Here is a 72,089-nt window from a genome sequence, read left to right as displayed (position 1 = left end):
CCTGGCTTTGGCGCAAGCCTTAGCCAACCGGAAATCCCATTTCTAACATTCCCTGTCACTTCTAACGTAACAGGTACTATTGCTCACCTGTCTGAGTCCCTCCTTTACATAGTTCTCGCTACAAATTATCACTATGTTGCCCCCCTTGTCGGAGGGTTTAATGATTATTGTCTGATCTTTCTGTAACTCAGTTAATGTGTTCCATTGTCTCTTGTTCAAGTTACTCTGTTTCAATTGTTCTCTACTTAGTTTCAAAATTTCCACTGTAACTGTGTCTGAGAATACGTCAATATTGTATTTGGGTAATTGGGATATAGAGCTAGATGGCATTCTAAAATTAGTCATTTCCCCCTGTCGATACCAAGGATGTTGTTAATATTAGTGGGATGTAGAGAGTCATTGGAATTACTAGATATGATTGTGGTCTCTTCCATTCTTTCTAAACTCTGTAGTGTCTGTAATATCTCAAGGCCTCTTATTGTAAGGGCAGTCTGGAGAGAAGTGGTTGTTGTTGTCATATCAATTGTTTCCCTGTTTGGACGGAATGCATGTATTTTGTACTATTTCAAGTTCCTAACAAACTTAAATAAATTGATCCTTAATTGTACATAATTTACTTGTGATGTAGGACAAAAGGATAATCCAAGTTTAAAAGTCCAAATGTCCTCATGTGTGAATTGTGTTTTAGAGAGGTTTATTACCGTTACTTTCTTCGATTGAACTGCCATTACTTGTTCTTTCCATGCTGGCCCTCTATTCCCATGCCGCTGTTTGTTTGTTTTCCTTCGTTGCCAGCTTCTCTGGCTTTCACTTTTGTGCCCCTTCCTCTGCCTCTTTGTTTTGACTGAAATGAGTGTTCTTTTTCTTTTTGGAGCATCCGAAGTTCCTCGGAATAATAAATCTTTGGTGCCATCTTGTTTCTCAGGTCTTACAACGATTCGAGTTCAGAGCTCTGGTCCGTGCCTGATTCTGATACTTTTGCAGCGTGAATCTTTCTGGATTCACTATGCTGTGCATTATTCCGCGGTCTAGTGGTTGGGTCCGGAATCGTAGTCTTTTCTTTCTTTTTTTTCTTTCGCAGCCCAGGTGGGCGTCGACGTCCCACCTTTTGGTGTATTTCCTGTGATGTCGGCAAGCTTCCTGCGGAAGCTCCCAACTTTGGGAGCCATCTTCAGATTCTTTTTTCCTCCATTGGGTCTGGATTGTTACCGAGAGGCTCCAGAATTTTGGAAGAAAAGAAGAGGAAAAAGACGAATTTTACAAAGAAAAGATTGGAGAATATACCGAGGAACGAGATCACCAAGCCGGGACGACGAAGAAGGAGGAGAACTTTGAGATCTTCGACGTCCAATGGAGAATGGGCACACAGGGGGCCCCCTGAGTGCAGGAATGGACAAAAAACTTTTAAATTCTGCCGTAACTGCCACCACAAATACGCGCAGAAGGACCAGCACCCGGTGTGCAACCTCAACCATGAGAGCAAGGATTGCAACGCCTGCTCCGCCTTCACCCCGAAGACACTCAGAGTTAGAGAGAGACAGAGGAGAGCCAACTACACCATGCAAGGCAAAGGCCAACCTCTGTTGCTTCGGGACCTGGGCCTCTCCAGCGACCAAGAGGACAACATCGCCGAGGGGCCAGATGACTACACGGTCATAAGCTCCCACCTTTGGGTGCCATTTTCAGATTCTTTTTTCCACCGTTGGGTCTGGATCGTCACCGAGAGGCTCCAGAGTTTTTGGAGAAAAGAAGAGGAAAAAGACGAATTTTACACAGAAAAGATTGGAGAAGATACCGAGGAATGAGATCACCAAGCCGGGACGACAAAGAAGGAGGAGAACTTTGAAATCTTCGACATCCAATGGATAATGGGCACACAGGGGGCCCCCTGAGCGCAGGAATGGACAAAACACCTTTTAAATTCTGCCGTAACTGCCACCACAAATACGCACAGAAGGACCAGCACCCGGTCTGCAACCTTTGCTTACCAGTTGACCACAAGAGCAAGGATTGCAACGCCTGCTCCTCCTTCACCCCGCAGACACTCAGGGTTAGAGACAGAGGAAAGCCAACTACACCATGCAAGGCAAAGGCCAACCTCTGTCGCTTCGGGACCTGGGCCTCTCCAGCGACGAAGAGGACAACATCGCCAAGGGACCAGATGACTACACGGTCGTAGAGACCGTTAAGAAGGCATCTAAAGAAGTAGGAGAGACGTCGACCCCTAAACCCCCGACAGGCTCTCGAATGCCCAAGTCAGACTCGAAAAACAGAGTCTAAGTCCTCGAACGGAGCACTGGCGCCGAAAATCTCGACGAGCGCAGCTGCATCCAAGGACAAACAGCCCAGCGGATCCTTCGAAAAGGACTCCCAGGCAGCGAAGACCGGCGAAAAGCCAAGGTCGTCGAAGCACGTCCCCGAAAAGGACTGCTCGATTTCGAAGGAGAAGGACCCGACGCCAGAAGTACAAAACAACATTCTGAGTACTTCGTTCAATGGAGAGACACTGTTCGGGGCACCGGTGGATGAGAAACTCACCCAGCTCAAGAAAGAAAATGAAACTGCAAGGTCCATGGGGGCCTAACAATTCAGAGGGATGAGAAGGGGTACCCCGACACGGAGACCAAACGGAAGGGGAGGAAACCAGCCGGGAACGTCTCACCAGACATTCCAGCAGGCACACCAGGGATAGCAAAAGCAAGCCTGGCAGTACCAACCTCGGGGCCAGTCCTTTCGCGGGAGGGCGAATGGATGAGGGCAAACAAGAAGAGTGGGCCAACAACCCACCTCAAAGTGACTCCGTCATGCAAAGCGTGCCCACCCACACGACCCCTCCGAGGGTGAGGCACAACAAGGTCAACGAGAGGGGGTTACCCGGACCAAACATCGACGAACATGTAACACCAGTAGGAGGCGGGCTAAGATACTTCTTCCAGGAGTGGAAGAAGATAACTACAGACAAATGGATACTCAACATCATACAGTTCGGATACAGCATAGAACTGGAAAAGAAACCACCAAACAGAAAACAAAAAAGGAAGGCACATTCAGGAAAAGAACTAGCGTTACTCCGGGTAGTTACGCGCTATATAAGTGTAATTTTTCATTTCATTTCATTTCACTCCTAGAGGAATCACAAGAACTGCTCGGAAAGGAGGCTAACGAACCAGTTTCATTCAGTGAAAGGAACAAGGGAGTGTACTCAAACTATTTCCCAGTTCCAAAGGTGGACGAAACGCTAAGACCCATCCTTCACCTAAGGTTCCTAAACAAATACATAAAGACACAAAAAATCAAAATGACATCCCTACAAGAGGTAATTCCTGAGATAAGGGACGGAGACTTCATGTCCAACATAGACCTCAAAGATGCCTACCTGCGCATTCCCATGAACAGGCAGCAAAAACATCTACTAAGATTTACCATCAACAAAGAAGACTACCAGTTCACAGCCCTAGCCTTCGGACTAAAGTCCGCACCAAGGCTGTTCACCAAATGTCTCGCAGCCGTGGCAGCATACCTGCGCCAGGCAGGGGTTCATGTATACCCTTACCTCGACGACTGGCTAATAAAAGCAAGTTCACACAGGACATGCAAGGAACACGCACAGCGGGTCACAGAAACACTGACAGACCTGGGTTCCTCCATACACTGGGGGAAATCCTCAATGGAACCAGAGCAAGTGAAGATCTTCCTGGGGGCACAGATCAACACCATACAGCGCAAGGTGTTCCCCAGCGACAAGAGAACACTGGCTCTGCTGAAGGAGACACGCCACTACCAGAAGGGGCGAGCCCTGACAGTAAGGACAGCGAGCAAGATCATGGGGATGATGGCGTCCTGCATACACCTGGTCCCCAATATACAGCTCCGCATGAGACCATTCCAGGAATGGCTGCAACAACAATGGTCACAAGCTACAGGAAGTTGGGAAGATCTAGTGGTTGTAACGCACACAGTGCAGGAGGAGATTATGTGGTGGAACAGGGAGACCATAACAAAAGGGAAGCCTTTAACACCACCAACCCCAACGGTGACCATCACCACAGACGCATCCCAGATGGGATGGGGAGCACACATGAACAAACTCAAAGTGAGGGGTCTGTGGACTCCAGTAGATGCGGTCAGACACATCAACTACCTGGAACTGAAGACCGTGTTCCTCGCCCTGAAGGCATTCCAGAAACAACTGTACAACCAGAGAGTGTTGATACAAACAGACAACACAACAACGATGTTCTACATCAACAAACAGGGAGGAACACAATCAATCGCACTATCCAACCTAGTGCAGGAAATATGGAGATGGGCCGTCCCACTCAAAATAGACCTGCTAGCCATACACCTACCAGGGAAGGACAATGTGGAAGCAGACTGGCTCAGCAGACAGACTTTAGCATCCCACGAGTGGAAGCTCAATGCACATAAAAACGCAAAGGCTATTCAGGAGATGGGGAACACCGATGATAGACCTATTTGCAACACACCAGAATGCCCAATAACGACACTTCGCATCCAGGTAACCAGGGGAACGATCCCAGGGGACTGCCCTATGGATAAGCTGGTCGAAAATATTTGCCTACGCTTTTCCCCCGATACCACTGATACACAGGGTACTCAACAAGTGCAGAACCAGCAACATGACACTGATCCTGGTGGCACCACAGTGGCCAAGGCAGACCTGGTACTCACAAATAATGGAAATGGCACAGGGACCACCCCACAAGTTCGGGAAAAGAAAAGACTTACTCTACATGCAAAACGGAGAAGTACTGCACCCATAGCCAGAGACCCTCAGCCTAGCGGCATGGTTCCTGAAGACATAGAGTTTGCACACCTAAGGTTACCTGAGAGCACCATGTGGGTGCTACGAGAGGCAAGGAGACCTACCACACGAAGGTGCTATGTGGCAAAATGGAAGAGGTTCACACAATGGTGCATCAAGAAGAAACTACACAAAAAGATGAGGGAATCAACAGTGCTAAGATACCTCACGCACCTGCTGAAATGAAAACTAAGTTCATCCTCGCTAAGAGTACACCTAGCAGCGATAGTAGCCTACACAAGAGGAGAGACAAGAAAGAGCTTCTTTAAATCACAAGTAGTAAAGAGATTCCTGGAAGGGGCAAAAAGGATTGCACCACCTAAGAGGATGCCGCCACCGGCATGGAACCTTAATTTAGTCCTAACAGAGCTTGTGAAAGTGCCCTTTGAACCCATCCATAAGGCCTCCCTACAAATGCTGGCAATGAAGACAGCCTTTCTGGTGGCTATCATCTCGCTGCGCAGGGTAAGCGAACTGCAGGCGTTGACACTGCAGGAATCCTACACTCAAATACACAATAATAGGGTGCTAATGAGAACTGGCTCGCACTTTATGCCAAAGGTGGTGTCTAGGTTCCACATGAACCAGACAGTACAAATACCAAGCTTCTTTCAGAAACCGTCCACAAGCGCAGAGAGGGCACTGCACACTCTGGATGCTAGAAGAGCAGTAATGCATTACATGGAAAGAACTAAGGAGCACAGGAAAACAAAGCAGTTATTTGTGTCCTTTGCAAGCAGTTTCCTGGGTAGACCAGTAACAAAGGGAACCATGGCACGATGGATCGCAGAAACTATACAATTCTGCCACAAACAGGCAGGCCAAGAACTAGCAGAGGGGGCACGAGCCCACTCTACCAGGAAGAAGGGAGGGAGCAACAATAGCCTTCCTGGATAACACACTCATTCAAGACATATGCCTGGCGGCAACATGGGCTTCAGTGCACACGTTCACTAAGCACTACTATGTGGATATACAAATGAACAAGGAAGCACAAGTAGGACAGAAGGTGCTTCAACATATATTCAACAACCAACTCTCATCTTCCACGCAGCCGCCACAAACATAACAAACCGCTACAAAGTCTATGCACAGCATAGTGAATCCAGAAAGATTCACACTGCAAAATGAATAGTTTCTTACCTGTCGGTGTAGTTTTGCAGCTTGAAGATCTTTCTTGATTCACCACCCACCTCCACCAGAAAGATGAGGCAGAAGAAGAAGGTGGAAATAAAAAGGACAATATACAAACAGACACTTAAATAGACAAAGTGGGAAACATAATTTACTTGGAGGAAAAACTAGAAAACATTGCCAAAGGATTCACAAGCAGAACACAAAAACAAGAAATAAGAATCCGAAGATGGCGCTCAAAGGTAGGAGCTTCCGCTGGAAGCATGCCGACGTCACAGGAAGTACACCAAAAGGCGGGACGTCGACTCCCACCTGGGCTACGGAAAAAAAAAGAAAGAAAAGACTACGATGCCGGACCCAACCACTAGACCGCAGAATAATGCACAGCGTAGTGAATCCAGAAAGATCTTCAAGCTGCAAAACTTCACAGACAGGTAAGAAACTATTTGTCTCTGCTCCATTGCTATCTTTAGCAATTTGTTGATGGGCTTTATCAAAATTTTTCACAAATATCACAATCCTTACTGCTGCGTAATCAGTTCATCTCAAAGGAATTTATGTTGTTTGCGCTCTATTACATCCTTTTCATAGGTCTTGAGGTGTTCTTCAATTGGCTTAAGTATTTTCCTAACGCCTTCCTGATCTATTTCTTTCTCAAATTCATCCGTTATGCCCTTGATTTTAGCTGTTAAATCTGTATGCTCTATCCATGCACTCTTGATCAGGATTCTGAGTATTTTCTGTCCAATCCTTCAGTAGCTCAGGTCTAGGATTTGCCATTGTGGGGATTAGAAAGTTTCTTTGGCCTCTCGTTATTCTGTTTACATCCAGGTAATTTTGAAGTGATGTGGCTTTCCACCATTGACTGATTTCCCTTTTCCTCATTTTTTCCAGTGTAATTCCTCGTTGTTTCAAAGTGCCGGTTGGGCCATCGGCATCACTTACATCTGCGGCGCCGTCTCGTCTCACAGCTGACTTCGATTTAAAGATTCTATGAGCCGATACTTTGCGTTTCTTTAACGCAGTATACGCCATGTGTATTGCATATACTGCATGGCGTAGGTGTAAATACCTAACGCACCTTAGTCACTGCAGTTTAGATCCCTTCTATGTGTCGCCGGACCCCCCGGGTGCGAGACAATGCACGCAATGTATGTATATATAAAACACTAGCTGTCACCAGTAGGTAGTTATAGTTAGGACCTAGTTTCTGTATACATTTTTTTTTGTTTTGCTAATAACTTTGGCTCCATTTGACGAGTCTACAAAAGTTTTAAAGCTAGTTTACTATTCAATTCAGCTGCTGTCTAGAAAGCTTTGGGGGTCATTTGTCAGTAGAGGCCGAGAAAAAGGATGGTCCCAAAATGCCTTTTCCCCTTGCAATTTCCCATAGGGTTTTAGACATGACTACAGCCCGGACCGCTGAACAATATTACACCAAATTTGGCAGCAAGCTAGAGCTTGTTCCAGAAAGTTCTAATTTTGTAATTTGGTGCAAATCCATTGATTAGTCTTTAAATAATTAAAAAGAAAAAGATTTAGCAGCATGACCATCTCGCGGAAGCACCTTGCAGCTCTCTCCTCCATGGTCAGCGGACAGCCCCGCTTCAGCCATGCTTCAGCCCCTGGGCCCCCTCTACATGCTGAGCTGCATGGGAGCCCCCAGGTAATTGTTGCACTTTGCATCCGGGTCTGCATGTGCTTGTGGCAGAGCATAAACAGGGCACTTGGGCTGGCACTCTCAATGACCGTGTGCTTAGGGGGGAAGTACTTGCTTGTGATGCATGTGAACAGAGGTGAAAGGTGCTTGCTGCTTTTAGGGCTTGCAGTGACCTCTCTGCTCTGTTAGATCCGCTGTACGAGTGCAAAGTAAATCCTTGCGTGGACAGTGTCAGCGAAATGACAGGAGAGCAGTCTATGCTTTCTCGCAACCAAACTGACAACGTGGGCCACGTAGCGGTGCATGCACAACCCACAAACACAGAGGTTAGCAACCCACGCCTAAACTTTGTGCTGAGACACACAGGAACGAAAAAAAGTACTGAGCAGTGCATGTTTCCTAGGCATCTAGGATCTGGGTAGTCACACACGGTTGGCTGTGACATTTCTGCTATAACTAGCAGTAGCTACTTAATCATGCATGCATTACTAAACTGTGTGTTCTCTCAATATTTGTTTGATTATTTGTTTTAAAAGTCAAGCTCATTAAATTTACTGTACCCTTGTGCACACTGCAGTACCTTGCATGCTCACTGTACTTTGCTGTAGTACACACTTCTGAGGAATACATGGTTCCTTGAGTGCAATTTAGCACCATGGCGAGCCATGCATCCCTATACACCACTATTGTAACCCCTCTGCTGAGCATTGCATGCTTCCAGTCAGACGCTCACGGCTGAACTTGCATACTTCTACGCACTGTAATGGGGCAATCACTGCTGAGCCAAACATGCTTCGTATATTGGGTAGTTATGCACACTGCTGAACCACGCGTGCTTCATCTTCATTTCAGTTGTGCCCACACTGATGAGCCACAAATAATTTCTATATGGCACAATTGTGCACACCCTCTGCTGCGCTTTCCTTAACCAGGTATTCTTATGATACTGTGCAGTTGTGCACACTGCTGAGCTGTGCCCTCAATGCATCCTACAGCCAACCGTGCAGCAATCTCTCTTGCCGTGCAAGCTTCATTTAAGGTGCAGTTGTGCATAGTGTTAGGTCTTAAATGCTTAGTGTGAAAATAATTTTTGCATACTGCCGAGCCATGCTTTCTTTTTACACAGTACAATTGTACACACACTTTAGTACGATACATGCTTTATATAGACTGCTGTGCTGCATGAGTAGAAACAGTTACTCCTTACATGCTTCCTGTATGGTGCAGTTCTGCACACTGTTAACTCCTACCTGGTTTGCTGTACAGGTCAGTTGTGCACACTACAACACAGTACAATTGTGCACACTGTTGCGCCATCCTGCTTTCAACCCGTGTGATAGTCACACACACACAAACCACACCCCCACATACATCTTGCATGGATCCAGTACAGTGCAGTTGTGCACAAGACTGTTGAGCTATGCTTGCTATGTTTGTATCCTCTACAGCGCAGTTGTGTGCACACAGACAAGTCGTGCACGTCCTTTGCCCAGCATAAGTGTATGCATGCACGGACAGAAATCGCCTCTTATTCTTCCTACATAGAGTATATTTGTGATGCTAGAGTCCTCCTGCCTGCATGCGTCGCAACAGTGTGATAGTGGACACTGCTGAGCCAAGCATTCTTCAGATTTATTTCTGCTCTGATTGCTGAATCTTGCATTCCTCTTAAGGGTTTTTTCAGACAGACTGCTAAGCCATGAATTGTTCAGATATATTTGTGCTCTGATTGCTGAGTCATGCATGCCTCTTAAGGGTTGTTGCAGGCAGTCTGCTGAGCCATCCATCCTTCAGATATATGTGTGTTCTGATTGCTGAGTCATGCATGCCTCTTAAGGGTTTTTGCAGACAGGCTGCTGAGCCATGCATCCTTCAGATATATTTGTGCTCTGATTGCTGAGTCATGCATGCCTTTTTAGGGTTTTTGTAGACAGACTGCTGAGCCATGCATTCTTCAGATCTATTTGTGCTCTGATTGCTGAGTCGTGCATGCGTCTTAAGGGTTGTTGCAGACAGTCTGCTGAGCCATCCATCCTTCAGATATATGTGTGTTCTGATTGCTGTGTCATGCATGCCTCTTAAGGGTTTTTGCAGACAGGCTGCTGAGCCATGCATCCTTCAGATATATGTGTGTTCTGATTGCTGAGTCATGCATGCCTCTTAAGGGTTTTTGCAGACAGGCTGCTGAGCCATGCATCCTTCAGATATATTTGTGCTCTGATTGCTGAGTCATGCATGCCTTTTTAGGGTTTTTGCAGACAGACTGCTGAGCCATGCATTCTTCAGATCTATTTGTGCTCTGATTGCTGAATCATGCATGCCTCTTAAGGATTGTTGCAGACAGGCTGCTGAGCCATGCATTCTTCAGATCTATTTGTGCTCTGATTGCAGTCATGCATGCCTCTTGAGGGTTTTTGCAGACATACTGCAGACCCATGCATTCTTCAGATCTATTTCTGCTCTGATTGCAGGGTCATGCATGCCTCTTAAGGGTTTTTGCAGACATACTGCTGAGCAATGCATTCTTCAGATCTATTTGTGCTCTGATTGCTGAGTCATTAATGCCTCTTAAGGGTTTTTGCAAACAGACTGCTGAGCCATACATTCTTCAGATATATTTGTGCTCCGATTGCAGTCATGCATGCCTCTTAAGGGTTTTTGCAGACACACTGCTGAGCAATGCATTCTTCAGATCTATTTGTGTTCTGATTGCTGAGTCATGAATGCCTCTTAAGGGTTTTTGCAGACAGACTGCTGAGCCATGCATTCTTCAGATATATCTGTGCTCTGATTGCTGTGTCATGCATGCCTCTTTAGGGTTGTTGCAGCCAGACTGCTGAGCCATGCATTCTTCAGATATATTTGTGCTCTGATTGCTGAATCATGCATGCCTCTTAAGGGTTTTTGCAGACATACTGCTGAGCCATGCATTCTTCAAATCTATTTGTGCTCTGATTACAGGGTCATGCATGCCTCTCAAGGGTTTTTGCTGTCATACCGCTGAGCAATGCATTCTTCAGATCTATTTGTGCTCTGATTGCTGAGTCATGCATGCCTCTTTAGGGTTGTTGCAGACAGACTGCTGAGCCATGCATTGTTCAGATATATTTGTGCTCTGATTGCTGAGTCATGAATGCCTCTTTAGGGTTGTTGCAGACAGACTGCTGAGCCATGCATCCTTCAGATATATTTGTGCTCTGATTGCTGAATCATGCATGCATCTTCAGGGTTTTTGCAGACAGACTGCTGAGCAATGCATTCTTCAGTCCCTGCAAGATACTGTATCGCGCAAGCATTATCCAGTGCTTTCACACAACAGGTGCAATCCGGGCCAAGGGTGGCGGCGGCCCGTTTACGGATTTGAAAAAGACATTCATCCACTCACAACGGTGGTACAATCGCCTCTTAGCTTGAATGGTGCTTGCATTGCTTTTGTTGCAGTTAAATTATTGGTTGTGATGTATTCTCTAAAAGGAATAAATGACTGATATCGTTGAATAATACATTTCATGAATTCATATTTGTTTGCTTTATCTGTGTGCACAATATAAAGACAGGCAATTGCAATAAATCCCTCATTCTATTTTACCGAAAATCGTGGAAGGAGCTGCTGATTGAACTACAACAGGATCTTAACTTGAAATACTGTAGGAAGAACTAAAGTCTTACTTTTTATGTCGAGCCTTGCGCAGTGCTCTTTGCGCTGCACTATGGGAGGCTTCTTGTGAGCACTCTAAACTTCTCCGTGTGGGTCTGACTCCTCCCACACATTGGATTGGCCTTTGCGTGTGTCTTTCAATAATGAAAGCACCTAAATGGCCAAAGGCAGGTGCATGTCCAACCTATTCTCCAAAGGATCACTCCGGTGATCTTTTGCTCTCGGGAGCCAGCAGTGGAGCGCTGGGTGGCAGCTGCATTCCTCGTCGTGGATCAGGTTACTAATTAAACACACTTTACCGGCCATGCTCGTTTACGTTCCTGTTGCTTTGCTCCCGCCTCCCACCCATTGTCCATGTTCACAATGCTCCCGTTATCCGCATTCCCTTTGTCCCTCCCCCTACCCACTTGCGGCAACCCATGAGGTAACACCCCTCCCCCTTCCATTGTCCATGTTCACCAGGCTCCCACCGCCCCCTGCTGTTCGCATAACCTTTGCTCCCGCCCCCCTCCTTTGTCTGTGTTAAACATGCTCCTGCCCTTGTAGTGTTTTTATCTAGGAACCTGAATCGATATTTCTATGTTATGCCCTTGTCCGGTTATAATATATAATATCCATACAACGGCATAGTAATCAAATCCATAATTCAGTCGTAGCACATGCTGTCACATTGAGCAAGGCTACTTCCCCGGCCCCCTAGAAAGCACAACGAGTTCTCTAAACAAAACAAAACCTCCAGCAAACTGGGAAATCCCCCTTGCTTTTGTTTTGATTTTGTCCTATAACTCCTGTAAAGCACTGTAAGAACGGCCAGTTCTTAGTGACATCTTTATTGACGTCTTATGTCCAACCTTACGTCAAACCCGGCACCTTTCAGGTATGAATATACCAACATTGCCTTAAGCAAAGACAGGTGGTGGTTTTGGAGCAGAGCAGCTATCTACTTGCCCGAGAGCCCAGCTGATGCGAGAGCCCACGGACGCTGCCCCTCCTCTTTGACGCACTGATAGAGACGCTGTCTTTTCTCCTGCAGAGAAATCCAGCTCCGGTGTTTCCAGATACCTTCGCGGGTTACTGGGATATCGAGTCCTGAGAGAGAGATACAAGAGCTCCTGCTTTCTATTTACCCAGGTACGGAGCTGACTAAACCCTTAAAAGAGAATTCTTGAGTCAGATTCTTGGCAAAACAAACTTAACTTAAACTGCTACTTACTTACTCATTCCCACGTATTAGGCTTAGGTCAGGTACACCGGGGTAGGCATATTTAGAAGCACCAGTTTAGTACGATTAGTCAATGTATATATGTATGTATATATTTTATCTATTTTAAAGTATCATATGGCTAAGAAACCATATCAATGCTTTTACAGTATTATTTTATAATCCTCCTTTTACTGTATGCACTTTACTTTACTATGAGTATTGCAATTGTGGCAATTCATTTCTCTTGCATGAGGAAGAAGACTGCTCAATAAATACCACCTTTTATTGAAAACGCCCGTCTCTCTTTTCTCTGCAATCTGGTGAAACTAAGTACGCACATTTGACTGAGTGAAATAGCTGTCTATTGTTTTCACACGACTCTAGAGATACACTCTTATTCTGGGAGAGCAAAGTTGTCATGTTTTATGGTTGTCAGAAGCTAATCCCTTCTTGTCTATCCAGAGAGGTTAAACTCCTCCTCGTTTATTCGAGAAAGTTTCTAGTGACCTCTGAGCTAGCTGGCAAACCTTAAGTCTAATATAGTCAGTAGAGACCTAGTCGACCTCAGTCCTACGTCTACACTGCCGTTTATATTATTCCAATGCGCAGAGCCTATTGGGAATATAGGAACTACACTACATGGCGCCCAACGTTTGTAAGGCGATAAATCTAACGCAAGACGTTAGAGTAACTCAGTCGTGCTTTTTCACACAGACCCTTTTCCCCGTAAATACTCCAGAAGACGTCTGGAGTGGGTAAAAGGTTAAAAATCTGCCGGAACTTAGTAGGAAGAGATTTCTATGTATAGTTTTTGGTTTATTCAACGTTGAAGGATACAGTGTTCCAAAATATTGTGCACCTAATCTTTGTTTCCTTAAAACTTGATCTGCAACAAAACCTTTCTGTTAGTAAAAATGACAGAAAGTGACGACGAAAGGGAGGCAGCTAGAATAGCAGCTCGACTCCTAGAGGATGACACTAGTCTCCTGCAGACCGACCCGAATGCTATACTCATTCCGGTCAACATAAGAAAAACTATAACTCTTAAACTTATAGAGAATGGACTAACATCGAGAGGTGGTATAGTCGTATTCGTAATTGAGGCACATGAATATCGGCAGACAGAGGTATTCTATTCATGGATAAACTTTCCAGCAGCAAACGCTGTCACACACGAATTCCACTATTACCAAATAGAGGAACCCTACGGAAGAGTACACTCCTTTCGAGGAGGTGGAAATCCCATTAAAATACCAAGAGCACCTGCTCTGGTTTAAAGGCGCCCTAAAACATAATAATCACATCACCAGGCTCGGTCCACTAGGTAGACCAGGAGCAACGTGGCCGGTCCTAGCCAGCTACATACCACATCCTGACATAGAAAAAATGTCAGGCGAAGAACTCTTAGTTAAAATAAAAGAATTAACACAGGCATATAGAGAGTTAGTTCAATTGGCAACAGAGGATATAACTTTCCTCCTGAAATTGAAAGAAACAGATATAGTGGAACAGCCATTTGAACTTGCCAGAATTATAGAAAAATCCTATGAAGAACTAGGAAGAGATAGTTTGGGTGGGAAACCAGTAAAACCACAACTAACTGAAAATCCTGAAAAGATATTTATTAAAAATAATCCAAATACTCCAAAAAAAGAGCTGGAATGGAAATAAACAATCCACTCCCAAAGAAAAAAGATTCCAGTCCAGAGGAAGGTCTCCTCGACAGAGAGAAAGATCTCCGAACCAAGGACACAAGTCTCCCCAGAGGGAGCCCTCTGAGAAAAGATACAACCTTAGAAATAGGGATAATTTAAAGAAACCTGATAGATATCAAGATATTGATACACGTCCCTCTCGATCTTTTCAGACTTCCTCGCAGAAATCAGAAAGAAGAGGACGGTCAGAACACAGGGAAGAGCACGTCAAGTCCAAAGACAAGGAACCTGCTCATCAAAGTAAAAAATTACAATTTCCAAAAAAGAAGGTAGCCAGTATTAAAATAATCAGACATGCCGAGGATACTGAGGACACAGCTGAAAAACGGAGAGTGGGCCCAGACAGTGCTAGACAGCGCAGCAGAAGTGACCATAGCTCGCAAGATCCTGATGAATCATCTGGAGACAGTGGACACGAATTAATACATTCAAGTGGAAACTGCAGATACCAGAGTTAGCAAACCTCATAAAATATACGAAATAACATTACGTATAGAGGGAGATAAGACTAGGAAAGTAAGGGGTCTATTTTGGGATAACCTTTCAAAAGGCTATGACATCCTTTTAGCAGAAAAAGACTAGCCACCAGAGTTTGTCAGAGAGTGCCCTCATGGCGAAGAAATGATTATGCCTGCCTTCTCAAATCATATTCCAATTCATAGAAAATATACATATGCAAGAAAGTGGGCAGTAGCCCAAGCTCCTGCATTATATAAAAATCATGTAGGATGGGATGAGGACTCTCCTCCTCACAAAATCCAGTTAAAATGTCAACCAACTGCACAAAGGCAGTACCCAGTTAAACAAGAAGCTAAAAAACAAGTCAGGGAGATCTTAGATCAACTTGAATACCAAGGGGTGATTGAAACATGCACCTCACAAATGAACAATCCTTTGTTTCCTGTCTCCAAGCCAGATGATTCATATTGTCTAGTTTTGGACTACAGACACCTTAACTCATGTTGCGAGACATTTGCAGTACAAAACTCACACAGTGCAGCACTAATGAATAACATCGTGCGCAAAAAATACAAAACGACATTAGACATCTCTAATGGGTTCTTTTGTCAAAACATAGCACCTGAAAGCAGGTATTTGACCGCTTTCTCAATAATGGGTTCGCAGCAAATTTCTGTCGACTCCCACAGGGATTCAAGAATAGCCCAGGTTTATTCTCAGCAAGGGTAACAGAGTTACTACAAATGTATGATGATGAGGCATTATCTTATGTCGATGACATCTATCTGACAGATGATGACTTGGATACTCACTTGAAAAGAGTGAACACCATAATACTTGGGTTCGCAGCAGAGGGTTACAAATTCAACTTTAAAAAGTCACGAATTGCCCATCTAACTGTCCTGTTTTTAGGATATGAATTATCAAGTAAAGGCAAAAGCCTAGCAGACAATTTCTTAGAGAAGTGCGCTGTTACTCCAAGCACCAAAAACGCTGAAGAACTTACAATCAATACTAGGTTTCCTGAATTTCGGAAGAACTTACATTCAAAATTATGCAGAGAGGGTTAAACCTCTCTATAAATTAATAAAACCTGATTTTAAACCAATCAATTGGACTCAAAAACACACAGAAATTTTGAGATCATTGCAAACAGACATGTTAGCTAAAACAAAATTCCAAACTCGCGATAATACACGCAACCTTGTAATCCGAGTCATCCCAGGAAGATGCGGATTCACGTACCTGACCTCTAATGAGGGAGAAAAGGTACCAATAGCATACAAATCACATTTGTACACAGAAGCTGAAAAACATTCAGTCTTGCGGAAAACATTGTAAATGCGGTTCAAACAGCTGTAGCAAAAGAAAGAGCCCAAGCCCAAGGCAGACAGATAACTGTTTTAACAGCAGAATCAGACTTTGAGGCATTAACAAGCCCACGCAATTTGACTACCGTGGCATTAGATCCAAAATGGGTACAATGGGAAAATTCTCTTGCGACAGAAAAAGTGAAATACTATTTTGACCCGAACATGAAAAAACTGAAAGATCTAACATATGAAAAAGAATATCCTGTGGCAATCGAAATTCTGCCCCTACAACAGTACGCCTGTGTAATATGTACAGACGGATATGCACAACCCTCAGTTTGGGGAAAGCAAGCTTACAATGCTACGTGCGAGGTTGTTAAATGCCGGTGGCGAGGAGGTAAATTGAGACCACTGGTAACAATGTCACAATCTGTAAAAGACAATTCAGGGCAACAAAATGAATTAATAGCTTTAAAAATGGCGCTCGATATTGCCGATCGCGAATTCCCGTCACTAATAGTGTACGATTCGCATTCCTGCGTCAAATCTTACAATAATGACTTAAAGAAATGGGTTCAAAACGGTTACAAAGATGACACAGGTGCCACAATCAAGCAGAACTCGCTTTGGGAACAAGTAGTTCTTTTACAGAAAGAACTACAAAAGACTCACGTGATACATACACTGAGTCATCAGCGTGATGGCGTTCACGTTGCAGGGAATTCATTGGCTGAGTTAGCCACAGCGGAAGCAACTAATCTGGCTTCCGTAGCCACAAAAAAGCGTTCAGAAATATACATAGACTAGGAAACCATGCTGGCAGTAAAAACGTCTTCAAAAGGCGACTGTGCAGCGCTACCCGTGAACTATCCACTCAATTATACATACATAATAGATGCAAACTCCGTTCCTTTTGCTCGAATCCCTGGAGTGGAGGATAGGGTAATTCCAAACACGAACAGGAGAATCTTCTTGATTCAAGAAGCACACATGGGTGAGGGTCTAAGACACCAGACGATCAAGGAATCTCTGAAAGAATTGCAATCAGAATACTGGTGGCCGGGGATGAGCCTGCAAAATTACAAATTTGCAAAGGTTTGTCCAAACTGCAATCGAGATCGCAGTAGTGAACCGTCCAGAGTAGTGCCCGGACCCCTATTAGAAAGCATAAGGCGATCTATACGCATAATCAAATAGGAGAAATACGTCCCAATGTATATTATTTAAGACTAGATTCACTTAAAATGTAGACCCCAGCGCTCGGCTGACGCCAGAACTGTTATAAAAGATTTGCGAGTCTATATCGGCACATACGCAATTGGCATGCTACATTCTGACCAGGGTCCTGCTTTTAGCTCTCGAGCTTATAAGGAGGCTATGACCAGCATGGGCATTGCATTGCGGTACTCTTGTCCCTTCCATCCTGAGGGAAACGGGATTGTGGAAAGAAAGAAACGAGACATAAAGCAATCTATAACGGTGAGGGTATTAGGTTCGGGTGATGGGTGGGTGCAACATTTAACAAGTGTCCAAAGTAGTCTTAACAATCTGCCAAGAAATTCTCTAAAAGTTTTCAGTCCGTACGAACTATTGTTCGGTACTAGAATGCATATTCAGGACTTAGATATTCAGACTTCAGTGGTAGAAGAAAAATGCTTTGATATCAAAGATCGTTTGGCTATTTTACAGGACTTAAATTAAACAAAAAAAGACCTGAGCAACATAAAGCTAAAACAGCAGCCAACAGCCACTGAAGATAAACCACCTGTCCCAGCAAGGCCTGTCTGGATTCCAAAAATTGGGGATCTGGTCAGAGAGAAGATCGCTGTGAAGAAGGAATTTGGGCCTTCTTACAGAAAAGCAGTACCTGTCTTAGCTGTCAACGGAACAAGATCAGTTGTACTACCGCCCCTTGCTGGTAAAAAGGAGAACCGAGTTGTATCCATCGACCTGGTAAAACCACAATCATGTGGCCAATAATAAGTATTAGGCCCAGTGGACTCCCAAGAAGTAGCAGAAGACCAAATCTTGCTACAATTCAAGAGGTTCAAACTGAGAGACTAATCACTTTTGATAAACCTGCAGTGAATAATAAAGGACTATGCAACAAAGCCATGGAACTTATGCCTCTTAAAGACCAAATTAAAACAGTTCATCAAGAAACACCTGTCTACAACGATGTAGCCACAGACTATGCTAATGAAACAAAGAAAATTCCAAAAGCAAATGAAAATCTGGAAGCGATTCCAACAATTGACAGAACAGCATCTGGCTACTTCATCAATTTCGATGAGTTTTCTGAGGATCCGAGCGAACCTGAAGAACAGCCAACAACAAAAACTTTTAAAGACAAAGTAAATGAACTCTTTCAACAACTCAAAGAAACTTATCTGATTTCTCCATGGATTGAATTTTGGATTGTGTTAGGTGTACTTTTGCAGACAGTCTGCTGAGCCATCCATCCTTCAGATATATGTGTGTTCTGATTGCTGTGTCATGCATGCCTCTTAAGGGTTTTTGCAGACAGGCTGCTGAGCCATGCATCCTTCAGATATATGTGTGTTCTGATTGCTGAGTCATGCATGCCTCTTAAGGGTTTTTGCAGACAGGCTGCTGAGCCATGCATCCTTCAGATATATTTGTGCTCTGATTGCTGAGTCATGCATGCCTTTTTAGGGTTTTTGCAGACAGACTGCTGAGCCATGCATTCTTCAGATCTATTTGTGCTCTGATTGCTGAATCATGCATGCCTCTTAAGGATTGTTGCAGACAGGCTGCTGAGCCATGCATTCTTCAGATCTATTTGTGCTCTGATTGCAGTCATGCATGCCTCTTGAGGGTTTTTGCAGACATACTGCAGACCCATGCATTCTTCAGATCTATTTCTGCTCTGATTGCAGGGTCATGCATGCCTCTTAAGGGTTTTTGCAGACATACTGCTGAGCAATGCATTCTTCAGATCTATTTGTGCTCTGATTGCTGAGTCATTAATGCCTCTTAAGGGTTTTTGCAAACAGACTGCTGAGCCATACATTCTTCAGATATATTTGTGCTCCGATTGCAGTCATGCATGCCTCTTAAGGGTTTTTGCAGACACACTGCTGAGCAATGCATTCTTCAGATCTATTTGTGTTCTGATTGCTGAGTCATGAATGCCTCTTAAGGGTTTTTGCAGACAGACTGCTGAGCCATGCATTCTTCAGATATATCTGTGCTCTGATTGCTGTGTCATGCATGCCTCTTTAGGGTTGTTGCAGCCAGACTGCTGAGCCATGCATTCTTCAGATATATTTGTGCTCTGATTGCTGAATCATGCATGCCTCTTAAGGGTTTTTGCAGACATACTGCTGAGCCATGCATTCTTCAAATCTATTTGTGCTCTGATTACAGGGTCATGCATGCCTCTCAAGGGTTTTTGCTGTCATACCGCTGAGCAATGCATTCTTCAGATCTATTTGTGCTCTGATTGCTGAGTCATGCATGCCTCTTTAGGGTTGTTGCAGACAGACTGCTGAGCCATGCATTGTTCAGATATATTTGTGCTCTGATTGCTGAGTCATGAATGCCTCTTTAGGGTTGTTGCAGACAGACTGCTGAGCCATGCATCCTTCAGATATATTTGTGCTCTGATTGCTGAATCATGCATGCATCTTCAGGGTTTTTGCAGACAGACTGCTGAGCAATGCATTCTTCAGTCCCTGCAAGATACTGTATCGCGCAAGCATTATCCAGTGCTTTCACACAACAGGTGCAATCCGGGCCAAGGGTGGCGGCGGCCCGTTTACGGATTTGAAAAAGACATTCATCCACTCACAACGGTGGTACAATCGCCTCTTAGCTTGAATGGTGCTTGCATTGCTTTTGTTGCAGTTAAATTATTGGTTGTGATGTATTCTCTAAAAGGAATAAATGACTGATATCGTTGAATAATACATTTCATGAATTCATATTTGTTTGCTTTATCTGTGTGCACAATATAAAGACAGGCAATTGCAATAAATCCCTCATTCTATTTTACCGAAAATCGTGGAAGGAGCTGCTGATTGAACTACAACAGGATCTTAACTTGAAATACTGTAGGAAGAACTAAAGTCTTACTTTTTATGTCGAGCCTTGCGCAGTGCTCTTTGCGCTGCACTATGGGAGGCTTCTTGTGAGCACTCTAAACTTCTCCGTGTGGGTCTGACTCCTCCCACACATTGGATTGGCCTTTGCGTGTGTCTTTCAATAATGAAAGCACCTAAATGGCCAAAGGCAGGTGCATGTCCAACCTATTCTCCAAAGGATCACTCCGGTGATCTTTTGCTCTCGGGAGCCAGCAGTGGAGCGCTGGGTGGCAGCTGCATTCCTCGTCGTGGATCAGGTTACTAATTAAACACACTTTACCGGCCATGCTCGTTTACGTTCCTGTTGCTTTGCTCCCGCCTCCCACCCATTGTCCATGTTCACAATGCTCCCGTTATCCGCATTCCCTTTGTCCCTCCCCCTACCCACTTGCGGCAACCCATGAGGTAACACCCCTCCCCCTTCCATTGTCCATGTTCACCAGGCTCCCACCGCCCCCTGCTGTTCGCATAACCTTTGCTCCCGCCCCCCTCCTTTGTCTGTGTTAAACATGCTCCTGCCCTTGTAGTGTTTTTATCTAGGAACCTGAATCGATATTTCTATGTTATGCCCTTGTCCGGTTATAATATATAATATCCATACAACGGCATAGTAATCAAATCCATAATTCAGTCGTAGCACATGCTGTCACATTGAGCAAGGCTACTTCCCCGGCCCCCTAGAAAGCACAACGAGTTCTCTAAACAAAACAAAACCTCCAGCAAACTGGGAAATCCCCCTTGCTTTTGTTTTGATTTTGTCCTATAACTCCTGTAAAGCACTGTAAGAACGGCCAGTTCTTAGTGACATCTTTATTGACGTCTTATGTCCAACCTTACGTCAAACCCGGCACCTTTCAGGTATGAATATACCAACATTGCCTTAAGCAAAGACAGGTGGTGGTTTTGGAGCAGAGCAGCTATCTACTTGCCCGAGAGCCCAGCTGATGCGAGAGCCCACGGACGCTGCCCCTCCTCTTTGACGCACTGATAGAGACGCTGTCTTTTCTCCTGCAGAGAAATCCAGCTCCGGTGTTTCCAGATACCTTCGCGGGTTACTGGGATATCGAGTCCTGAGAGAGAGATACAAGAGCTCCTGCTTTCTATTTACCCAGGTACGGAGCTGACTAAACCCTTAAAAGAGAATTCTTGAGTCAGATTCTTGGCAAAACAAACTTAACTTAAACTGCTACTTACTTACTCATTCCCACGTATTAGGCTTAGGTCAGGTACACCGGGGTAGGCATATTTAGAAGCACCAGTTTAGTACGATTAGTCAATGTATATATGTATGTATATATTTTATCTATTTTAAAGTATCATATGGCTAAGAAACCATATCAATGCTTTTACAGTATTATTTTATAATCCTCCTTTTACTGTACGCACTTTACTTTACTATGAGTATTGCAATTGTGGCAATTCATTTCTCTTGCATGAGGAAGAAGACTGCTCAATAAATACCACCTTTTATTGAAAACGCCCGTCTCTCTTTTCTCTGCAATCTGGTGAAACTAAGTACGCACATTTGACTGAGTGAAATAGCTGTCTATTGTTTTCACACGACTCTAGAGATACACTCTTATTCTGGGAGAGCAAAGTTGTCATGTTTTATGGTTGTCAGAAGCTAATCCCTTCTTGTCTATCCAGAGAGGTTAAACTCCTCCTCGTTTATTCGAGAAAGTTTCTAGTGACCTCTGAGCTAGCTGGCAAACCTTAAGTCTAATATAGTCAGTAGAGACCTAGTCGACCTCAGTCCTACGTCTACACTGCCGTTTATATTATTCCAATGCGCAGAGCCTATTGGGAATATAGGAACTACACTACATGGCGCCCAACGTTTGTAAGGCGATAAATCTAACGCAAGACGTTAGAGTAACTCAGTCGTGCTTTTTCACACAGACCCTTTTCCCCGTAAATACTCCAGAAGACGTCTGGAGTGGGTAAAAGGTTAAAAATCTGCCGGAACTTAGTAGGAAGAGATTTCTATGTATAGTTTTTGGTTTATTCAACGTTGAAGGATACAGTGTTCCAAAATATTGTGCACCTAATCTTTGTTTCCTTAAAACTTGATCTGCAACAAAACCTTTCTGTTAGTAAAAATGACAGAAAGTGACGACGAAAGGGAGGCAGCTAGAATAGCAGCTCGACTCCTAGAGGATGACACTAGTCTCCTGCAGACCGACCCGAATGCTATACTCATTCCGGTCAACATAAGAAAAACTATAACTCTTAAACTTATAGAGAATGGACTAACATCGAGAGGTGGTATAGTCGTATTCGTAATTGAGGCACATGAATATCGGCAGACAGAGGTATTCTATTCATGGATAAACTTTCCAGCAGCAAACGCTGTCACACACGAATTCCACTATTACCAAATAGAGGAACCCTACGGAAGAGTACACTCCTTTCGAGGAGGTGGAAATCCCATTAAAATACCAAGAGCACCTGCTCTGGTTTAAAGGCGCCCTAAAACATAATAATCACATCACCAGGCTCGGTCCACTAGGTAGACCAGGAGCAACGTGGCCGGTCCTAGCCAGCTACATACCACATCCTGACATAGAAAAAATGTCAGGCGAAGAACTCTTAGTTAAAATAAAAGAATTAACACAGGCATATAGAGAGTTAGTTCAATTGGCAACAGAGGATATAACTTTCCTCCTGAAATTGAAAGAAACAGATATAGTGGAACAGCCATTTGAACTTGCCAGAATTATAGAAAAATCCTATGAAGAACTAGGAAGAGATAGTTTGGGTGGGAAACCAGTAAAACCACAACTAACTGAAAATCCTGAAAAGATATTTATTAAAAATAATCCAAATACTCCAAAAAAAGAGCTGGAATGGAAATAAACAATCCACTCCCAAAGAAAAAAGATTCCAGTCCAGAGGAAGGTCTCCTCGACAGAGAGAAAGATCTCCGAACCAAGGACACAAGTCTCCCCAGAGGGAGCCCTCTGAGAAAAGATACAACCTTAGAAATAGGGATAATTTAAAGAAACCTGATAGATATCAAGATATTGATACACGTCCCTCTCGATCTTTTCAGACTTCCTCGCAGAAATCAGAAAGAAGAGGACGGTCAGAACACAGGGAAGAGCACGTCAAGTCCAAAGACAAGGAACCTGCTCATCAAAGTAAAAAATTACAATTTCCAAAAAAGAAGGTAGCCAGTATTAAAATAATCAGACATGCCGAGGATACTGAGGACACAGCTGAAAAACGGAGAGTGGGCCCAGACAGTGCTAGACAGCGCAGCAGAAGTGACCATAGCTCGCAAGATCCTGATGAATCATCTGGAGACAGTGGACACGAATTAATACATTCAAGTGGAAACTGCAGATACCAGAGTTAGCAAACCTCATAAAATATACGAAATAACATTACGTATAGAGGGAGATAAGACTAGGAAAGTAAGGGGTCTATTTTGGGATAACCTTTCAAAAGGCTATGACATCCTTTTAGCAGAAAAAGACTAGCCACCAGAGTTTGTCAGAGAGTGCCCTCATGGCGAAGAAATGATTATGCCTGCCTTCTCAAATCATATTCCAATTCATAGAAAATATACATATGCAAGAAAGTGGGCAGTAGCCCAAGCTCCTGCATTATATAAAAATCATGTAGGATGGGATGAGGACTCTCCTCCTCACAAAATCCAGTTAAAATGTCAACCAACTGCACAAAGGCAGTACCCAGTTAAACAAGAAGCTAAAAAACAAGTCAGGGAGATCTTAGATCAACTTGAATACCAAGGGGTGATTGAAACATGCACCTCACAAATGAACAATCCTTTGTTTCCTGTCTCCAAGCCAGATGATTCATATTGTCTAGTTTTGGACTACAGACACCTTAACTCATGTTGCGAGACATTTGCAGTACAAAACTCACACAGTGCAGCACTAATGAATAACATCGTGCGCAAAAAATACAAAACGACATTAGACATCTCTAATGGGTTCTTTTGTCAAAACATAGCACCTGAAAGCAGGTATTTGACCGCTTTCTCAATAATGGGTTCGCAGCAAATTTCTGTCGACTCCCACAGGGATTCAAGAATAGCCCAGGTTTATTCTCAGCAAGGGTAACAGAGTTACTACAAATGTATGATGATGAGGCATTATCTTATGTCGATGACATCTATCTGACAGATGATGACTTGGATACTCACTTGAAAAGAGTGAACACCATAATACTTGGGTTCGCAGCAGAGGGTTACAAATTCAACTTTAAAAAGTCACGAATTGCCCATCTAACTGTCCTGTTTTTAGGATATGAATTATCAAGTAAAGGCAAAAGCCTAGCAGACAATTTCTTAGAGAAGTGCGCTGTTACTCCAAGCACCAAAAACGCTGAAGAACTTACAATCAATACTAGGTTTCCTGAATTTCGGAAGAACTTACATTCAAAATTATGCAGAGAGGGTTAAACCTCTCTATAAATTAATAAAACCTGATTTTAAACCAATCAATTGGACTCAAAAACACACAGAAATTTTGAGATCATTGCAAACAGACATGTTAGCTAAAACAAAATTCCAAACTCGCGATAATACACGCAACCTTGTAATCCGAGTCATCCCAGGAAGATGCGGATTCACGTACCTGACCTCTAATGAGGGAGAAAAGGTACCAATAGCATACAAATCACATTTGTACACAGAAGCTGAAAAACATTCAGTCTTGCGGAAAACATTGTAAATGCGGTTCAAACAGCTGTAGCAAAAGAAAGAGCCCAAGCCCAAGGCAGACAGATAACTGTTTTAACAGCAGAATCAGACTTTGAGGCATTAACAAGCCCACGCAATTTGACTACCGTGGCATTAGATCCAAAATGGGTACAATGGGAAAATTCTCTTGCGACAGAAAAAGTGAAATACTATTTTGACCCGAACATGAAAAAACTGAAAGATCTAACATATGAAAAAGAATATCCTGTGGCAATCGAAATTCTGCCCCTACAACTGTACGCCTGTGTAATATGTACAGACGGATATGCACAACCCTCAGTTTGGGGAAAGCAAGCTTACAATGCTACGTGCGAGGTTGTTAAATGCCGGTGGCGAGGAGGTAAATTGAGACCACTGGTAACAATGTCACAATCTGTAAAAGACAATTCAGGGCAACAAAATGAATTAATAGCTTTAAAAATGGCGCTCGATATTGCCGATCGCGAATTCCCGTCACTAATAGTGTACGATTCGCATTCCTGCGTCAAATCTTACAATAATGACTTAAAGAAATGGGTTCAAAACGGTTACAAAGATGACACAGGTGCCACAATCAAGCAGAACTCGCTTTGGGAACAAGTAGTTCTTTTACAGAAAGAACTACAAAAGACTCACGTGATACATACACTGAGTCATCAGCGTGATGGCGTTCACGTTGCAGGGAATTCATTGGCTGAGTTAGCCACAGCGGAAGCAACTAATCTGGCTTCCGTAGCCACAAAAAAGCGTTCAGAAATATACATAGACTAGGAAACCATGCTGGCAGTAAAAACGTCTTCAAAAGGCGACTGTGCAGCGCTACCCGTGAACTATCCACTCAATTATACATACATAATAGATGCAAACTCCGTTCCTTTTGCTCGAATCCCTGGAGTGGAGGATAGGGTAATTCCAAACACGAACAGGAGAATCTTCTTGATTCAAGAAGCACACATGGGTGAGGGTCTAAGACACCAGACGATCAAGGAATCTCTGAAAGAATTGCAATCAGAATACTGGTGGCCGGGGATGAGCCTGCAAAATTACAAATTTGCAAAGGTTTGTCCAAACTGCAATCGAGATCGCAGTAGTGAACCGTCCAGAGTAGTGCCCGGACCCCTATTAGAAAGCATAAGGCGATCTATACGCATAATCAAATAGGAGAAATACGTCCCAATGTATATTATTTAAGACTAGATTCACTTAAAATGTAGACCCCAGCGCTCGGCTGACGCCAGAACTGTTATAAAAGATTTGCGAGTCTATATCGGCACATACGCAATTGGCATGCTACATTCTGACCAGGGTCCTGCTTTTAGCTCTCGAGCTTATAAGGAGGCTATGACCAGCATGGGCATTGCATTGCGGTACTCTTGTCCCTTCCATCCTGAGGGAAACGGGATTGTGGAAAGAAAGAAACGAGACATAAAGCAATCTATAACGGTGAGGGTATTAGGTTCGGGTGATGGGTGGGTGCAACATTTAACAAGTGTCCAAAGTAGTCTTAACAATCTGCCAAGAAATTCTCTAAAAGTTTTCAGTCCGTACGAACTATTGTTCGGTACTAGAATGCATATTCAGGACTTAGATATTCAGACTTCAGTGGTAGAAGAAAAATGCTTTGATATCAAAGATCGTTTGGCTATTTTACAGGACTTAAATTAAACAAAAAAAGACCTGAGCAACATAAAGCTAAAACAGCAGCCAACAGCCACTGAAGATAAACCACCTGTCCCAGCAAGGCCTGTCTGGATTCCAAAAATTGGGGATCTGGTCAGAGAGAAGATCGCTGTGAAGAAGGAATTTGGGCCTTCTTACAGAAAAGCAGTACCTGTCTTAGCTGTCAACGGAACAAGATCAGTTGTACTACCGCCCCTTGCTGGTAAAAAGGAGAACCGAGTTGTATCCATCGACCTGGTAAAACCACAATCATGTGGCCAATAATAAGTATTAGGCCCAGTGGACTCCCAAGAAGTAGCAGAAGACCAAATCTTGCTACAATTCAAGAGGTTCAAACTGAGAGACTAATCACTTTTGATAAACCTGCAGTGAATAATAAAGGACTATGCAACAAAGCCATGGAACTTATGCCTCTTAAAGACCAAATTAAAACAGTTCATCAAGAAACACCTGTCTACAACGATGTAGCCACAGACTATGCTAATGAAACAAAGAAAATTCCAAAAGCAAATGAAAATCTGGAAGCGATTCCAACAATTGACAGAACAGCATCTGGCTACTTCATCAATTTCGATGAGTTTTCTGAGGATCCGAGCGAACCTGAAGAACAGCCAACAACAAAAACTTTTAAAGACAAAGTAAATGAACTCTTTCAACAACTCAAAGAAACTTATCTGATTTCTCCATGGATTGAATTTTGGATTGTGTTAGGTGTACTTTTCCTCCAGCTTTGGCTCATCATGGTTCTTTGTTTGGGAAAATTCATTGAGGGAAAATACAGAACAATGGACACAGCAAGTCAGAACATCAACTTCGTCCTAAAGCCACACAAGTCATCTCACATCGAGAAAAGAGAACTATCATCAGTGAATGTCACAGCCAATCCAATACCCGGTGGGGTAGCTTGGAACAAAACAGATTACGAAATCTATGGCCCGGTCGAGCTCTTGAAGTATCCACACCAATTTAAGGTTTCATTAAGTGACTTTGTAAAGCCGAGCACATTCTCTGATGATTGGGACTTTGAAAGTATTAATAATATGATGTCAGATTTAGTAATGTCAGCAAAATTTACAGAACATGATTACTTACAGGGTTCATCAAATTATGAAGAAATGTATTGTTATAATCACTTTGCACATCACTATTTGCATAAATCTGCTCAACCTAGAAATGTTTTAAATTATAATCAATGGGAACATTGTGCAACTCCACCAAAAGGCAGTTCAAAAACATTTTATGAGAAATTCCCATACTTCTCAGGGTTTAATACAAGTGATGCAGAAACGTTTTATTTCAAAATGTTAAATAAGACAGGGGTGAAAACAATGCTGACAAATACTAAATTAATCTATTCAGAAACATTCTAAGAAAAAATGACTACATTTGGTTTCGATTTTTGGAAAAACAACATTGAAACAAAAACAATCTGGGGTACCAAAGATTGGCAGGTCCAAGGTATAGAATCATTATTTAGAGCCTGCATGATCCCAGAACAAATTATATTCTTGAATGACACCATTCAACAGACAACCTGTCTTGGCCTAGCCAAAATAAAGACTTAAACATACCGTCTATTCCAAAGCCAACACCTGACAGTAATAGCACTACAGATGTTGAGATAGACGTATCCCATATTTTTAACCATAACAGAACACATCCTGAATGGAAAAAATGGTTGATCTGGCCCACAGACACAAATAACTGTGAAGATAGATTCTTGAACAAAATATAGGGGTTCAAATTGATCAGGCCAGACCCTAGATACTCCCAGAGACAACATCCAGGGATAGTTACAACATACAGTGTAGGGAAACTCTGCCTCGAATGGCTACAGAAATCCACACTGGCAGAAATTAAGCAACGCTTGACTTTACTTAAAGAAGGTGCTGACTTGCGTGATTTCATAATGGGACCACGCAAACAGCGTCAAAAACGTTTCATAGTGGCCGGTATATACGCAGCTTACAACGAAGCTTGGAAAGAAACGCAAATTGAAACAGCAGAAAAAATACGGAAAATTGACCATATTAATTTGGAAAAATCACTTTCTGTTGTAGACAATGGGTTAATGACTCTGTCTTCCAGAATATATTCACTGGACAGTATTGTATCATCTGCTATTGATATAATAGAGCAGGAATTACTAATGTTACAACACGGTCAGTCCCAATTGCGTTCTATTGTACAGCTTGGCTGGACGTTGCAAAATCTGCGTTCAGGCTGCGTGCCCTGGCGTTTAATCAACACAACGTCATTATTCTCTATCTTTAACCTTACTGATAATCAAATCAGCTTGGCACAAAAAGGAGCAGGATATACGATTTTGAGCATTGAAAAACTTGAGAGATTACCATTGACAATGTCAGAAAGACCTGTCATTGAATGGATAATATACGGAATAATAACTATTCCGATAACAACTTTCCAATTTAAATACTGTCAAGAGTATATACCAGCAGGCCAGTATGAAAGGTTGGGTAAAGGGTACATTAAGTCATCATGGAAATTACCTTACACACACATGTTATAGTGAAAAGGAACAGAATGTATTTCTTAGTGGTAATAATTGTAAAAGATCAATAAGTGGTATACTTCTGTGTCAAAGTATTAACCTGCATGGGGCCTGTGAGGGGACTTCAAATAACCTTTCATGTTACCAGCATGGCACACCTGCAACACGAATAGAGCCATTCTTTAGACTCCAGCAACGATGGAAGAAACGATCCCAGCTATACGCTATCGGGACCGCATAACTAAAGTCCTTGGATTAGCCCAGCTAAGAGATATGAATATGACCTGGTTTCTTTCATTCAGACCCATCTGGCAGAATTGTATCTTACCTGTGCTTTGATGTATGCTATGCGGAGAAGAATGCGTGTTGGACGTCTGTCTTACACTACAATCAGCAGTACCATTGGATACAGATACTTTGCTAAGTCCTGTAACGCCTCATGCATCGTGTTGTCCCCAGCGGTTACCCATCCTGATGACGGCATTCATTGAGACTTCTACAATACGATTAGGTGATAGTGAAGTACGAGATGAGAGCAGCATCACCCAGGTATGACCTTCTGTGAGCAATGCTGATCCTGACATCGACGATAGCAATCATGCTCAAGACTGCACAGTTGCGGTATTTTCAAACTTGGTTGAACTTTCACCTGAAGCCGTAGACATCTTTTTTGCGAGTCTGTCTGAAATGATGTTCTCCCCTGAACAGAAAGAATAACTTTTAAGCAAACAAGCACACAGCGTTCCCTGTACTCTGAATTCGGCCTTCAGCTTTGATAAACAAAAAGCTACTAAAAATATTTGGAACTATTTTTCCCCTGAAAACTAAATTTTTTTTTTCTCTTCCCTTCCAAAATATTTACCTTTTTAAAGGCACTTGTACTCTGCTTAAAGTAGAACTATTCTTAGAGAACAGAACTTCTATTTTTAGGAAATCTAGAGACAATATATTACCTCAGCCTCTAGGACATTTACAGTTAACTGTATTTGTATGTGATGGAATGGTCTCGCCCTTTTTTTCTGTATAAAGAGCCATTTCATGTGTAAATTTCGCAAAATCATTCAGCTGATATATATATGCATCCTTTTTTAATGAATGATTACACTGCTTGAAAAGCGTACAGTACCTATAATCATTTTCATGTATTTCGCATACACCATTTCAAATGCAAAAATGTATTTTGGGGTGGGTTGGTATACACATGCACCTTTTAAATGTTTACTATTGCTTAGTTTTAGTAATGATGGACATTAATTCGTGGAGTGGGTGTAGTGTTTTATATAGGAACCTGAATCGATATTTCTATTTTATGCCCTTGTCCGGTTATAATCAATAATATCCATATAACGGCATAGTAATCATATCCATAATTCAGTCGTAGCACATGCTGTCACATTGAGCAAGGCTACTACCCCGGCCCCCTAGAAAGCACAACGAGTTCTCTAAACAAAACAAAACCTCCAGCAACCTGGGAAATCCCCCTTGCTTTTCTTTTGATTTCGTCCTAGAACTCCTGTAAAGCACTGTAAGAATGGCCAGTTCTTAGTGACATCTTTATTGACGTCTTATGTCCAACCTTACGTCAAACCCGGCACCTTTCAGGTATAAATATACCAATGTTGCCTTAAGCAAAGACACGGTGGTGGTTTTGGAGCAGAGCAGCTATCTACTTGCCCGAGAGCCCAGCTGATGCGAGAGCCCACGGACCCTGCCCCTCCTCTTTGACGCACTGAGAGAGACGCTGTATTTTCTCCTGCCGAGAAATCCAGCTCCGGTGTTTCCAGATACCTTCGCGGGTTACTGGGATATCGAGTCCTGAGAGAGAGATACAAGACCTCCTGCTTTCTATTTACCCAGGTACGGAGCTGACTAAACCCTTAAAAGAGAATTCTTGAGTCAGATTCCTGGCAAAACAAACTTAACTTAAACTGCTACTTACTTACTCCTTCCCACGTATTAGGCTTAGGTCAGGTACACCGGGGTAGGCGTATTTAGAAGCACCAGTTGAGTACGATTAGTCAATGTATATATGTATGTATATATTTTATCTATTTTAAAGTATCATATGGCTAAGAAACCATATCAATGCTTTTACAGTATTATTTTATAATCCTCCTTTTACTGAACGCACTTTATTTTACTATGAGTATTGCAATTGTGGCAATTCATTTCTCTTGCATGAGGAAGAAGACTGCTCAATAAATAACACCTTTTATTGAAAACGCCCGTCTCTCTTTTCTCTGCAATCTGGTGAAAGTAAGTACGCACATTTGACTGAGTGAAATAGCTGTCTATTGTTTTCACACGACTCTAGAGATACACTCTTATTCTGGGAGAGCAAAGTTGTCATGTTTTATGGTTGTCAGAAGCTAATCCCTTCTTGTCTATCCTGGGAGGTTAAACTCCTCCTTGTTTATTCGTGAAAGTTTCTAGTGACCTCTGAGCTAGCTGGCAAACCTTAAGTCTAATATAGTCAGTAGAGACCTAGTCGACCTCAGTCCTACGTCCACACTGCTGTTTATATTATTCCAATGCGCAGAGCCTATTGGGAATATAGGAACTACACTACACCCTCCTCGCATTGTCTGCATTTTTTTTGTTTCCACCCACTTGCGGTGGCCCGTGAGGTGCTCCCTCACCCCTTCCCCCCACGGCACACCACTGTTTGTTAAAAGGCTGAACAGAGTCAGCAAAAAGCATTGGCAAAGCCAAAAGGTGGGACCTATTGGCTTTGCCAATGCTTGTCTGCTAAGCCAATACACGAGGGGCATCAGTGTTGGGGTAACGGATCCGGTGAGGAGCAGGAGGGGGGAGGGGAAGGACTGGGAAAAAAGATGTCAAAAATCGCCAACTCTTCTGCAGGACCCATCTCTCTCTTTCTTCCCTTGATGGAGACCAGGTCTCTTTTGTAAAAGCCAATATATGCCTAGCATGGCGATCTCTCCCCGCCATGGACACTGGTTGGCAGTTTAGCAATTTGCGTTTTTTTTTTTTTTTTTTTTAAATGTCGAGCTGGAACAAAATCTTGCCAATTCTTGTCTTTCTCATCACATCAACCCCCACCCCTCACTAAAGTCCAGATTGTCATGTCTAGCCCCCCTGCCCTTCACTCTCAAACCTTTGGACGCGGCTGGAATTATGTTAAACCCGGCAAAAAGACACACTGCCTGAGGACCTACATTGTCTACCAAGTTGGCACCTTTTTAAAAATATTTTTCTTTTTGTAACTTTTTTTGTTTGTTTTTTTGTTTAAAGAGACGTGCTTTTTAAAAAAAACGTTATTTATTATTTAGTATTAGTAACATTACAATTAACAGTGCCACAGTGCTTACTGTCACAGTATCCATGATATCATCGATTTAGTCACTCCGGATAATTAAAGAGACGTGCCTAAGGCATCTGGTGCAGTGTGCGGGGGGCTCTGCTTGGGCAGCACAAGGAGCTGGGGACAGACTCTGGTTGGCAGATCAGGTGCCCGCATGCTCCCTCTTCACTGCCTACTTGCATGAGTGTGTATGCTTGTACGTGTGTGTGGATATGCTTGGTTCTGTTTGTAGTTGATTTGTGTTGCAACAGAACGACTCCACATACAGTAGCTTCAAAGATTAGTGCCCAGTCTAAGCAAACCCACCCACTCCCCCAAACCCTATTCTCCTGCATGGCTAAACACTTAATAGGTCCCGTGGGCGAGACCTATTGGCTATGCCAATGCTTGTTTAAGTTGTCAATCAGTTCAGAATCAGACACTAGTTTAAGGGCGATTGATATATATTATGCCGATAGAAAATCCACCTCAACTCAGGATAATGCTTCAGTTTTCCAAGTTAGAAGGATCCAGAAATGCTTGAACCAGGAGGGCTGTGGAAAGTGTTGAAGGTGGCTTAAGGCCTTATTACGAGTTTGGCGGTCTTCCAATGGGACCACCTCCATGGTGTTCCCAGGAAGATCGCCAAGCCCCTGTTGAGCCCGCCCACCAGATTATGACATTAATCCAGGGCGGGTGGTGCAGCTGCAGTCTCATGGCAGCGGCTGTGTTAGGTCCCTAGGAGATCCTAAACAGCATACCACCGCCCTGAGAGGGCCTGCAGCACGTTCCTGCACTGTATGGCATGCACCATGTTTTGCATGCCACACCATGCAGGAATGAGGGTGCAGTTCCAGAGAGGTACAACATGTGCACCCCGCATGCAACCCTAGGCTCAGACTTGTCAGGAGGCCCTGCTAGGGCCCCTTTACCTGCATGTCCACTGCCCTTTTCAAGGTGGTGTCCCCACCATGAAACGGGCAGTGGATATGCAAATTGTAATTGGCTCAGCAGGGCCAGAATATGTACCGCACGTATATTCAGGCCGTTTGCAGACCACCGCGGATGCAGGATACCTGATTCAGGTGGAGGTGGAGGTCTCGTTGCGGTTCCACCACCACACTCATATTATGGCAGTCAGACCGCCAGCGTGGTGGCAGTCAGACCGCCAGCGTGGTGTCAGTCAGACCGCCACCACGAGTAAGACAGTCCTGAGGACCCTTTGGTAGAAACTTCATGAAATTGACCTAACTGCAATGCTTTGTGCTTCCTCTCTTTTTCACAATCTGTTGTTGTTTAAATGAGTATCTAGCTAAATCTCCATGTGTATCTAGCTAAAACTGTATTTGTAGCATGTGAGGGCTCAGTGGCTTCCCTTTCTTTAGTAAGTTACTCTGTGAACCATGGTAAATCACTGCCTTTTTATGAGTAAATAAGCTGTGACCTGCTCAACAGAACTTTCAGTGAAATATCCATGTATGGTGAAATATTCCTTGTTAAGTTTCAGATATGGTAAAGCAGAGATGTCTTTCTTCTACGCCCAGATAAATATTGTGTATTCACATTCCATTACATTTGCATTTAGTAATTTTTAATTTCTTTACATCCAACAGAAAATAAGCCTAAATGGCCGGATTGATTATGAATAATGAAGATAACACAGCAAATCAGCAAAAATAGTCAAAAATAAGGAGCTCAGAAAATATCAGTGAAATCAGAGACAGAGGACAGATCCAGGAAGAAACAGTCAAAGACAATTCAGTGAATACAAGTTTGAGCTCTACTCTTCCACGCCACAAGAAGAAGAAATGCCCTCTACAGAATTAAGGCAACAACACTGACAAACCACCTGCTGTATAAACAAGCGTCCAACACCTGTTTCGATCATGAGGTCGGTATGAAAGTTGGAGGAAGGTCTTGTGTCTATTTGGAATCCATAGCTTGCAAAAACTCCCTCTTGAGCTTTGCGCTGTTAGTAGCATGACAATGTTTAAAAAAAGATTGAAAACCTGGCTATCTGTCCATGTTTGAAACAACCAGATTTACTTTCTCTTCAGACCTGTTCTCGGCCCAGGGACACTCTTCGGAGTAGCTGTAAACATTACAAGTTGCATTACAGTGCTCTCAGTGTATTGTTAACTCTTTCTAGCCAAACCACAGGAACCAGGGAGAAGCACAACGAAGTAGAACCAAACAACTGAAGGCTAAAGAAAAGAGGGGTTCTGCTCTCTAAAGCACAAAGTATTGTCACAATTTGCACCGACCAGAAGGAAGACAAATCTTTACCCACAAGCACGCAAAGCCGCCATCCAATGTAAGGACGCAATCACCCAGAAAGGCGCCTTACTTTTACTATGAATGTGATAGGTATTTAGTGAGTCTTGTATTTTATTGTTCAATCAGAAATCAAGCATCCAAAACACCACAGACATACAGGGAATGTGAGAATAAAGCAAGTAGCTTATCAACCATGTTGGCCCTTCAGGAAACACGGTCATGTGATGTAGACAAATATATATCCATCCCAAAAACACTAAGCAAGAAAAAAGAATCATACACATGCAGCGAGAGCTTTAGTTTGTCATCACTACTAAAGCACCATCAGCAAACACACACAGGAGAAAAATCGTGCAATTGCACTGAATGTGTGAAGAACTTTAATCAGTTAGTAATCCTAAAAGATCATCAGCGAACACACACAGGGGAAAAACCATACCATTGCACTGAATGTGTGAAGAGCTTTAGTCAATCATCAATCCTACATAGACATCAGCGAACACACACAGGGGAAAAGCCATACCAATGCACTGAATGTGTAAATAGCTTCAGTCAATTATCAAATCTCCAAATACATCAGAAAACACATACAGGGGAAAAACCATACGATTGCAGTGAATGTGTGAAGAGCTTCCGTCGGTTAACAGACCTCCGAAGACATCAGCGAACACACACAGGGGAAAAACCATACCATTGCAGTGAATGTGTGAAGAGCTTCAGTTGGTTATCACTTCTCCAAACACATCAGCGAACACACACAGGGGAAAAACCATACCATTGTAGTGAATGTGTGAAGAGCTTCAGTTGGTTAACAGACCTCCGAAGACATCAGCGAACACACACAGGCGAAAAACCATACCATTGTGGTGAATGTGTGAAGAGCTTCAGTCGGTTATCACTCCTCCAAACACATCAGCGAACACACACAGGGGAAAAACCATACCATTGCAGTGAATGCGTGAAGAGCTTCAGTCGGTTAACAGACCTCCGAAGACATCAGCGAACACACACAGGGGAAAAACCATACCATTGTGGTGAATGTGTGAAGAGCTTCAGTCGGTTATCACTCCTCCAAACACATCAGCGAACACACACAGGGGAAAAGCCATACCATTGCAATGAATGTGTGAAGAGATTCAGTCAGTTAGCAGACCTCCGAAGACATCAGCGAATACACACAGGGGAAAAGCCATACCATTGCAATGAATGTGTGAAGAGCTTCAGTCAGTTAGAAGACCTCCGAAGACATCAGCGAACACACACAGGGGAAAAACCATACCATTGCAGTGAATGTGTGAAAAGCTTCAGTCGGTTTTCACACCTCCAAACACATCAGCGAACACACACAGGGGAAAAGCCATACCATTGCAATGAATGTGTGAAGAGCTTCAGTCAGTTAGCAGACCTCCGAAGACATCAGCGAACACACACAGGGGAGAAACCATACCATTGCGGTGAATGTGTGAAGAGCTTCAGTCGGTTAGCAGACCTCCAAAAACATCAGCGAATACACACTGGGGAAAAACCATACAATTGCAGTAAATGTGGAAGTAGATTTAGTGATTCCTCAAATCTCACGGCTCATCAACGAACACACACAGGGGAAAAACCATTCAAGTGTAATGAATGTGGGAAGAGCTTTAGTCAAGTATCAAATCTCCGAAGACATCAGCAAAAAAATCACAAGGGAAAAAACACAAGAACAGTGAATATGGAAGTCGTTTTAGGCTATTATTAAACCTACAAAGCCATCAGCAAACACACACAGGGGAAAAACCATTTAAGAGAAATGATTGTGGAAGTAGATTTAGTGATTCCTCAAATCTCATGATTCATCAGCGAACACACACAGGAGAAAAACCATTCAAGGGCAGTGAATGTGTGAAGAGCTTAAGTTGATTATCAAACCTACAAAGACATCAGCGAACACATAATGGGGCAAAACATATTTTTGTAGTGTCTGTGGCAGGAGTTTTATAGAGTCCTCAGCATTAAGGATTAATCAGCTAACTCACAAAGGGAAAAAGCCATTTAAGTGCAGTGAATGCATGAATAGCTTTAGTCAATTATCAGACCTACAAAGACATCAGCGAACACAAACGGGATAAAAACCATACCATTGCAATGAATGTGGCAGTAGTTTTACTGACTCCTCTGCATTAAGGAATCATCAGCGACCTCAGAAGGGGAAAAACCATTTAAATGCACTGCATGTGTGAAAAGCTTTAGTCAATTATCAATCCTACACACCCATTATCGAACACACACAGGACAAAAGCCATTCAAGTGCAGTGAATGTGTGAAGAGCTTTAGTCAATTATCAAGTCTATATAGACATCAGCGTACACACACTGGGTTAAAACCATACAACTGTAGTGAATGTAGGAAAACCTTAAGTGCATCTTCCACATTAAGAATTCATCAGTTAACACACACAGAGGAAAAGCCTTTCAGTTGCTGTGAATGTGTGAATATCTTCTGTCAGCTACTAAACCTACGAATACATCAACAAACACACACAGAGGAAAAATGATATTGCAATAAATGTCTGAACAGATTTGGTCAAATATCAGGTCTCCAGAGTCATCAGCGAAAACTCAAGGGGAAAACCTTACAAGTGCACCGAAAGTGTGAAGAGCTTTTGTCAATTTTCGATGCTACACAGGCCTCCGTGAACACATACCTTCATTTAACTTACTTAGAAATAATCCTAGAAATGCAGTGAATCCTGAAAGTACTTAATTAAATTAACAATAATTGTGATCCATCTAAGGACATAGTCAGGAGCAGAACATTGCAGTTATTGTGAGATGAAGGAATTACAGAAAAAAGATAATTATAATTATGAGGACTATTCAAATTCCTGCTGAAGGAAGACTCAACTAAAAGGAAAGAAGAAAAACAAATAATGATATTTGTAACATTATAAAACTGTCTGTTCCCAGTGATTGCTCACTTTTAAGCACACAGCAAAACAACATGATTTACTAGGAAATCCACTGGGAGACTAGCACAATGTGGCATAAAAGAAAAGAAACACTTGTGGTTTTTATTTGATGAAGTAGAGTTAAAAAGAAAAACATCCAATGGTTCCTGTTCATGCTACCTGTAAATGCAGCACTGGGAACTATGTTTGGGCTAAGAAGGGTATTTTCAGGTAACTGGAAGGATTAGTGCTAAAACCTATACACTCAACACACTCTGACTGAGTCCCTGCAGGAAGAACTAATTTAATAAGCACACCTCTGAATATTCACAGCTGATTGTAGTGTTTGGTAATTTCATACAACAGTGATGACTCAGTGAAAGTGGTCAGAAAACAGTGTTCAGAAGCAGAGAAGTGAAAGGAGCAGAATGTGAGCGGTAGCTCTCAGGGTTAATTCTTGCCGTGTATAACATTTACCACCCAAGCCCTGACCCGGAAGAAGGGAAAGGAGCAGAATGTGAGCTGTTACTCTCAGGGTTAATGCTTGCAGTGCAGGACATTTACCACCCAAGCCCTGATGCGGAAGAAGTGAAAGGAACAGAATGGGATCTGTTACTCTCAGGGTTAATTCTTGCAGTGCACAACAATTACCACCCAAACCCCGATGCAGAAGAAGTGAGAGGAGCAGAATGGGAGCTGCGACTCTCCCCGTTACTGCTTGCAGTGCACGACATTTACCACCCAAGTCCTGACACGGAAGAAGTAAAAGTAGCAGAATGTGAGCTGTGACTCTCAGGGTTATCCTTGCATTGGACAACTTTTACGACCAAAGCCCTGACGCGGAATAAGTGAACAAATCGGAATGAGAGCTGTGGCTCTCAGGGTTAATGCTTGCAGTGCACGGCATTTACCACCCAAGCCCTGACGCGGAAGAAGTGATGCTTATGTTCATCATGGCATGCATCCGTAAATGAAGCCATCATAGTGGCACTTCACAGAGGTGTTTATCATCAAGCTGGATCTTGGCCAATCGCTGACTATGTAAACGATTTGCGGTTAGATTAATTGTATAAATATTTGTTATGAGTTTCTTATTTACAGAGGATCATTAAACCAAATCCTAAGTGGTCATAAAACAGATTCAGTGCATGATAGCAAAATTATTGATAGGAATTATTGTGGAATGGAGTAGGCTAGTACAAAGAGTTTGTTATAACACTACAAGCACCATGTAAGGGTGAAGCGTCAGCAGTTATAAAGTTATGGGTATTTGAGGTTAGTTATTCGTATTTGAGGTTTTGATTTTTTTAAACGCTCCTGCAAAGGTAATATCCATAACGTTGCTCTAACTATGTCTCAGTCTAACTCAGCGATTACCTTTTTTCTCATAATATTCAAGGCAGTTCTTCTGAGCCCCTATAGGTACGTACAGTGCTAAAAGTCTAGCAAAGGCAATCTATGGAGCTACTCTACTGGCACACTGAGTAGGACCTGCTTAAGCTGTTGCCACATGTTACCTTTAAAAGGGAATTTTTTTGGCTAGTCTGCAGGTTAGTAATTCCATAGTCCTACAGGTGCATAACTATAAATATTCTCTCTCACACACATATATATATATACATATATATATACATATTATATATTCACTGAAAAAACCATAGGTTTTACACACGTTATAGTTAGGAATTAGCAATTAAAAAAACATAGCAAATTCATTGAAAAAACCCATAGGTTTTATATCAGTTATAGTTAGCTGGACAATTTACTCATACAAAACCATTGAAATTCCCACGTTATGGTTAGTTGTACTCACTATAACTGGCGCGCCCGCAAAGCACTGCTAATGATGTCACATATTACATCACTCATGACATAGTCAGTGACATCACTCATGACATCACTGATGACATCTCAAATGACATCACTGATGACATCATCCAGTGAATGTGTGTCTTTCTGATTTTTTTTATATATATATATACCTAAACATTGAGGGAAGAACAAACGGTTAAATAAGTATTTAAATGGATGGGGTTTTTTCCATTGATTGTATAACTGACTTATTAAGTGTATGTTACTAAATACATGTATTAGAAATTATTGTTTAAAGTTGTAAATATCTGTATCACTGTCTCCCTTTATCTATAGACGGATGCTTGGGTTGGTGAGTAGCTACATGATTGTCTATATGGGATATTAGTTAGTTTTTTGAGTATTAGTAAGAGTGTCTGTTAAGTTTGGTGGGGGGTATTACTTTGTGCATATATGAATGAAGGAGTGGCTTACTGTTTGTATATGTTTTGAAGACAGCATGTGTGCAGGACTGTATGGGTGGATGAGTGTGTGTATGGGTGTGTTAGTAAGTGAATGACTGTCTGAATCATTTCTTTATGAGTAACTACATATGTTTTAAATTTGTATAAGTAAAAATTGATGCATATAGGTAAGTATGTGTGAGAGTGAGAGATTGTAAGAGTTTCTGTATAAATACGTTTTTGTTCCTATAAGTGATTGTTTTAATGAAAAAGTATGTGTACGTTTCTGTAGAAGTAAGAGTAGTGGTGTATGTATAGCTGTGTAAGCAAGTGTACGGTTGTTTTATAATTTATTTGCTTGTGTGAGTATGTGTGTGAGTAACTCTAAGGATGAGTTTCGTTGTGTAATAAAATGCATAGATGAATGAGTATTTATGATGATTGAGTATGTGTATGAGTAACTATATAGAAATGTTGGTGAATGAGTTAATGTGTATGTATATTTTACAACTTCCGAATAGGTTGTTGTAAGTGGAATTAGTTTCTCCATTGTTTTGAAATGTTTTGATTCTTTTTTCAATGTGTGTATCAAAGCTTATATTACACTGAGAGAGGGTCTGCCATTCTTTCACAAGGATGATGTCATCAGTGATGTCATCAGTGATGTCATTTGAGATGTCATCAGTGATGTCATGAGTGATGTCACTGACTATGTCATGAGTGATGTAATATGTGACATCATTAGCAGTGCTTTGCGGGCGCACCAGTTATAGTGAGTACAACTAACTATAACGTGGGTTTTTCAATGGTTTTGTATGAGTAAATTGTCCAGCTAACTATAACTGATAAAAAACCTATGTTTTTTTCAATGAATTTGCTACGTTTTTTAAATGCTAATTCCTAACTATAACGTGTGTAAAACCTATGTTTTTTTTCAGTGAATTTGCAAGGTTTTTTAAATGCTAATTCCTAACTATAACGTGTGTGAAACCTATGTTTTTTATAGTGAATTTCAAAGTTTTTTTAAATGCTAACCCCTAAATAAAATATGTGTGTAAATCTTTGTTTTTTTTAATGAATATAAATACAACATCAAAACACTGCAAGTTGGTTTTTTTCTCCTTGCTTTACTGCCCTTCCCTTAGTTTTTCATTCCCCTTAACTCACTCCTCTACCTATAGTCCCCTTCTTTCACTCACTCTTCGACTCCTCTTTTGTCACCCACCAAATTCCCCTTTTCTCAGACTTTCTCTTAGTCCCTTCCTTCCCTTCACTCAGTCATTTCAATCACTCATTTATGCAGTACGCTTTCATTCTAAAAAATAAACGACACAGTGTATTTGGAATATAACTCTTTTTAGAAAATTGAATGAGTTCTGAAAAGAACTTTTTTTTTCTTTTGTTGTTTTATATTTTTTTTTAGCATTTTTTAAAGTTTTGTATTTTTTTTTAAAGTCAGGAACTGCAACTTGGAAACTATTCAACAAGAACAAAATAAATGAAAAATATAAAAAAAAATATCTCCTTTCAGAGCATTTATGATCCTGAATGCTGCGTTCAATTACTTTCAGGCTCTGTTCACCAAAAACAATACCATCAAAACATTTGTTGCATCGCATATGCACATGTGCCAAATATGGCTTAAGGTCCATTTCTGCTGTTGCTGGTGATGGAGGTCGAGCTGTAGATGTGCTGGCCACAGCTGGTGGAATCTGCTGGGCCAGAGCTCTTGTGGCTGCTTGGGCATATTGCACAGGGTGGAGATTGTTTACATGTCTTATCAGTGTTTCCCCTTGAAAGAACAGTACCACAAAGGGTACACGTTACTTTAGGGGCATTTACCCTTTTTAGTCCCTCAGGAAAAGTAAAAAAACTTCCAAATAAAAGAAGATTTCCCCTTCTTGGCTTGCTGGCGATATTCCATGTGGGAGTCAGAAGAAGAAGATGTTCTTCCCTGTCTTTCTGCCATTCTGTTGTTTTTTCTGCTTCCAGCTCCAAAAAGGGTTCTTCTTCCAGGAGAATAAAGCAAATAGTGAGGGAAATGGGTGGGGTTTTTGAATATTCTATTGAAACTACTATGAACCAATGAAAAATGTTGTTTTTGAGTCACATAATTTCACCTTTTTTTTAATTAAATTGCTAGGTGCGCGCAAAAAGGTTTTTTTGCCCATCAGAGTTGTTTAGGGACCCCCTGATAAGTTCTAGGGGGGTCAGGGACTGTCTACCTTGCCTCCTTTTCGCGTTTTGAAACTTCTATTTAAATCGGGTAAAACGCCATTTTAAACCGACGTGCGCGACCGGGTGCGCGCACCCCGCTATTTAAAAAAAAAAGAAAAAGGGTATTTTGGCCCGTCGAGATTCTTCTGGGACCCCCTGAGAAACTCTAGGGCGTCAGGGAGTGTCTAGGTTGCCTCCTTTTCACGTTTTGAAACTGTTATGTAAATTGGGTAAAACGCCATTTTAAACCAACGTGCGCGACCGGGTGCGCGCACCCCGCTATTTTTCCAACAAAAAAAGGGGGTTTTGGGCCCGTCGAGATTCTTCTGGGACCCCCTGAGAAACTCTACGGGGTCAGGGAGTGTCTAGGTTGCCTCCTTTTCACGTTTTGAAACTTTTATGTAAATCGGGTAAAACGCCATTTTAAACCGACGTGCGCGACCGGTGCGCCCACCGCGTGCGCGCACCAGAGCGCGCACGTCATGTCATGTGACTCGAAAACAACACTTTTGATTGATTTATAGTAGTTTCTGTTCTAGAATCTTCAAAAACCCCACCCACTTCCCTCACTATCTGTTTTACTCTCATGGGAGAAGGAGCCTTTTTGAAGTTTCCTGAGAATTTTCTGAAATGGCTGCAAGACAGGATTCTTCTTCTGATTCTGGGGAAGATTATCGGCTTCCTCAAAGAAAAGGGAAGGAATCTTTCATATGGACATTTTTTACGTTTCCTTAAGGACTAAAAAAAGTGAATGCCCCGAAAGTCACTTGTACTATATGTGGCACTGTTCTATTTAAGAGGAAATCCATCAAAAAAGTACTCATTTTCAATTCATACTATGATAAGGCATGTCAGACAAGTGCACCCTTTGCAATTTGCACAGGCATCAACAAGAGCTCTGGCCGCACAAATACCACCCGCTGTGGCCAGCACATCATCTGGAGGGCGACCTGCATCTCCATCCACTGCACAGATGGACCTAAGACCATTCTTGTCCAAAGTCCACATGAGATGCAACAAATGTTTTGAAATTGTTGTGTACGCGGAGCAGAGCCTCACTCTGATCGAGCGCAGAATTAATGAACATCAATGCTCCCAGAGACGATAAATTTTTTCAAAGTTTGGATTTATTTTGTTCCTGTTGAACAGTGTTTCAGTTGAAGATTTCTGTTCCTGTTAGAAAAATAAAAAATATATAAAACTTTCAAAAAAGAAAAAAAAATATAAAACAACAAAACAAAAACAAAAAGTTCTTTTCAGAACTAACTTATTTTTCCAAAAAGAGCTCTATTTGTTACGCACTGTGTCATCTTTCTTTTGTATGAATGTGTAGTGTATAAATGACTAAATTAAATGAATGACAAAAATGGAGTAAGGGACTGAGCAAATGAGTGAGGTAAAGGAAGTATAGTGACTGAAGATAGTGAAGTAAAAGAGTGACTGAAACTAGGGGACAGATGTACGTTACATGGTGCATCTCTGCAAATTAGCAGGGATGCGCCAAATAACCTACAACAAGCAAAACCACCTGTGCGCCACCACGAATGTGCCACATTTACAATGTGGCGCACCATGGGGCAAAAACGGCACACATGCGTGACGCATCTGTGTCGTAAAGGTGTCGCATTGCTGGAGTTGCGTCGCATGCGCCATGCAGCTCCAGCAATGCTCCTGGGGGGCCCATTCAACTAATGCTGCTTCAAGCCTTACGCCTGCTTCAAGCAGGCGCAGGGTTTTAACATAGCATTGGCCTAAAAGTGATTGAGTGAAATCTTGTAGATTTCACTTAGCCACTTTTAGCAGGCGTTCCTGCGCAGGAACGCCCCCCTGCACCAGAACGCCTCCTTAAGGCGCAGGGCTTTACAACGTGATGCATCTCCCAGATGCATCATGTTGTAAATAGCCCGCACCATAGCGCATCTTTTCCACCGCCGATGTGTCACAAAAGTGATGCAACGGCGGGGCAAAAGAGGTGTAAATGGCTTCTAAATCTGCCCCAAGATGTCTAAAGGTAGGGTAGTGAGTTAAGGGAAATTAAAAATGATGGGAAGAGCAGTATGGAAAAGAAAGTAAAGGTGGAGGAGTCACAGAAGGGGAGTGAGGATGGATATATGGACGGAGAGTAAGGGACAAAGAGAGATACATAGAGTAGGGTTAGGGGAGTGAAGGTAAAAGAAATGGAAAGATGATGAAGGAAGGGGATTTGAGGATGATAAAAGGGAGGTAAGTGAAAGTGAGAATTGGGAAATAAGTGATAAAAAAATTGAGTAAGAGAATGAAGGGACTTAGGAAAGCATAGAAAGGGAATGGAACAGAGGGACACATTTATGTTATCCAACACATCTCTGCAAAATAGCAGAGATGCGCTAGGAAAGATGCGATACACAAATTAATCCTTGCACCACTCATGATGCACCGCATTTACAATGCGGTGTACCATGGCACAGGAATAAACAGATGCATGTCACATCTAGGGCTGAAAGTTTGCACAGTATTAAAATTCTGTTCTATGCAGGACGCAACTCCAGCACCTTTCCAACTTGCTCTATCTGTAATGTGCTACGTCAACCTTTACACCTGCTTCAACAGATGCAATGTTTTGACACATCAGTGTTGGTAAAGTGACTCAGTGAAATCTTGTCGATTTCACTGAATCACTTTTCAAAGGGGTTCTTGTGACGGAACGCCTACCCCTGCGTGGAAATGGCCACATGAAACCTGAGACTGGTTTCATGTGGTGCAGGGTTTTACAACGTGATGCATCTCCCTGCACTATGGCGCTTCTTTTGCACTGCCACTGCATAAGAAAAGTGACGCACAGGTGGTATAAAAGAGGCGCAATGGGCTTCTAAATTTGCCCCTGAGGAATTAAATGAGTGAAAGAGTGTGAGGAAGAGTAATGGAAAGAGAGAGCAAAAGAGAAAAGGTGTGAGAAACAGACAGGAAGAGAAGTTAGACTGAGTAACACACAATAAAAGAGAGAGAAACAAATATTCAAAATATGAGAGAGAGAGTAAATGAAAAGGAGGTAGCACAAGGGAATGAGAAAAAGAAATTAGGGAGCAAGATGGACAGATGAAGTGAGGAAAAGAAAATGAGGGGTACTGAAGAAATTGGAGAAGAAGAAAAGGAATGGGAGTGATGTACAGAGAAGAGAACATGAAGTGTGAGAAGAGGAGTGAGATTCAGTAAAGGGAAGTGATAGTGAGGGAAGGGGTATAAGAGTGAGGGGAAAAGAGTAATGGAAAAAAAAGCAAGATAAATGTAGTGATAGTAGAAGATAGGAAAGACAAGTAAAGGACAGAGAGAGAAAAAGGTAGTTAGACAAGGTGAGTGAGGCTGAAAAAACAGTATTAATAATGACAGAAAGACTGTAAAGAAGAAAAAAGGGAAATAATGGGAATAAGTAAAGGAAACTAAAGGAAAGTAAAAATAGTTAAGGAAGGCGAATAAGAGATAGATTTAACAATGATCAAGAGACAAAGAGAAGTAAGAGAGTGATTAAAAAGTATTTTTGTTTGTTATACTTACCTTAGAAATAGTAACAAATTAATAGTAAATTTCTTTTAAAAATATACTATCTGTGGAATAAAAGAAAAAATAGAGTTATAATATACATTTCATAAAACAAAAGAAAGTAGGAGTGCAGGAAACAGAAAGTGAAACAAAGGAAGAGAAAGGGAGAGACAGAGAGGGACTGAATGTGTAGTGTATAAATCAATTACTAAGATGACTGAGTGAAAGAGAGGAAGGGATTGAGGGAATGACTGTGGAAAGGAAAGTATGGTGAGGGAGGAAAGGAGAGTGTGATGAGTAATGGAAGATGAGAAAAACAGTGTGTAAAAGAAAAGGACTAAGGGTAGAGGAGTGAGTTAAGGACAGTGAAAGGGCACTAAAAGAAATAGAGTGAAGAAGAGTGAGTGAGAGAAGGTGAACGGGGTAGAGACAGGGAAGGAGTGTAAGGGATGGACAAAGGGAAATAGAGCAGGCTAAGGGGACTGAAGTATGGATTGAAGTATGGTGAATGAGGAGAAGTGAAGGAAGCAGAGTAAGGAAACAGGGGTGAGGTTGGGTAAGAGAAGGGCATTGAGATTGAGGAAACAGGGATGATAGAGGGTGGATAAAGGCGAGTGAGCATGAGACAAGGGGAGTGAGAAAGTAAAGAGACAGAGGGAGTGAATGAAACAGTGACAGAAGGGGACTCAGGGAAGGAGCAAAGAAAAGTAATTGACGAAATGTGGATGAGTTAAAGGGAGTGACCGTGAGAGAAGGGGACTGACAAAGTGAGGAGATGAAGGGAGTGAGGGTAAGAGAGAGGGAGTGAGGGAAGTATAGGGAGAAACAGAAATAAAAAACTAATGAAAAAGTATTTTTTATTAGTCGTACTTACCTTATAAATGTAATATCTGTGGAAGAGAATAAACAAATCAGTTATAATAAATATTTGTGAATACAAAATACAAAATAACTTGTACAATATGTTATATGGTCTCTTCAGTAGTAACTTTTTGCTTTTTGCTACCAATCACAGGTTCATCTATTTTTATTAGTTTCTCTACTACTTCAGTACATTTTTCCTCATATCTCCTTTTTCGACCTACCACCCACTTTTCAATTAAAGGATATTGAGGTAAACTTGGAGCATATTCTCTTCTTAACCTGTTATACTCCTTCACACAATTTAGATCTGCACTAATCTTTGTCTCATCAAAATCAATCAGATACCATCCAGATAAAGTTCTAACACGTGATAAAGCAACATAGGCCATATCCTCTTTGAACACAGTACTTCCAATATTTATCAAAGCACTATCTACACCTAAACCTTGAGATTTATTAATAGTCACCGCATATGCCAAACAAACAGGAAACTGTTTTCGGCAGACATATAAATCTTTTACAAGCAAAAATCGATTTGAACAACGACTGACTTGTTGTACCTCTTCAATTCCATCCAATTTGATTTAAAAAAATTCAATCTCATCTCTATTTGGATAATTCACAAAACCAACAACATTACCCATTGCTCCATTCACCAAACCTCTTTCCACATGTAAATTTCTTCGTAAAATAATCCGACATTTTAAACATACATACAGATTCTTTTCTAAACCAGCAGTTTTAGATATTTATTTCTCTAATGAATCCAATTTTAACTTTAACCTTTCTGACAAAATAATAGTACTTCCTTCATGCTCTATTCTATCTTTAGCTTCCAGTTTCTTAATTTCTTCATTTTCTAACTTCAACATTTTTTCATTGAACATTGAACATTCTTGGAGAGTTGGCATCAAGCATATAACTGACTTATCTTCTGCCTCTTTACTATATATTTTCTCTGCCACATTATTTTCATTTGGAAACAAATTGGAAAGTAATCGTGTTTGTAAAGTTTCTTTGGCATGTTCACTTAGTTTTCCAATTCTTATATCTTGAAGAATATTTCCATATTTAGCATCCTTTGCCTGTCGCATATTTTGAATGAGTACAGTATATTTGAAATGTGACCATATATTAACATTTTCAATACTTCCCAGGCACTTTCTGGTGTCTTCATGTGTAACAGTTTTAAATACAGGTTGTCCTTTTCCAGGAGTTAGCTGCAGTTGATCTCCAAAAACTATGATGTGTTTGCCTCCAAATAACACATCATACTCTGTTTTAAGAATCTGTTGCATTCTTAAATGCACAAAGGCAAGCATTACATTTGATACCATGCTTACCTCATCAATAATGAGAAGTTTCATTTTTTAAGGACTCTAGAAACTTCACAGCAAGCTTCTCCAGATAGCTTGTGGTATTGTAATTTATTTTCATGTTCAACTGGCAGCATCAATAAACGATGTAAAGTAATCCCTTTATGTTGTGTGCTGCCAACCCAGTTGGAGCAGTAACAACACAAGAGAGTGATGACTCAGTTCTTTGCCGTAGATATGTGGCAATTCCTTTAATTAGAAAACTTTTACCAGTTCCAGCTTCTCCACTCACATATAGTCGGACAGGTTGAAATGACATACATGAGCATTCTTTTTTCTCATGACGAAAACCATGCTCAATATGCTGTGTCACTTCATCATATATTTGTTTTTGCTCAAGATTAAGTTGCTTTTCCAATTCTTCTAAGTTTATTACATCCTGTTGAACTTGTTCCATTGCTCTTTCCACCTCATCCATGGCAGTGGCTGCTTCATTTTGGATAATTGGTTGTCCTAGTGGATTTTGACTCAACGAAGCAGAACTTTTACTATCTTGAGAACTGTCTCTAGCAATCTCCGCTTCTATTGTTGCTTCTTGCTCTATTTCGTCCTTCAACATTTGCAGATAATTACTAAAAACAGGACATTCTATACTATTTTTAGATGCGTTGAATGAATCTTCATAACTGTCAAAGTAACCAAGTAGTTCCTCTTCTTTACGCCATGGTTTAAAGAGTTGCAAAAGAGCTAAATAGTAAAATTCTCTTTTGTCAGGAGTTTCACCACTCAGTTTTCGGTGATTAATCAAATATCCTTTTCTTTGTTTTACCAGACATCCTTCACATCTAATCACAGCATATACACCTTTATCAATATCCTCTGTAATATTCCTTTTAAAAGTGTAGTTTTGTAGTATTTCATACAGACAAATGTTTTCAAGCAGATTACTTCTATTTGGATAGTATGTATCCAACATGTTTGTCTTCAGAATGTGTGTACTGTTTGGTTGTTTCTCTGCTAAATATTCAATTTCTTGAACAGGTTTCAAAACTCGGTTTCTTGTTCTTGCAAGACCTAAACTCACCCAAATGATTGTTCGAGATTTTGCATAAAGACTTGCTGATGGTAATCGATCACAACATTCATATGCTCCAATTTCTCGATGAGATGACATCTTCAAACTGTAGGTATACAATTTCTTACTTAGGCTCTTTTCATGAGAAATGTCTTCCCACATATCCTTTAGTTCCGTCTTTTCAGATTTGGTGATGTAAGACGTTACATATCGAGCCACAGCAATAGAGTTGTCTGAAACATATTGAATATCCATGTTAGCATTCCACATGGACAAAATGACTGGGTTATAGTCCTTTATGTATTTTGACTCTTCATTTCTTCTTAAATTGTACGTATTTTTTTGTGATCTTCTTGTGACAGTATGTCGCAAAGACGACATCAAATTGTTCACTCTTCCTTTTGAAATTACTGGTCGTGGAAATCCAAAACGACATTTGGTATAGAATTTATCCTTTGATTTGAATTTTCGTCGACAATATTTGCCACAACGATGGCTTTGAAATCGTAACACTTTCCCTCTTAAGTCCTTATCAATTGTACTTTTGGGTATATCAGATGTTGCATATTCTTCAATGAAAGACAGTACAGTGTCATCTGAGTCTTTTCCAAAATTGGGAGCATCTTTGATCCATAATAGCATATGAATATGAGGAGCACCTCTCGCTTGATACTCTTTTCTCCAAAAGAAATCCAGAACTTCGCCAAGAGGAGTTTTTTTTTTGTTTGTAATAAAAGACATCATAGCTTCAAATCTATGATTAAAATATCTGCAAACATTAACTGGATCCAGAGAGCACAGTTCCCCAGGTGTCTTGTACTCTATATTTTCGATGTTTGCATTTGCCTCTCGAAGAAATTCAAGTAAATCTTCCCAAGCATATTCAGCACAGCTTAGAGTTAGAAACCATGTAGGTGCTCCTAAGTTTCTTAGCATACATTTTAAATCCCCATGATGACGGTACCAATACTCATTAGTACCACGCTGACATGCCATTAGATTAATTAGGTGAGAATCCAAAACAGTGTCTTTCTGTTGGACTTTATCCATAAACTACCTTGCTAAAACATTTTGCAGCTGTACTCCACTTTTTAGTATATGGTTTACTGCATAAGAAAGTCCAGATAAATCACTCTCAAACAGAAAATAAACAAATATGGAATACATTGACGAAATCTCGGATCTTCTGCATATAATCCTTTTGTCCGGTATTCAGAAGCAGGAATCTGCATAGGTCGGTCATCATATCGTGCACCTTGACCTATTGGAAATAACTAAGGAAACAACGAGCTTCAAAGCTTTCTTCCCATACACTAATGGGAGTTCCTTCTGCTTTTTTCATCTGAAATAATTCAATAGCATTCCCAAATGCTTCTTTGGAATGCAGTGGATGAACACTGTAATGTTCATAAATTTCTTCACTTCTGGACACATTCACTTTTTCAATTTGTCCAGCAGACAAATCATTATCCTCTTCTTCATTTATTTCTTCATCTCCTACGTATACATTTTTATAGTATTTATTGTTTTTGACCAAATACAACGTTGTCTTTTTGACTTTTCTAACATCCACTAAATCTTGCCAGATTTTCTTACTCTTTGTAGCACACCATTAACTAGAATAACTAAAGGTTCCTCTTCTACATTTTCAACACCAATTGTCTCAATGTTTTTCTTTAAATCAATAGGCAAATATACAACTATTCCCTTTAATCCTCTTTGTAAATTTGAAGGATTTAATTTCCCTGTTTTAGGCTCCATACAAACAATAGCCTGAAATGGATGCACACATTGAATCAGAATAGTCTCATAGGTATTTAAATCCTTCAGTTCAGATGGAATACTCACCAACTCAAGATTATTATGTACAGCTCTAGCAGGCATTCTATTATCACTTAATTGATTATAACAATATTTACAAATACGTTGATCAGAACCCAAATCAAAACAATTTTCTACCAACAAATAAGTTGCAAACTTTTTCAACTCACTATTATTTTCCTCTTCACTTTTTAAATATAAATCAACTAACATGGTTTGATTTTTGTAATGAGTGCGTCGACAACACACACAAGGAAAATTTGGTTTTTCACCTGCAATAACCTTAAACTTTGTTATTTCCTGTTCAAAATTTTCAGTATTAAAATTCCGGACATTTTCTACCACATTTCCTTCTATTACTGAATCAGTTTCTGCACTGTCTTCTTCTGGACCAAAATAATTAACCTCAATTTCTTCACAGATCTTCTTAACATCTAATTCAGATCCATGCAAAAGAGCACTATTTAACTGTTTGAGCTTAAGTGCTGGACTTTTTGCATAATACAACCTTCTCACTAATTTTCTTACTTCGGTATGATGCACTGCTAACATCCTGAAATGGTGAAAAACACTCTGGCATACTTTTTTAGAAAGACAAGCCACAGAATGCCCTTGCAGACCTGTTTTTTCTCTCACTCTGCAAGGGTCTAATTCTTGCAACATTTTAACTTTTTGTTTAAGACTTTTCTTAGCATACTTACGTAAGAAATTGCAAAAGAAATCAATTGAATCCTGTCGTACACTGCAAATACTACTACAATTCCAAGTGTACACAGGAGCCTTAGGACGTCTCCCTAAAACTTCATGAGCTATCACCTCTTCTGTATTTCTAGGCACAATTTTCTCTTTTTCAATAGGACAACCGTCCTTCACCTCATATGCTCGACCACTGGTGTCAACTGCATGCAACAAATCATTAGTTTGAAAGTAACTCTCTTCATTAAAAAATGGCTCACAACTTGAACTATGCATCCATTTTCCAGAAAAAACATCACAAAAATTAGTCCGATTAATTACTCTTTTCCATTTACTCTTAGCTTTTAAAACTTTGATTTCCTTATTCAGTGTATTTATTCTATTAATTACTAAAACAAATAACTTTTTTTGTCTCAAATGCGCGTTCAACAATATTCTCAATATACTTTTTTTCTTATAAAAAGCAGATTTCCTTTTAGAAATTCTTACATTTTTTAATACATTTGAAACTACTCTATTATAAAACATACGCTTCCTGATTTCCGCAAACTGATTAGTTTGTCTATTAATTTGTTCACCGCAGAGTTGGGAAACATTTTTCTTTTTTCTCTGATTTCTCCTTGTAGATACTCCCAAATGTTTTTCCTTTCCCACATTATCCAAAATTTGTTTTCCTTTGACATACTTTCTTTATAAAATCCTTGGTTGTCTTACCAGGAGCACTCTTCTTTTTGTCCGTCCTTTGTTGATTACGTAATTCTTCTAATTGTTTTCTCTTCGAATAGTATGTCTGTTTTTGTTTTTTTCTTTTTTCATTTTTGTTCTGCTTGTTGATTTTTCTTTCTGTTCAAAATTATAATCTGTTATGAATAAAGAAAAAAATAATATAGACTTCTACTAACTTATAACATAGAATTTATAACCACTAAATAATGTAAACACTGGTTCAGTTTATAAGTAAAATTAAGGCATAGCAACAGTCTCTGAACAGAGTAGGAAATCATGTAGTGAGTGCTGTTTGTGACTTGATGGCAGTGCATTGGTGTGTCAACATTATAGACGTATTTCCTGAGAATAATATTTCAGGGTTAAGAACAGTACAGTAGTTTTCAGGCGGTGTAGGGGGTCATAGTGGAATTAATGTTTCTGACCCTAATCTCTAACACACTTCATTAAAACATTTATTCTCATTTTAATTAAAAACATGAACGAGCAATACTACAAGAAGACTGACTCGAAAAATGTTTTATTATAAATTATAAATTTATTTGTGAAAATTTCATAGTCCAATAAAACTTGCAACATGACTTCATCCGGTATTTCATTTTCATCATAAACCAAATTTTCATTTTCCAATTCAAAATCTTCTACCACTTCAACAAAAGCACTGTCCAAACTCTCATACAAAAAATCTTCATTTCCAGTATCACTTTCCTCTGGAAAAAGTCCATCTTTCACTTCCTCTAATAAATCACTTGAGATGTCAAAATTCAAAGCAACGTTTTCTTGATAGTCTTCCATTGTATCAATAATATTATGTTGCTGGTCCTTCCAAAGAAATATAAAGACTTAATTATATCTTTTTCACAAATAGATTATTAAAAACTACCTTTACCAATTTTATAAGTACATACATTACCATACTTTTAAACACATTAAGTATACAAATTAATCTGCCACCTTCTTCTTTTTTTAAAACAGACTCACACTGTGATCCTAGACACATAACACTATCCCTTGCAATTTATTTAAATAATTACTGCAGTCAAAGAGGGTCTTACTGTGAGTTTTGTTTAAGGGTTTTCTGGACTGTAGAACTGTTGAAAGACTTTATAATTTATTACTAGGGATGGATTTTCTGAGTTTAGCACAATAAACTGGTGTTTAAACTGTGTACAGACTGAAGGTGGAAGTCACAGTGCAGAAATGTAAAATCACTAAAAAGATTACTACTTGCCACAGAGACAGTTGCTTTTGCCTTTCAACAGCACACTCAGCATCTAAATTGCACAGCATGTACACAATTTCATGCTAAGCATGAGCAACCATATCATAATAGAACTCTGCAAATGCATATATAAGGGTGCAGAGAGATGGTACAGGCACAGATATAGAGAGATGGTGCTGACGAAAAATTTAATAACGCAGGCAGACAGTAAACTGTTACAGTCAGAGAACAGATGGTGCACTGCTGCAAGTAAAATAACAGATGGAGCAGTTACAAAAAAAGAAGGTGCAGAGACACAGTGAGATGGTATGAGCAGAGAGGCACATAGTGCAGGCAGAGACAGACATAGTAGATTGCATATAACATGCTGGTCATGTGTCTAAGATCACACTGTGAGTCAAATTTGATTTTAAATTAATCTGGGTGAATAATTTGCTTAGTTGTTGTGTTTTAAAATCATGTTTGGAACACAATTATGCTTCAGCATATGTACTGTTAGAGAATCTTAGGCAGCATATCTGTTAGGCCTCTTATTTGCTAAGAAGGCTCTATGTTGTGCAATAAAGATCCAGGGTGTCCTGTTGAAATGAAAAAGGAATGTTATTTCTTGCTTACATGTATATGGTCTGTTTTTTGCCAGTAGAGACGGTGAGATGGTATGAAAACAGACACAGATAGTGCAAGCAGACTCAGACATGGTACACACAGATGATAAAATGGTACAATAGAGAAAAATGCTACAAAAAGACACTGAAATGTTACATCCAGAGGCTACATGAAGCACACAGAGGCACAGATAGAGAAGACAGAGAGAAAACAGTACAACCAGAGAGTGCGAAACTACAGACAGAGAGGGAACATATTTATCATGGTAGGACTGCATAACACACACCAACAGCCATATCATAATAGGCCTCTGCAAATACACAAGAATGGGTTCAGACAGATGGTACAGCCAGAGTTAGAGAGATAATGCAGATTTAGCAAGAAATAATGCACGCAGACACTAAACTGTTACAGGCAGAGGATAGATGAAGCAGGACTGCAAAGAAAAGAACACATGGAGCAGTCCCATAAAAAGATGGTGCCGAGAGACAGTAAAATAGTATGACAACATACATAAATAGTGCAAGCAGATACAGACATGGTACACATAAAAGATAAAATGGTACAACAAATGGTGGAAACATTGAGAGAAATTTTTCTTATTATTTTAAGCTGCACAAAAATAGATCCCCTTTACAAATTAGCAACTCACCTTTATAAATGGTTTTGAAGGTTCAAAACACTCTCAATTACACTCCAGATTCTTGGATTTGAGCAGCAAACACTAAAAAAACAAAAAAACACTAATTTTATTACCATGTTACACACATCTTTATTACACAGCATAGAGCCTTTTTGGCAAGTAAGAGGCCTACCAGACATGCTGCCTAAGATTCTCTAGCAGTACATATCCTAAAGCCTAACTGACTTCAAGAAATTATTTTTTAACACATCAAGTAAGCAAATTATTCACCCAGATTCATTTAAAATCAAGCTTGACTCATAGTGTGATCTTAGACACATGACCAGGATGTTACATGTAATCTTTATGATATGTACTGCTAGAGAATCTTAGGCAGCATGTCTGCTAGGCCTCTTACTTGCCAAAAGGACTCACCATGGATCTTTTGGCAACTAAGAGGCCTAACAGACATGCTGCCTAAGATTCTCTAGCAGTACATATCATAAAGCCTAACTGACTTCAAGAAATGATTTTTTAAAGACATCAACTAAAAAAATAATTTACCCAGATTCATTTAAAATCAAGCTTGACTCACAGTGTGATCTTAGACACATGACCAGGATGTTACATGCAATCTTTATGATATGTACTGCTAGAGAATCTTAGGCAGCATGTCTGTTAGGCCTCTTACCTGCCAAAAGGAATCACCATAGATCTTTTGGCAACTAAGAAGCCTAACAGACATGCTGGCTAAGATTCTCTAGCAGTACATATCATAAAGCCTAACTGACTTCAAGAAATAATTTTTTAACACATCAAGTAAACAAATTATTCACCCAGATTCATTTAAAATGAAGCTTTACTCACAGTGTGATCTTAGACACATGACCAGAATGTTACATATAATCTACCATGTCTTTAAAAAACATGTACTTCCATATTTTTAAAGACATCAACTAAGTATATTATTCACCCACATCCATTTAAAATCAAGCTTGACTCACAGTGTGACCTTAGGCCCATGACCAGGATATTACATGTAATCTACCATGTCTGTCTCTGCAAGCAATATATGTCTCTCTGATCATATTATTTCACTGTCTCTACAGGCCAAAAAGAGGGCACCCATATTTAAGCAACACATAATATTTATTTCTCATTACATGTAACATCCTGCTCATGTGCCTAAGATCACACTGTGAGTGAAGCTTGATTCACCCATCAGTGTGATCTTAGGCAGATGACCAGCATGTTACATGTAATCTACCATGTCTTTGAAAAACATGTACTTCCATATTTTTAAAGACATCAACTAAGCATATTATTCACCCAGATCCATTTAAAATCAAGCTTGACTCACAGTGTGATCTTAGGCCCATGACCAGGATTTTACATATAATTTACCATGTCTGTCTCTACAAGCAGTATTTGTGTCTCTGCTCATAATATTTCACTGTCTCTACTGGCCAAAAACAGCCCACCTATATATAAGCATATATATACCAGACTTTTTACCAGAAAACATTTTACTTGGTAAATCGTTTTTGACACAAAGCACAGCCCATTTCCATGACCACTACAAAGCAAAGCAGAAACCTAACTCATTTGCAAAATACATTTTCAATATGCACCATACAATTTTTAAACAGCATTACAAAACAACATGACACACACAATGCAAAAATAAAAAAGCCCAATATGCTTCTTAATCTTCCCCATACTGCATACAGCAGTGTATCTTCATTAAATGAATCATATTTCAGATAACACACAGGCACAGAGTTAGATGAGACACAGGCACAGAATACCTTTTAAGCTAAAAGAGGCAAACTGTTAGAAGGCACATGTGACATTATTGAAAATTATAGAAATATAATTTCTTACTCTAAACAGACACTCAGTGTAATCCTTGACCAAAATTTAAAAACCAGACTTTTTACCAGAAAATGTTTTCCATGGTAAGTCGTTTTTGACACAAAGCACAGCTCATTTAAATGACCACTACAAAAACAAAGCAGAAATCTAACTCATTTTCACAATACATTTCCAATATGCACCATTCTATTTTTAAACATCATTACAAAAAAATGACACAAAATGCAAGAATAAAGAAGCACAATATGCTTCATAATCTTCCCCATAGTGCATACAGCAGTCTATCTTTATTAAAATAATCATTACTCACCTTTAAAAATGCTTTAGAAGATGTAGAACAGTGTCAGTCACACTCAACAGATTTTCTTAAGCTGAATCTCCGAATAATGCTTCTTTCACTGGAGCCTGAGAATAATGGCACAGATTCTTTCTCATTTCAGACCCATATTCTTGTACATAACCAATACAAATTATTCCCACACAAATTCAAAACCAAACTGCACCTTTTAATTGGTTGTACATTTGAACTCTTTGAAAGTCACATAACATTCACCCATCCCCCCAGTGCTCATTCCCCTGTTACCATGGTAACTCCCTCCTAACCCAGCTTACTGTTGAAAAGTTCATCATACTATGTTGCAAAACAATGCAGCAAGGGTGTTTGACCTCTCAATGTACCAGCTAATCATGTGCAATGTTTCTTGAAATGACTTTTCCTCAACCATTGAAATGACTTCTTTAAAAAAATAGCATGCACCCTAATTTGCAGTGCTGAATTTTAAGAAAGCACCAATCATTTCTTGTTTTTCAAGTGCACTGAATCTCAACCACTTTTTTTTCATAACTCCTACTTTCAAACTGCCATTTCATTTCCACAACTCATCTGAATACAAGCACATCTACCTTCAAGATGCCAAAAGTCTAGTTTGTGGGTCATAACTTTGTCCACTGGAGTGAAAATTACGCAGCTAACAGAGGTATTTACAACCTTGATTTACCAAATGTGGACATTGTATGGATTGGACAGAGAGGATTAAGAAGTCACCAATTGATACCATTGGTAAAATCCTTTATGCATTTACCACACCCTGACCTCATAATTGTGCACTGTGGTGGAAATGATTTAGGCACATTGACTGGGGTAGGTCTGGAAATGCTTTTAAAGTTCATGTAGGAACTGGGGTCGCCAGTTACCCGGGGGTAGCCTGGCACGAGCAGGTAGGCACCCGAAATATTAGGTGTTAAGTGACTACACAGCACACACTCACTGAGACAATCAAAGGCACGCAATGACTGACGCCACTCCAGTGTGTTTGATTAAAAATATATAAGATTAAGGTTCAGGAGTGGAAAATCACAGTATCAATTAGTCATTAAAGCATTTCATACGAGGGGAGAAAAGGGAGCAGTTCAATAATCACTTGAATCTGTTACAATAACATCTCGGTAGATAATTAGCAGTTCAGTAGTTAAAGATGAACATTTCTTGGAAGAATTAGCATCTAATTAAACAGGAGCGCAAAACATCTCATTAGGTATGGAGAAATCACCATGTCATCAAGTAAGTAACCTGTTCAGTAGGTAAAGCAAGTAACCGCTCACCAAACAAGGATGAACATAAAACTCCTTTGCAGGAGTAAAACATATCCTTCAGCAGGAATGAGCAGTGCATTAAAGGATAAAACTTTTCATTACATGTAGGACATTTCCTTAGCCCGCAGTAAGCAGTACCTTAGATAACTGTAGACCTGGAGTCAACAACTTCCTTTGCAGGCCTAAACACTTTAGGGAGAATCAGGCAACCTCTCCTTAGGTACAGCCCAAACATTTCCTAATCAGGAGTAAATTGGTCATTAGGAAGTAAAACATGTCCTCAATCAGAGGGAACTCCTCATAAGGTAAACATGACCATGTTATCAGCAATGCAGCACATTTCAATTATCCTGTCAGGAAAGAAATAACGTTTCTTTACACTGCAGTGAACCTTCAATTAGCTGGAGTGAAACATTTCATTAGTCAGATTAAACCATACATAAGGCTAAGAGTAGAGCATTTCCCTACGCAGGGATAAAACATTTCCTTATATCACTGCAGGCATTCAGGAACCCCTACCCTAGAGAGGAGTAAAATATTTAATTAGCTGGAGTGAATGGCTTCAGTAGCCAGGTTAAGCCATGCCTAAGGCTAAGATTTAAACATTTGTTTACTCAAGGGTAAAACATTCCATTGACCTTAGGTAGAGCATGTCATTAAGTACTTTCAGTACAGCAGAAAACTCCAAATACACAGCCTGTCACGTTAAATTATTCAGCCGGCTGGAAGGTAGTTTCATAAACCATGGGCTAACCTGTAGGGAGAAATCATAAGCATTTCCTCTTGTAAATATCAACAGTCTTGCGACCAAAATCAGGCCCTCGAAACAATACTGGCATAAATCACTAGGGTCCAGAACTTAACCCGGTCAGGAACTATAGAGGCCCACCCCTGCAAGAAATTCAGTACAGGGAAAAAGATCCTCCCATAAGCAGGCATGAAAACATTTAAGCAGTATGAACAGTAAAGGCAGCATAAGACTGCCACCATGCACCAACAGTCAATGAAGTGGATTATTTGTTCACCAAACATTAACTCCCAGTTCAATTACCAGGCTCCAAGCCTAAAACTGGCAAAAGGCAGTTCAATGGGGAAAGTATCTGTTCCCAAGCCTCCCAGCTACTCGAGACACATTAGGGGGGGGCCAACGGGGCCCAGTCACAGTTTTCCCCAGGGGAGGGGCGACCTCGGGCCTTACCCGGCCTACCGCCCTCCTCCCCGGGGGTTACCTTGGGTATTTCGGCCCTCCGGGGCCCTTGCGTGGTCTCAGGAGGCTGGAGGGAGGGCGTGTGCTCTTTTCAGAGCCCTCTGGTCTTCTCTGCTCTGTGGGGCCGGTTGCAGGGCCCGCGCCGGGATTTCCGCCGGCCCCGATGGTGCAGCGAATCGGAGGGCGCTCTCTCACCTCCTGGCCCCCTCCGCGACGTTTCTCAGGCCCGGCCGGGGCTTCTCCTGGTACCGGGCCAATCAGAGGCCTTACTTAATAGGGGCGCGGCCCGGCGGCCAATGGCAGGGCAGCTCCTTGGGGTGTGTGACCAGCAGTCAATGGCTGCGCGGCTACAGGCGGGGGCGCGGCCGATGACGCGGCGCCCCCCCGTCACGTGATGCCGGTATTCTTGCTTCAGGGCCCAACACGGCCCGCTACAATACTGCGGCGGCCCCCTCCTGACATCGTGGGGCTGCCGAGACGATGCTGGCAGTGGCGGGAAGGCCCTCCTGTCGAGCCGGGCCCTGGCGCACCGGGTAACAGCGCCACTGCTTCACTCTTCTTCCGGGCCGAGCACGGCCCACAGCGACATGGCGGCGGCCCTCTCCAGTTACCGGGGGCCCGCCGGGACAGATGACGGCGATGCCAGCACTTCGCAGGGCACCTCAGACCGTCCGGGCTGCAGCGGTGACTGGGGAAGACAGCGCCTGACAGGGCGACTGCGGTGAGTGCGCAGACTGCGCTTTTGGGGGCCCAGCGCTGGACAGTTATGGCGCTTCAAAAACCTAGTGCCTCAGGGGCATGGAGGCCACCAGTACCTTGGCACTTCTCACAGGCACAATGGGGCCAAAGCGCTCCACACCGGGACTTCGTGGCGCTACAAAGGTATGGCGCTTTAACTTGTCTGCAGAACATAAGCGCTTCTCAAGGGGACACTTTTTAAAGTGAAGGAGTTAGGTCCTTAAAATGTGGGACTGGCTGGACCTTATAATGAACTAAGAAAAAGAGAAAATGCCCGCCCACCTTGTTTTGTTTGCTCCAAAATTTAAGCAACAAATCAATATTATTTAGATATGTTAGGTATATTTATTTTTACCTGTTCTTTAAATTCAATTTTTGAAAAAATCATTAATTTATGTCAGAAAGACAACACTACACATATATCACATATATACAACAACTTGTACAAAACATTCACCAAAAAACATTAATACATAAATATATACATTCTCTGTACACAACATTGCTAATACATTTCTTAGCTGTTCCAAGGACAAATGTCAACTCTTTGCCTTAATAACCATTAGTGATCATACTGATGAGAACAGTAGTGAACAAAGTCACAATCAACCAGAGATATTAAATAATAGTTCACAAATCAATAATTATAAATAATTCAAATTTTTATCTCCGTTCTGCCGACGCGTTTCGAACACCAATAAACAATTATGGGTTCTCCTCAGGGCTTTGTCACTTTTATCTTTCCTGTAGCCGTTATTCTCCTATATCTGAATCTGGGTCTTTGAGCTGCAATCTTTTTGATTCTGTGTCTGGGCGTGCCCCTACAGCTTGGCTCTCTTTTAACCTTATTGGGTCCACCGTTAACTTGGGGGCATCTCACTTCATGTACACAATGTTTTAAATATGCGGGTAATCTTGTTTCAAATCGGTCTGCCGGACTCCCGCTATGCGCGCCACATTGGTCCCTTCAGGTTGCTCTCGCATTCACACACTAATTTCGACTTGCTACGGCGTCTCGCTCGTCTCACTGTGGGTCAAGCGAGACGCCGTAGCAAGTCGAAATTAGTGTGTGAATGCGAGAGCAACCTGAAGGGACCAATGTGGCGCGCATAGCATAGCATAGGTCCGGCAGACCGATTTGAAACAAGATTACCCGCATATTTAAAACATCGTGTACATGAAGGGTGCTGTATAGTCACAGGTCCTGAATCCCACCGCTAGGCACCAATGTAGGAACTGGGGTTGCCAGTTCCCCGGGGGTAGCCTGGCACGAGCAGGTAGGCACCCGAAAGCTTAGTTGTTAAGTGACTACACAGCACACACTCCCTGAGACAATAAAAGGCACACAATGACTGACGCCACTCCAGTGTGTTTGATTAAAAATCAAATAACTTTTATGTAAGATTAAGATTCAGGAGTGGAAAATCACAGTATCGTTTGGTCATTAAAGCATTTCATAGGAGGGGAGAAAAGGGAGCAGTTCAATAATCACTTAAATCCGTTACAATAACATCTCAGTAGATAATTAGCATTTCAGTAGTTAAAGATGAACATTTCTTGAAAGAATTAGCATCTCATTAAACAGGAGCAAAACATCTCATAGAAGACTTAGCTTGGACAACCAGCTCATCAGGCAAGGATGAGCCTGGCAGGTCAGTGACCTGTTCGGTAGGCAAAACAAATAACAGCTCACCAAGCAAGGGTGAACTTTACATAAAACTCCTCAGCAAAAGTAAAACATATCCTTCAGCAGGAATAAGCAGTGCCTTAAATGAGGATAGAACATTTCTTTAAATGTAAAACATTTCATCAGGTATTAAATACCATCACATTACCTGGTGCCTGAATCAACAGTTCCTTAGATAACCGTAGACCTGGAGTCAACAACTTCCTATGCGGCCTAAACACTTTTAGGGAAAATCAGGCAACCTCTCATGAGGCAAAAGAATAGTTCATTAAACATGTGCAGAGCATTTCATCAAGGAAATTAGACGCTGCGTTGCCCAGCAGTAAACATTTCATTAACCATTTGTGGAGAACTTCAGTAGGGCAATAAGAAGGTAAAAGGAGCATAGATACACTATGCATTAATATCTTCCTTCCAGCATTTCAACAACGTTGCATTAGGCAAAACCCAAACATTTCCTAAAAGGATTAAATAGGTCATTAGAAAGTAAAGCAGGTCCTCAATCAGAGGGAACACCTCATAGGATAAACATGACCATTTCATTATCCATGCAGCACATTTCAATAATCATTTCCCTGCAGGAGTAAAGGTTGTAATTCCTTAATCAATTCCGCATATCGCAACAACCCTGTCAGGGAAGAAATTACCTTTCTTGTCACAACAATAAACATGTAAGTAGGTACCTGTAGACTTTTAGGAAAGGGAGCACTAAACAGGAGTAAACCTTTCATTAAGTGTAGAACAGGGAATTAGCAGAGGTAAAACCTCTCAGTGGGTAAGGATAAACCTTTCATCGGCCACCTGTCGGCATTCAGGGAAACACTGCATTAGGCAGGGATAGAGAACACTTCCGTGCGTAGGAGTAAAACATTGCATTAAACAGAAGTAAACAGTTTATTTAGCAAGAACTACCACCTTTTTCAGGTAAACCAACATTCCTTTGGGCCAGAATAAACATTTGATCAAATGGGAACACCCAATTCATTGAGCAAGGATAAACCTCTTACTAGATTAGTAGAACCCTTTCATTAGGAAATGTCCACCATTCCATTATTCTGCACCACAGATTTCATATGGCCCCAACAAGCCCTGCATCAGGCTGAAAATGAGCATTTGATTAATCACCATAACAAGCCATACATAAGGCTAAAGTAACTGGCATTCCACCGTACCCCAGGCAGGGGTTAACTTTTACCAGGTGAGGCCCTGACAGTGTATATAGGGGCCCTGGCCCCAGTCAGGGGATTCTCTGGGGCTAACTAGGGGCCAACAGGCCCAGTCATCAGTCTTCAATGGGGCTATTCCCCAGTTCAGGGAGCCTTGTGAGGGCCAACGGGGCCCAATTTCAACTTTCCCCCAGGGAGGGGCAAACTCTGGCCTTCTCCGGCCTCCCGCCCACCTCCCCGGGGATTACCTTCTCTCTTCGGCTCACACAGGAGCCCTTGCGTGGGTTTCCGGTAATTTTGGGGGAGGGCTCGTGCTTTTCTAGGAGCCCTCCGGCGGTGTGGGGGCTGGTCAGGACCCTCCCGGGGCTCATGAGAGATTCTGGTCTCAGGTGTGAGTCGCTTGAGTGGGAGAAACCCACGACTCTCCTGGGATGGCTCTGGTCATGGAAGACCAAGTACCAAAAAGCCTTGGCATAGCCAATAGGTCTCGCCGTTGTGACCTTATAAGTGTTTGGTTTTCAGCCACGGCTGGTAGTGGGAGTACCTGCCGGGCAGTGATGTGGGGAAAGGGAGGGCAGAGTGGGGGGTAGTAATGCATGGATTACGGAGCTTTACAGGTAAGTAAACATATAAATAAAGTATAACGAATTTCGTTGCGTGCACTGCATCACCAAATGCGATGCAGTGCGCGCATCGAAATTCAGTCAGCATGTCTGTAACTGTTTTATAACATTTTTCTGCGTAGCCAGAGCTTTCCTTATTTTAAGAGATAGCTGTCTTGACCTCTTCCTCTGAAATGAGTTTGCTGATGCCAAGAGAGTCTTGTGGAGATAGTGATGGAAGTTTTACAAGAGTTAAGGTATTTGTTAATTTTAGAGGGGAGGGCTGGAGTTCTAAAGATCCTCATGGAAGTGTTTAAACGAGCCTATGATGTCAGGGATGAATGTGGTTATATCACCAATTTATTTTGATAGATGATATGAGTGCTTTTTTGTGTATTTCATATAGCTAGCTAAAGCTTTACCAGGTTTGTTGTTGTTACAGAGCCAGTACACTTTGATGACGTCAATCCACTTTTGAGCTTTCTGATTTGACTATATTCCTATTGTGTCGAGTAGAGTTTTGGGAAGAGCGCTGAGCTTCAGAGGGTCTGAGTTGGCTGTTTAGATTTTAGATACAGCATTTGAGTTCTTTTAGTTGGTTGGCAATATGTCAGTTTTTCAAAGAAACCATATGAATCAGAGTTCCTCTCAGGGTAATAGTGGTCTGCTTAATTCAGACACTCTGTTCATCACCACCCCCTTTTCTGAATCATTTTGTCCACCATAAGCGTGGAAGGGTATACTCAGATGTGAGTCCCTTGCTCATTGCACCATCAGGATTCAAGCAAGCCGGGCCGACGACGGCTGAAATGCCAGAAACCGGTCCCCGGAAGCTTGTTTCCTTCCCAGTATAAGAATTGGCTTGGTAGTTTGGTTTGCCCTGTTCCCATCATGCACTGGGACAGGAACAGACTAATTTGCATATAGCCAGGCTCTGATCTGGGATGGTGCAGTGAGCTAAAAAACGGTGTTGGATCAAGCCCTGATCTTTGGACTGGGTAAGAGTGGTCTGCTTAATTCAGACACTCTGTTCATCACCACCCCCTTTTCTGAATCATTTTGTCCACCATAAGCGTGGAAGGGTATACTCAGATGTGAGTCCCTTGCTCATCGCACCATCAGGATTCAAGCAAGCCGGGCCGACGACGGCTGAAATGCCAGAAACCGGTCCCCAGAAGCTTGTTTCCTTCCCAGTATAAGAATTGGCTTGGTAGTTTGGTTTGCCCTGTTCCCATCATGCACTGGGACAGGAACAGACTAATTTGCATATAACCAGGTTCTGAGCTGGGATGGTGCAGTGAGCTAAAAAACGGTGATGGATCAAGCCCTGATCTTTGGACCGGGTAAGAGTGGTCTGCTTAATTCAGACACTCTGTTCATCACCACCCCCTTTTCTGAATCATTTTGTCCACCATAAGCGTGGAAGGGTATACTCAGATGTGAGTCCCTTGCTCATTGCACCATCAGGATTCAAGCAAGCCGGGCCGACGACGGCTGAAATGCCAGAAACCGGTCCCCGGAAGCTTGTTTCCTTCCCAGTATAAGAATTGGCTTGGTAGTTTGGTTTGCCCTGTTCCCATCATGCACTGGGACAGGAACAGACTAATTTGCATATAGCCAGATTCTGAGCTGGGATGGTGCAGTGAGCTAAAAAACGGTGATGGATCAAGCCCTGATCTTTGGACTGGGTAAGAGTGGTCTGCTTAATTCAGACACTCTGTTCATCACCACCCCCTTTTCTGAATCATTTTGTCCACCATAAGCGTGGAAGGGTATACTCAGATGTGAGTCCCTTGCTCATTGCAGCATCAGGATTCAAGCAAGCCGGGCCGACGACGGCTGAAATGCCAGAAACCGGTCCCCGGAAGCTTGTTTCCTTCCCAGTATAAGAATTGGCTTGGTAGTTTGGTTTGCCCTGTTCCCATCATGCACTGGGACAGGAACAGACTAATTTGCATATAGCCAGGTTCTGAGCTGGGATGGTGCAGTGAGCTAAAAAACGGTGATGGATCAAGCCCTGATCTTTGGACTGGGTAAGAGTGGTCTGCTTAATTCAGACACTCTGTTCATCACCACCCCCTTTTCTGAATCATTTTGTCCACCATAAGCGTGGAAGGGTATACTCATATGTGAGTCCCTTGCTCATTGCACCATCAGGATTCAAGCAAGCCGGGCCGACGACGGCTGAAATGCCAGAAACCGGTCCCCGGAAGCTAGTTTCCTTCCCAGTATAAGAATTGGCTTGGTAGTTTGGTTTGCCCTGTTCCCATCATGCACTGGGACAGGAACAGACTCATTTGCATATAGCCAGGTTCTGACCTGGGATGGTGCAGTGAGCTAAAAAACAGTGATGGATCAAGCCCTGATCTTTGGACTGGGTAATAGTGGTCTGCTTAATTCAGACACTCTGTTCATCACCACCCCCTTTTCTGAATCATTTTGTCCACCATAAGCGTGGAAGGGTATACTCAGATGTGAGTCCCTTGCTCATTGCACCATCAGGATTCAAGCAAGCCGGGCCGACGACGGCTGAAATGCCAGAAACCGGTCCCCGGAAGCTTGTTTCCTTCCCAGTATAAGAATTGGCTTGGTAGTTTGGTTTGCCCTGTTCCCATCATGCACTGGGACAGGAACAGACTAATTTGCATATAGCCAGGTTCTGACCTGGGATGGTGCAGTGAGCTAAAAAACAGTGATGGATCAAGCCCTGATCTTTGGACTGGGTAAGAGTGGTCTGCTTAATTCAGACACTCTGTTCATCACCACCCCCTTTTCTGAATCATTGTGTCCACCATAAGCGTGGAAGGGTATACTCAGATGTGAGTCCCTTGCTCATTGCACCATCAGGATTCAAGCAAGCCGGGCCGACGACGGCTGAAATGCCAGAAACCGGTCCCCAGAAGCTTGTTTCCTTCCCAGTATAAGAATTGGCTTGGTAGTTTGGTTTGCCCTGTTCCAATCATGCACTGGGACAGGAACAGACTAATTTGCATATAGCCAAGTTCTGAGCTGGGATGGTGCAGTGAGCTAAAAAACGGTGATGGATCAAGCCCTGATCTTTGGACTGGGTAAGAGTGGTCTGCTTAATTCAGACACTCTGTTCATCACCACCCCCTTTTCTGAATGACTTTATATTCAAGCAGACAGCAATACCTGGTACGAACTTAACGTCCACTAAACAGACCCCGATGCAGCGTTTCAAAGTTATTGTGTTAGTGGCAAAGCGGCTGCGCGTTATGACATTGAATCACTTATCTTCGGCAGCTCCAACGATACAGCAGTACTGTGAGGCGCGATTAAAATAGCTCGGTGGGTCAATGCGACTGTTGTATAGATTTACGAGCAAGCTACAGACAGCCGTTTTCAAGTAGGCTCTGTCTTTCTGCCTTGAAGGACGATAAAACCAGTACGCCATCCACAGCGTTAAGTGACAGCAAAATTCGTGAGTGCACAGTGATATATAATAATAATAAGCAATGTATTATTGCATTTATTTTAATTGTGCATCGGAGAAATGATTAGTTGTGCGCATATGCATTTAGACCCTGTTTGACGTCAAAGCCTGTCTTCCATTTTGTTTGTACCATCTTTTCCTTTTTAGACTGTTGTAGAAAATACTAGTAGTCAGACAGCAGCTTCCGTACATACTTTATCTTGACTGGTATCCCCAGACGGACGACCTACTCAAGGTGTAATAGAGTGGTTGGAGAATGGTCACATTTTAATGGCACCATTTGCTGGGGTAAGCCAGAAGTATGGCAGGGCAGCAGCTTGCTTAAAGATAAAGTGTTCGCCTGCACTGCACTGGCTACCAGTTGCCGGCAGAATCAAATTTAAGGCACTTACATTGGCCTACCGATCTCTGTTTGGCACCTGTCCTAAATATTTGAAAATCCGGCTCCCGAGATACTCACAGACCCGTGCGCTTCGTTCCAATTGCCGTGTTCAACTTGTAGTCCCACGAGCAAAAAGGGCTCGCTTGGGGGGGTCGAATCTTTTCGGCAAATGTTGCAAAGTTATGGAACACCCTACCCCCAGCAATTCAGCAAGCCCCCACTGAACGTTGCTTCAAGCGGCTGCTAAAGACCTGGCTCTTTACCCAACCACGTTAGCTTCCTTTCTCCTAGTCTCCTGGTCAACTGTGTTCTTCCTAGCGCCGGGACACCTCCTCGTGAGGTAGCTGCTCGCGCTTTATAAAATGCTGTATTATTAAGGTGAAAACAAGAGCCATAAATTTCCCTTTTATTGGGGTGGGGTGAGGGAGGTTTGCACTCTTTTATGCAGCAGGCAGCACGCCATGCTGACATGAGGAGAGACCCAGGTAATGCCCAAAAATGTACTCCAGAATGTTGAGGGCAAAAATGTTGTGATGCAAGAGTGCTGTGGCCGAATTTACAGCCCCGAAACATTATGAAGGGAATTATGTAAGCGCAGCGTCGGTTTTATTGACTGCACACCAGGATACTTACTTGTGCAGTTAAGCATAGCAAGCACAGTGCATCTGTATGTGCCTGTATACCCTCTTTGGCATTGTTTGGTTTTCGATATTTCACCCACGTTAATCTGGTGTTATTGCGTTGTGTGTTGTCTGTGATGGCCATGATGCACAGAGCCTGGTGCAGTGAACTGTGCAGTGGCATTGCACGCCATGGACGACACAGTGCCCCACGGTGGTGGTGCTGTTCCGAACAGCCTTTTTAATTTTCATGGTCCTGCAGCTTTCGGTGCCTGTGCTCAGTTTATTGACACTCCTCATGTGGGGGTCATTCTCTCTGTCCTGCTGTCATGGGTAGCAGTGATATTTCACTGCTGGACTTGCTGAAATACACGGTCTCTGTCATCATGAGAGATTCTGGTCTCAGGTGTGAGTCGCTTGAGTGGGAGAAACCCACGACTCTCCTGGGATGGCTCTGGTCATGGAAGACCAAGTACCAAAAAGCCTTGGCATAGCCAATAGGTCTCGCCGTTGTGACCTTATAAGTGTTTGGTTTTCAGCCACGGCTGGTAGTGGGAGTACCTGCCGGGCAGTGATGTGGGGAAAGGGAGGGCAGAGTGGGGGGTAGTAATGCATGGATTACGGAGCTTTACAGGTAAGTAAACATATAAATAAAGTATAACGAATTTCGTTGCGTGCACTGCATCACCAAATGCGATGCAGTGCGCGCATCGAAATTCAGTCAGCATGTCTGTAACTGTTTTATAACATTTTTCTGCGTAGCCAGAGCTTTCCTTATTTTAAGAGATAGCTGTCTTGACCTCTTCCTCTGAAATGAGTTTGCTGATGCCAAGAGAGTCTTGTGGAGATAGTGATGGAAGTTTTACAAGAGTTAAGGTATTTGTTAATTTTAGAGGGGAGGGCTGGAGTTCTAAAGATCCTCATGGAAGTGTTTAAACGAGCCTATGATGTCAGGGATGAATGTGGTTATATCACCAATTTATTTTGATAGATGATATGAGTGCTTTTTTGTGTATTTCATATAGCTAGCTAAAGCTTTACCAGGTTTGTTGTTGTTACAGAGCCAGTACACTTTGATGACGTCAATCCACTTTTGAGCTTTCTGATTTGACTATATTCCTATTGTGTCGAGTAGAGTTTTGGGAAGAGCGCTGAGCTTCAGAGGGTCTGAGTTGGCTGTTTAGATTTTAGATACAGCATTTGAGTTCTTTTAGTTGGTTGGCAATATGTCAGTTTTTCAAAGAAACCATATGAATCAGAGTTCCTCTCAGGGTTGTTTAAGGGCATCCCAACGGGTTGTGCCAGAGGTGTTGTTAGGGCGATTTTCTTTGAGTAAGTTCTTGATGGCTGTTTCTATTTCTTGTTTGTTAGAGGAGTCATCAATAAGGTCGTCATCGAGTCCCCATTGGTGGGGTGGTCGAGTAGTACTGTTGAGTCTTAATTGAATCGATACACAGGCAAGATCGGAGATCAAGATGGGTTTGATTTTAAGGGTCTGAGTAAGGTGGTGCATCGTTGTGCTCTCCATAATGGAATCTATGCGTATGAGTGAGTGATGTGAATGTAGCCATACCGACAAAAGCAGATATTACTATTCTCTTTACTTGTACATCAGTTTTGAAGAACAATCACAATTCAAGTAAAGTGCAAGTGCCTCATACAGATAAGTGCTTTGTTAATATTCTGGAGGAAACCAAGCTACCGAATCACAGGAAGACATAAAATAGAATAAAGTGCATGAAATACTTATACCTTTCCCTCCTTAACCTACCCTGCAAAGCAAGACTAAGAGCAGGTAATATGGATTCAAGATAAGATGATACATGTTCTTGCTTTCCGGAATATTCCTATAAAATGTTTTTCAGAAATCCCCGGGCCATAAAAAGAATAGGGCTCACTAATTCAGACTATAGCTATATCGCTCGGGGGAAACTCTCCCTTTATCCCTCACTGGAGCCAGCCTCATTCAGCCATGTAACGATCAAAGTTCAGATCTTTCGTACCATAGCCTTTTTCCTTCGCCCTTTCATATCAAATAGGGGGGATTCTATGTTATAGATAGACAACATTCTAGCCCTCCAGCTACTACCAGTTGGTGGATCCGCACTTAGCCATTGGAAAGTGATGAAGAGTCGGGCAAGAGCCATCACCAACCAGAGAAAACCTGACTGTGCCATTACCACCTCGCTTGCTTCAGTGCTATCTGGTATTTCCCGAATCATGAAGGCAGGAGCGATCGACACGGATACACATAGGATCCTTTCCAGGAACTTCTAAATATCCTGAAGAAGACTGAGCTTAGGACAAGAGTAAAACATATGGAGGGTGTCAGCCGATTGCAGCCCGCATCTATTACATTTACCCCCTCCCGATACCCCATATAGGTACCTTCTCACGTGTATAATATATGGAGGGTGTCAGCCGATTGCAGCCCGCATCTATTACATTTACCCCCTCCCGGTACCCCATATAGGTACCTTCTCACGTGTATATTATATGGAGGGTGTCAGCCGATTGCAGCCAGCATCTGTTACAATTACCCCCTCCCGGTTCCCATGTAGGTACCTTCTCATGTGTATAATATATGGAGGGTGTCAGCCGATTGCAGCCCGCATCTATTACATTTACCCCCTCCCGATACCCCATATAGGTACCTTCTCACGTGTATAATATATGGAGGGTGTCAGCCGATTGCAGCCAGCATCTATTACATTTACCCCCTCCCGGTACCCCATATAGGTACCTTCGCACGTGTATAATATAAGGAGGATGTCAGCTGATTGCAGCCCGCATCTATTACATTTACCCCCTCCCGATACACCATATAGGTACCTTCTCTTGTTGAGGAAAATGATTATTTATCGTACAGTTATGTCCCATCATACACCCTCTCCCGTCACGTCCCCGAGCCCATCATGCCAAAACACGAGCACACGAAAACACGAGCACACGAGAACGCGAGCACGAACCGACCATGCGCTGATCATGCGCCTCATGTAGTCACAAACGCGCTCTCCTTCCCCAAAAAGTCAAACGCTTATCCTTATGGTCAAAGCGATTCCGAGAACCAACTGCCTCACTCAAACCGTGCATTACTGTGGTTAAGCCGATGCCGAGAACAAGACCCCCCCATCTGTAACCATTTCCCTATAATCAGGCCAATTCCGAGAAATGGGCCCCATTCTGTTAAACCACGACAACCAATTCCGAGAAGAAGAGCCCCCGAATGCTGAAACACGACAAACAGACATCCTGTCACGACCACCTCTCCCTTATCTAAGGAACCAGCCTAGTGTTATTTCTCCACACCTTCGCCTCTCTTGTGCTTCCTTATTCTAAATCATGACGCAGTTTTATCTCCTCTACCATGTCTTCACTCTTTCATGACGCTGCCTCCTTTTATGGTCATGACTTCTGTTCTATTACAACATATGATCCGGGCCTACATGACTTCTGTTTTATGTTAACGTATGATCCGGGCATGCATTGAAGGGAAGCTCCTTCCTCTTTTTCTGCTATAAATACTGTGTGTTCAGATAATAAAGTTAGAGATTCTTCCGATCCTCCTCAGGTGACGGAGCTCTCCCTTAACTCGAGTTACTGAATAAAGACCCTGAATTCGAACCACCACGGACTCTGCTCTTCATACTTTGAACTTATTGATATTGTCTAGAAATTCCGATCAAGGTAAATTACTAAAATATTTACCACAGCAAATTGGCGCCTGAATAGGGATTTCCCTTTCTCCCCACACGCCGGTGATGCGGACCTAGACCGGTCTCTTCAAGACATCGACGGACTTCTACGTGCACGCTGCAGGGTGTTCCTGCATGAACTCCTTTGTGTCGAAGAGGGGCCGAGCCACGGCCTAGCCATCCATACGAGGCGGTGAGGACGACAGCGGAAGTTCCAACCCAGAGCCCGAAACCTGTGAAGATTGCCGAGTCCGAGGTCGTCTGAAACCCGACCAGTCCCTGTCCACGAGCGCTGCGTAATCAAGTATCCAGATCTTCAAGATCTTCGAGTTCTCTGCACCTCGTTGAGTACTGCTGGGAGTGTATCAAGACGGGTTCTGAATTTTCAGAGCACGGTAAAGACGGGTTCTGAATTTTCAGAGCACGGTAAAGACAGGTTCTGAATTTTCAGAGCACGGTAAAGACGGGTTCTGAGTTATTCAGAGCACGGTAAAGACGGGTTCTAGGTTTCTAGAAAACGGTATGTTTGTATTCTGATACTCAGAATATATTGAGTTTTTTCAAGTGTAAAGTTTTATCTGTATCTGATACAATGCCTTTGTTCTCTAAGCTGTGTAAACTGGGTACCCGGAAGGGGTTACTGGAACAGT

General features: G+C 41.9%; 1 protein-coding gene across 1 annotated transcript; it reads left to right on the top strand.

Annotated features, from left to right (window-relative positions):
* The first annotated feature begins 34,618 nt into the window (after positions 1 to 34,618).
* Positions 34,619 to 36,560, top strand: LOC144768034 (uncharacterized). Its single transcript, XM_078651427.1, has 2 exons — positions 34,619 to 36,224; positions 36,392 to 36,560. Exons 1-2 carry the CDS (start codon positions 34,752 to 34,754, stop codon positions 36,455 to 36,457), a joined length of 1,539 nt encoding a protein of 512 aa, XP_078507553.1. The 5' UTR covers positions 34,619 to 34,751; the 3' UTR covers positions 36,458 to 36,560.
* Positions 36,561 to 72,089: the final 35,529 nt, after the last annotated feature.

This window comes from Lissotriton helveticus, chromosome 1_1, assembly GCF_964261635.1.
Source record: "Lissotriton helveticus chromosome 1_1, aLisHel1.1, whole genome shotgun sequence".
In the NCBI taxonomy this organism is placed as follows: domain Eukaryota; kingdom Metazoa; phylum Chordata; class Amphibia; order Caudata; family Salamandridae; genus Lissotriton; species Lissotriton helveticus.
This window is presented reverse-complemented; position numbering and strand designations above follow the sequence as displayed.

Excerpts from the sequence above, each read along its gene's own strand:
- LOC144768034 (XM_078651427.1), top strand. The coding sequence starts at position 34,752 with ATGTTGGCCCTTCAGGAAACACGGTCATGTGATGTAGACAAATATATA. Across the intron at positions 36,225-36,391 it reads AAGTATCAAATCTCCGAAGA|CATCAGCGAACACACACAGG; the intron begins CATCAGCAAAAA and ends AATCTCATGATT.